Below are 70,383 nucleotides of genomic sequence, written 5' to 3' on the forward strand. Positions count from 1 at the left end.
CAACAAGTGGGGCCCTTTCTTGTTCTAGTGAGTCAGACTGTATACCTTAAAGATTTCAGAGTACTTCCTATGTACTGAAATTGCCTCATTACCAGGAAGGACGTACTTCCAATTTTCACCACCTCCATTTTGCATCCAAGGAAGATTAGATTTCTTGATCTTCTCAATGAAATCTTGAGAAATGGGTGGGCCGATTGAAGAACAGGACTTGGGCCACACTTCTAGATGCCTGTGACTTTTCTGCACTTATTCAGATATTAGGAATTGATTATGAAATCCATGGTGGTTTGATGCTAATGAACTCTCATCTATCTCTCCAGCATGTGTGTAAAGACTTCCAGAGGTACAGGAAGTTGAGGATGAGCTCTCTTACTTCCATCTGGTCTCCATGTAACAAATCATATAACTGCACAATTATCCAAATGCAAATGAAGGAGTCCCTTGATGTTTGGATAACCACATTCATGCCTCGAGTTTGTTATTTCTTGAAATTGCCCTTATCCATCTCCTGTTTACCCATGGACAACACTACTTCACGGCTGGCACTCTGCAACCCATGGCAGCTTGGCTTTGGGGTTCCTTCCAGTGTTTTGTTTTTGTTTTTAACCGAGAAGACAGGAAACAGGCATCTTTGTGTATATGGCTTGCCACAGCCCTTCGTAGATGGACATGGTGGAGGCTGTGTGGTCCTGGAGAACACTTCCTCTGTGAAGCATCAGGAAAGTTTCTGTTCATTGTGTCTTCACTCTCTCCAATTCACTTGGGGAGTGATAGGGATTATAACACAGTGAGCAGAGGATATTGGGGAATGCCATGCTTAATTTTCTTTTCTTTTTTTTTCTTAAATGACATTTAAAGCTAAAAGAGAATCACAAAGGGTAAGTCTGATTTAAGACATTTCACACATGAAAGAAATCCTGCTTTCATGCGTGTTATGTCACAGGAAAAACTCATTTATAGTCAACATTCTGCACCTACTCCGAAATTTTAGCCTGAGGGTTTAAATATTACCTCGCTGCTCTCTAGGACTTTAATTTGAGCTAATTAGAAATGGAACTCATACTAAAACTAATTTAGGAAAGAAGCTGTTGATGTTCTGAAGAAAAACAGCTGTCAGAAATAAGATCATTAAAAAACCATAGTTGTATATGGCACAAAATGTAAAGGAATAGAAATGCTGGGAGAAAGCTTTTATAGAATAACATTTTATCTTTCTTTGGACACTGGTCTAAGGCATGTGAAAGGGCATATTGATTCCCTTGGCACCTGGTATGCTCATTTATGGATGAAAAAGCCCAATGACATAATTTAGGTGAGGTTTAAGGCTTGATGGGAGGCATTGGTGCCATTAGAAGGACGGACACAAAGAGTTCTTAAGTAACGGCATCATGGGAAATGATAATTGCACACCCCTTTCTACTATGTCTTGGTTTCCCCAAGCATTTAGAAGTCACAGCTGGGTAGGAACAAATTTATCATGAGTCTGTCTGTGTGTTTGGGAATGCATATGCCTCACAGATGTGTCTGCAGGGGTCTGTGTGATAATGTTCATATATGTGATAGATGTGGACCCTGGGATCTGTATCTGTGTGAACCCTGGGATCTGTACGTGTGTGTGAGTGTCAGTGGACTAGGGTCCACTTTGCCCCCTTTTCCACGTGGGAGTTGAAGGAAATGCCTCTTAATGGCAGTAGCATCCGCTTGGGTGTGTGCACCTTCTGGAGGACTGGGTGAGGTTGCCCTTCTTCCAGCCAAAGCCAGACCCTATGGTGTGGGATGTTCAGCGGGGAGCAACAGAATGCCATGGCTTGGTCCTCCCTGGGCTGTGGTCTGGATTTCACTCAGGAATGAAAGTCAGATATTGCCTGCTTCAATGCTGTAAACATAACTAAGGATAATTATGTAAGTAGACCATCTTTTCCTTGCAAGGTAGCGGTCTGCTGCATTGACAGAGGGTAGTATTTCTAGGACTTTTTCAGAGAGTAAAATGGTACTTTAAGGGATAATCTGCTATCTAAAGATGAATTTTAAATGTTGGAGGGGGTTGTGGGATTCGGGGAAGACAATAGAATAATTTGTGTCATGGTTAATTTAACAAAGGGTTTTTGTTTATAGAATCTGATCTTCGGTGGATTTTAACAACACTCTTCTTCCTTGGCTTTTCAAATAAAGACGCAGAGCCTCAGAGAAGTTAAATGATTGATCCTACGTCAGGGGGTAGAGTCAAGACTCATACCTATGCCTTTTAACTTCAAGTTGAGTGCTTTTTCTTTATACAAAAGGGCTTCCAAAAGTTATATTTCTTTTTATCAATGACTAGATCTTGAAAGCCATACCTTTTCTGATGGCATTTATCCTGGTCTAATTGGTAGAGAGAGGGTGAACAGAAGAGAAGACATAGACACGCAGAGAAGAAAGTGACGTGAAAACAGAGGCAGAGATTGGAGTGATGTGAACACAAGCTCGGAAATATGTGGAGGCAACAGAAACTGGAAGAAGCAAGGGAGGATCCTCCCCTAGAGCCTTTCGATGAGGCACACCCCCAGTGACACCTTGATTTTGAAATTCTGGCCTCCAGAACTGTTAGGGAATAAATTTTAATTGCTTTTAGCCACCAAGTTTATGGCAATTTGTTATAGCAGCCTTGTGAAGCTAATACAAACTTCGTATTAGATTACAAACTTTGTATTCATTTCCTAGGACTCCCATAACAAATTACCACATATTTGGTGGTTTAAAATCACAGAAATTTATTCTCTCACAGTTCTGGAGGCCAGAAGTCAAAATCAAGGTATCGGCATGGCCACACTCTGTAGATGCTCTAGGGAGAATCTGCTCCCTGCCTCTTCCAGCTTCTGGCAGCAGAATACATTCCTTGGCTTCCCGGGTGTGGCTGCATCACTCCAATCTTTGCATCTGTCTTCATATCTCCTCTTCTTTGTGTCTATTCTAGTAAGTACAAAGTGCTGCATCTTCCGTGATGGAAGTGGCCCAAATTAACCAATCTACCACCAGGTAGCTGGCTGATCATTTGGGGAATGGTACCATAAGGAGACTCAGTGTTGGTCCCTGCTGCTGGTCGAGTAGGCACTCTGCAGTGGCCATAGCCAGGTCAGCCTTGGTGAGGGAATGTCCATTTTGTTGAGCCCATGCATAGCCTTCATCCCTGCCATCACGGCCATGGTATTACAGCATTCTTGCATTGCTATAAAGAAATACCTGAGGCTGGGTAATTTACAAAGAAAAGAAGTTTCCTTAGCTCATGGTTCTGAAGGCTGTACAAGCCTGGTGCCCGCATCTCCTTGGCTTCTGGTGAGGCCTCAGGAGCTTTTACACATGGCGGATGACAAAGTGGGAGCAGGCATATCACACAGCAAGAGTGGGAGCAAGAGAACAAAAGAGAAGGTGCCACATACTTTTAAACAAGCAGATCTCATGTAAACGCAGAGCGAGAACACATTTATCATCAAGGGCATGGTGCTAAACCATTCATGAGGGACTCGTCCCCATGATCCAAACATCTCTCACTGGGCCCCACCGCTAACACTGAGGATTACATTTCAATATGAGATTTGGAGGAGACAAACATCTAAACCATAACAGCCACTTGGCTCATGAGCCCATTGGACAATGACAGGAATGGCTGGGGGAAAGCCACTCATTGACATCCACAGAACTGGTCATCCTGTTGTTAAAATCCTCCTCTGCCTAGGTCACCATTTGGTGAGTGTCCATAAGGGACGCAAATATCTTCACGATTTTCCATGTCTTACCTCAGAAGCCCCATCACCCTCTCTTTCACATCTCCTCCAGTACTTATCCCTCAGATGATAGGACCATGTCCAGCAATATCTCTTCTCTCTGGTATTGATGGGTTAATGAGCAGATCTCACATAGGTAAAATTTCCAGATATCTAGAATTTAATCTTCTGTTAATTCTCCAATTATAACTAAAGTATTTCAGGTTGAAACTTTATTCAAGTGTAATTACTCACTTTAACCTTCTTGAACAGAATGTATATTACCTTTACAAAAATAACTGAAATGTAATAAGATAAAAATGTATCTATAATCGTTCCTACTTAATAACTTTACATGTTTATTTCTGCATTTTTCTAAGTCCTTGCCCCAAAGTGGACATAATTTTATACTGTAATAGCATAAAATAATTTTGCATTTGACATTTTTGATTTGGCATTAAACTATTGTTTATGTTTCTTTTGCTACTGCTTAAGAAAATGTGGGTGGTTGTAATAAATAAACCTGAAATGTAGGCAATTTTTATTGCCTTAAAAACAATAGAATGTTATTTCTCACTCACACAATAGTCCAATGAGGATGTCCCTGGTGGGCAAAGACTCTTGTCTACCAAATGGGATGGGGACTCAGTTTCCTTCCCTCTTGTGACTCTGGCATTGCCTAGAGCCACATGATTACCTGTACTGAATCTGTAGAAAGAGAAATAAGCAGTGTAGAGATGATATGTCTGTTTTCTGATATCCTCAGCCTAGAAGAAACACACATTACTTCTGTTCTTATTCTCATACTAGTTTATCACCCATTGTCCAAATGCACCATGTGGCCACACCTAGATGCAAGGGTGGGTTGGAAAATGTAGCCCCTGGATGGGCAGCTGTTCCTCAGCATTGACTCTGTGCTATGGAAGGGCTTCCTAAGTTTTTGTGGACTGCTATCCCAGTCTCTCACCACTATACAATCTTCATAATTTTCCCTTTAAATGGCTGAGAGAAAATTTTGAACAAAAGCTACAAACATTTTTCAGATTCTTGATTCTCCAGACTTATTACTTGAGGGCAGTGACTAAATTATATTCAGTTCTATATCAGAAGGTTCTTCCATATTGCCGGTTTCATGGTAGATACTCAATAAAATGAGTTGAATGACTACTTAAATTTTAGCAAGAGCATATGGAAAATAATTTATCATGACTTTGGGTAATACTATAGGTGTAATTATTGTCCTTTCTCTTTGCTGACTTGATTAATAGCACCACTATCCATTAAGTTATTAAAGGTAGAAAGCTGAGATTATTCTTGACTCCTTTTCTCACTGGTCCAGTATTAGTTATTTATTGCAGTGTAAGAAATTACCATGAAACTTAGTGGCTTAATTGGGGCTTGATGGGGGCTGGAGGATCCACTGCAAGATGGCTCAGTCACTTGGCTGGCAAGGTGGTGCTGGCTGTTAGCCTCCCATCTGATCCTCCTCTTTCCACTCCTGCCACTCTTCAAGGTATTTTTTTCCAGAGCAGCCATTCATCATTCATTTATTTTTTCCCATTAATTAATTCAACAGATATTTATTGTATACTTACCATATGCCAGATTTGTTCTAGGTTCTTGGAATATAGCAGTGAAAAAAAAAACAGTCCTTGAATCTTATATACAGTGGGGAAATAAACATATAATGTAGAAAATTAGATGGTAATATGTGTGAGCACATATATTTATTATTTCTCATCATTTCTGAGACAGGAGATGGATATTCTGGCTTGGGGACTCACATGAGGTCACAGTTACATGTTGGTATTGGTTTGGTCATATGAAGGCTTGGTGGGGGCTGGAGGATCCACTGTGAGATGGCTCAATCCCTTGGCTGGAAAGCTGGTGCTGACTGTTGTTGGCAGGCCTTGCTTCCTCTTCACAGAGCTTCTTGAGTGTCTTCATGACATGGCGGCTGGCCTCTCCCAAAATAAGCTGTCCAAGAGAGCAGGGCAGAAGTGTCCATGCCATTTACGGCCTCACCATGGAAGTCACACACAATCACTTCTGCAATATATACTGATTACCCAGATCTGCATCGTTCAGTGTGGGAGGGGACCACAAAAAGGCAAAAATGCCAAAAGGCAAGGACTATTGGGGCCATTTTGGAGGCTATTTACCACAGCCCCTCTCTTCCATATTCCAGTCCACCTGCATATTCTGTTCATCCTCCTTCCAAAAATGTATCTCAAACCAAACGACTAATTTTCATTTCTGTTGGCTCTAGCCTAGTCCAAGACTCTATCAACACTCGACTTGAAGAGTCTCCCATCTGATATTCCTCTTTCTGCTCTTGCCCCCCTTCAAGGTATTTCTCCCAGAGAAGCCATTCATCATGCATTCATTATTCTCCATTCATTAATTCAACAAATATTTATTGTACACTTACCACATGCCAGATTTATTTTAGGTACTTGGGATATAGCAGTGAAAGGTCCTTGGGCTTTACATACAGTGGGAAAATAAATAATATGGAAAATGTTAAAGGCAACATATGTTATCCAGAAAATTATAGCAGGGTGAAGGAAATAGGAAACAATAGAAAAGTTAGGGACTTCTGGCTATAGTATTATATAGGGCTGTCAAGGATGCTATCTCTGATTAGCTTACACTGAAACAGAAACCCAGAAGACAGTAGAAGGCAGGTATGTTAATATCTGGGCAAGTATTGTAAGCAGAGGAAAAAGAAAATGCAAGGGCCCTGAGGCAGGATCATGTTTGGTATGTTTGAGGAATAGCTGTTCTGTTCCGTTGTGGCTGGAACAGAAGAAGGAGGGCGGGAGGGCGATGGAGAATGGTACATGATGGAGGTCAGATTATGTAGGGCCTTGTAGACTACAATGAAGACTTTGGCTTTGTTTTGGGTTGGTGGGGGACAAGGAAAGCTATTGGAATGTTTTAGTGACTTGATGTGACTTACTTTTTAATAGGACCATTTGGGCTGCTCAGCCCATGATGTTTAAAAATGCAATCAGATCACTTCCACTGTTTAAAACCTTTCAATGGATTCTGGTTGTACTTAGAATAAAATCTAAGCTCCCTTAGCTATTATTATTATATTATTATTAAAATTGACGTCCTTTATAACAGCAGTCTAATTCCTTCCTAATATGTACCTCACTAGTAACTATTATTATTATTGCTTATTTGTTTATAATCTGTCTCCTCTACTTGAAAATATGTAGCCTGGGGATCTTGTGGATTTCCATACTAAATCATCCCAAGGCCACTTTGCTTTTGAGCTCTCTCTCTCTCTCTCTCTCTCTCTCTCTCTGTGTGTGTGTGTGTGTGTGTGTGTGTGTGTGTGTGTGTGTGTGTGTGTTTTGATATCTTCTGTAATTTTTTTCCCCTGATCTCGCTGATTGTTATATTTGGTCAGTGACTGACCTCTAGCAATGATGGTGCCAGGGCAACTTTGTTGTTGAACTGTATGTTAAGGTTTGTTTTGGCTTGTTGGTTATATCAGTACTTATCAAATGAATTATCTGGGAAGAGAGGAGAGGATCTTATTAAAATACAGGTTCTTATTCGGTAGGCCTTGGGTGGGCCTTGAGGTTCTGCATTTCTTTCTTTCTCTTTCTTTCTTTTTCTTTCTATTTCTTTCTTTCTCTTTCTTTTTTCTTTCTCTTTCTTTCTTTCTCTTTCTTTTTCTTTCTCTTTCTTTCTTTCCCTTTCTTTCTTTCCTTCCTTCCTTCCTTTCTTTCTTTCCTTCCTTCCTTCCTTCCTTTCCTTCCTTCCTTCCTTCCTTCCTTCCTTCCTTCAGACAGAGTCTCACTCTGTAGCCAAGGCTGGAGTGCTGTGATGCCATCTTAGCTCACTGCACCCTCTGCCTCCCAGGTTCAAGCAATTCTCCCACCTCAGCCTCCGGAGTAGCTGGGACTACAGGGGTGCACCACCATGCTCAGCTAATTTTTGTATTTTTAGTAGAAATAGGGTTTCACCACATTGGCCAGGCTGGTCTCGAACTCTGGAGCTCAAGTGATCTGCCCACCTCAGCCTCCCAAAGTGCTGGGATTTTAGGTGGAGCCACCATGCCCAGCTGAGGTTCTGCATTTCTATCAAGCTTGCAGGTGATGCCCATGCTGCCAGCCCTTTGAGTAACAAGGGGGCTTTATTACCGAGCTTGGCTGAACATTGGGATCATCTGTGGAGCTTTAAAACTACTAATGCTGGGCTCTCAACCCCAGAGATTGCAATATCATCAGTCTAGAATGCAGTTTGAGTACTAGGATTTTGAAAAGCTTCATAAGTGATTCTATTTTGTAGAAATATTGAGAACTACTAGATTGGATGATATTGAATCCAATTTTAAAACAAGGTGTAGCAATAAATGTTCTTCAGCCCTGTGTTGCTGACTTTTTAGAAAGTCAGTTTTGTAGCTCTAGAAAGAATCTGGCTGCATCCATGGATGACCTCCAGATCTCTGCTTAGCATGACTGGGTAATTTCTCCAATGTCTCCAGCACATGCTGTCACTTAACAGCAGAAAGAGAATTCCTACTTTCAGGAGAAAAGTCATTCCTGAAGATTACAGTTAAAATATGCCTACAGATGATGAGGTTGTAGTAAATCAGTCCCCTTGCTCTCTGAGCTTGTTCTAAGTTACAGGAAGCAGAAGAAGCAGAGAAGCACTCCATTTCTTTTTTCTTGTAATCTCTAGCATGTTTATATGCATAGTTTCTGAGTCAGTAGCAAACTAAGAACTTCTTGTGTGATTCAAGCTAACCCCTCGATTATCAGAAGCAGATGTTTCAAACGACTGAAGATCAGTGAGGCATATCCTATTTACAGGTTAATAATTGACTACTAGATGCAGGTGCACCAAATGGTCTTAGAGACATTAGATAGGAGAGACAATGTCAGTGCTCCCCCTACCCTGCCTCCCCTAATCTAAAGCCTACTCTGTTTCTTTTATCAAGTGATTGGCTGTATGTTAACAGAGCCTGGGGCACTTTCCTGTTGAAATGCCTTTAATCCCAAGCAACTGGATTGATTTTTTTTTTTTTTTTGGATGGTTTAGATTGGACGACTGATTATTGGACAGAATGGCATCTTGTCTACACCTGCGGTCTCCTGCATTATCAGGAAGATCAAGGCAGCTGGTGGAATCATTCTAACAGCCAGCCACTGCCCTGGAGGACCAGGGGGAGAGTTTGGAGTGAAGTTTAATGTTGCCAATGGAGGTATGTGGTTCAGCATATGCCTTAATAATCACGATTTCTTTCCTCTTATATTATTATAGTCTCACAGTGACCCTTTGATGATAGACAAGCAAGGTGCAGAGGACCTAGCTCAGAAAAACTTAGTGAGGTGCCCAAAGTGACCCAACAAAGAAGTGGCATGAAGGGCTCATGAACCCATTTGGGTGGTCTCTTGGTCCCCTGTACTCTTCAGCATAAACTATTGAATAGTTGATGCTTATCTGATATGGAAGGACTCTGAATTTTAACATTAAAACATACCCTGAAGGTCGTTGTCTAAATGACAATGACCCTCATTTTACACATGAACAAATCAAAGGCCTGAGAGGCTGAGTTACTGCTGAAGGCCACAGGGTTGATCAGGGTCAGATTTATGATTTTTAGCCCAAATCCTGGGCTCTCTTTTTCCTACAGTGTTGACTTTCTCTCACAATCATAGAATTGTTTCACTTTTTCTTATATTCACAGCAATTTATAGTTTGGGGGTCCTTAGTGGAGGGGGTGGGATATATGTATGGAGTAAATTTCTTTTAAAAATTAAACACACAAAAAAATAGGGAGAATAAGAAATAGATAACATGTACCCATTATCTTGTTTTTCTATTTTGCTTATCTTTTTTTCTGAAGAATTTTAAAGCAAATTATAGCACAAGAACATTTCACACCCAAATATTTTTGTATGCATCTCTTAAAAAGAAAGACACATTGCTGCATGACCGTGCTAACATACCTAACAATAATAACATTAATTCTCCAATATCACCTGAAAACTAATCTATAGTCAAATTTTTCAATAATCCCCAAAATATTATTATTTATAGCTGTTTTATTCAAATCAGGATACATCTAAGGATGCCATGCATTTGCTTGGCAAGTCTCTTAAATCTCTTTTAATCTAGAACGCTGAGTTTGCATGAATGTGGGTAGGAGCCAAATTTTAACCAGCAACAGTTACCATTATAAATTATTCCTCATCCCAGGCAAAGCAGTGCATTCTGAAGGGAAAACTTATTATCTATCCCTCCTTGTAGACGTTTTACACGTTATCCAAACAAGAAAGTGTATTCATGTTGAATATTTAAAAAACAATATTGTAACCACAAAGCAGAAAACTAAACCACCAAACCACAAAGGTAGACAACAATAGAGGAAGAAGAGAACAAATTATCTACAAAGTAACCAGAAAACAATTAGCAAAATGGCAGGAGTAAGTCTTTTACTATCAATAATAACCTTGCTGGTACATGGGCTAAACTGTCCAATCAAAAGATATAGAATGGCTGAGTGGATCAACAACAAGATCCAACTAGATGCTGCCTACAAGAGACCCATTTTTAAACTTTAAGAATAGGCATATATTGAAAGTAAAGGGATAGAAGGAGATATTCCATGAAAACAGACAGTTACCAAAAGAGAGCAGGGATGCCTATACTTATATCAGATAAAACAGACTTCCAGTAAAAAGCTGTTCCAAGAGACAAAGAAGGTCATGATTTAATGATAAAGAGGTCATCTTATCAAGAGGACATAACAATTGTAAACATACATGCATCCAAAATTGAAGCACTTAAATATGTAAAGCAAATATTAGTGGACATGAAGGAAGAAATATACAGCAATATAACACTAATAGGGGACTTCAGTACTCCACTTGCAACAATGGAGAGATCAACCAGACAAAAAATTAACAAGACAACAATAAATTTGAACTATACTTCAGACCAAATGGACCTATCAGACCTACATACATCCAACAACAGCAGAATATACATTCTTCTCTAGCATACATAGAACATTCTCCAGGATAGACCATATGTTAGGCCACAAAATAAACCTTAACAAATTCAAAAAGATTGAAATCATGTCTAGTATTGTTTCCAACCACAGTAGTGTGAAGCTAAAAATCAATAACAGGAGGAATCTTGGAAAATTTACAAATATGTGGAAATTAAACAACATGCTTTTGATGAACTAATGGGTCAAAGAAGAAATCAAGAGGGAAATTAAAAAATATTTTGAGATTAATGACAATGGAAACACAATGTATCAAAACCTACAGTATGCAGCAAAGTCAGTTCTAAGAGAGAAGTTTATAGCAATAAATGCCTAGATTAAAAAAGGAAAAAGATCTAAATAAGTAGACTAACACTATGCCCCAAGGAGCTAAAGAAAGAACAAACTAAACCCAAAGTGAGCAAAAGGAAGGAAATAATGAAGATCAGAACAGAAGCAAATAAAATGTAGTATAGTAAAACTATAGAAAATATAAATAAAATCAAAAGTTGGTTCTTTGAAAAAATAAAATCTACAAACTCCTAGCTAGATTCACTAAAAAAAGCAGACTCAAATAAATAAAATCAGAAATGAAAGTGGAGACATTGCAATAGATACCTCAGAAATAAAAATGGTCATAAGGGATTATTATGAACAATTTTATGCCAACAAATTGGAGGACCTAGAAGAAATGGATAACTTTGCTGCTACTCAGATACATTTTATTTCAAAAACATACACTAAGGTGTTGCTGTTGGATCTTTCCAAAAACGTATTCACACAGAACTTTCAATCACACTGAGCCATATTTGAACAATCTTTCAAGGTCAGCTCTGGCATAAGCTAACATTATACCATTTAACTCAGAAATTTCTTTAGTATTTGATTAATGGGTTTATGTTTGATATGTAATGTAATTTTCTAATGCTAAATCAAGTGGTAATTTTGTTAGTCAAGTTGATTTAGTGGCTTGGGAAGAAAGCTTTTAATGTTCCCCTAATTTTTCTTACCTTTGACATGATCCTTCACATGTCTTATTTTGCTTAGTGATTTTTCTTTTTTTTTTTTTTTTTTTTTTTGAGACAGGGTCTTACTGTACCACCCAGGCTTGAGTGCAGTGGTGCGATCACAGCTCATTGCAGCCTTGACCTCCCAGACTCAAGCTATTCTTCCACCTCAGCCTCCCAAGTAGCTGGTACTACAGGCACATGCCACCAAACTTGGCTAATTTTTGTATTTTTTGTAGAGACAGAGTTTTGCCAAATTCTCAGGCTGGTCTGGAATTTCTGGGCTCAAGTAATCCTGCCTTGGCCTCCCAACATGCTGATATTACAGACATAAGCCACAGTACCTGGCCAGTTTTCTTTTTTAAAAAATCTCTTGGTTATTAATTTGAAGCCTGCCTTTTCATAGCTGTGCTCCTTAGTTGGGAGCAAATATGAATGGACCACAACTTAGCCAATTTTCTATATACGATCTTTGCCAGCCTAATTTAAAGGAATATTAATTCTTTCTTTTCCTCTTTCATTCCACAAACCTGTATTGACTACATCTAAGTTCTAAATGGTGCACTGGATGTTGAAAAAGTTGATGATGAGCAAGAACAAAATTCCTCCTTTCAGGAGACTTACAGTTCAATATGGGAAATATAATTTGTTAAAATATAAAAGTGCAATTGTGTTACATGCTGTACGAAGTACATGTTGACATGTGAGTATATAATAAATGGGCTGGAGGCCAGAGGATTGCCAAAGAGAATGGGCCTCCTGCTGAGATGAAAAGTTGAACAGGGATTAGTTGGCGAAAGTGGAGGGACGATCCTTTCTAGGCAGGAGGAAGAACATGCACAGAATCTCTGAGGTGTGATGCAACAAAGTCTATATAAAAAAACTGAAGAAAGGTCTAATGTGGCTTAAATACAGAAGCTAGTAGGAGAGGAGTTGAAAAGAGGCTGGAGAAGTAGAAAGTGTCTGCATTCTGCAGGAATTTATATTGTATAAAAAGAATTTCTCTTTATTCTAAGTGCAATGTGAGTCATAGAACCCCACCCCTGAGGACTTTTGCAGTTTAAATAGCAATCTTGAGTAGTTTTCAAGTTTTTATTTTTTATAATTCTTCAGAATTCCTTTATTAAATAAACTCTTACATGAAACTCGAGATGGATGCATAGGTGGGTGGGCAGATGGATGGATGTATGGGTGGATGTTTGGATGAATGGGTGGGTGAATGGATGGGTTGGTGGGAGGGAGGGAGGTAAAACAATGGGAACAGTATAGTTAAGCAGACACACCCTAGAGCCAGACTACAAAGGCTCGAATCCTTGCCTTGTCATTTACTAGCTGTGTGACCTTGAGTAGTCACTTAGATATTCAGCACTTCAGTTTCTCATCTGATGATGGGCATAGAAGTTGAAACCCATGTCATAGGAATATTGTGACTACTGCATGAGTGAATGTATGTGAAGCATTTATGATGGCACCTGGGGCAGTGGGTACTCTGTAAATGTTTCCTATTATTATTATTATTTGAGACGGAGCCTCACTCTGTTGCCAGGCTGGAGTGCAGTGGTGCGATCTTGGCTCATGCAACCTCCACCTCCCAGGTTCAGGTGATTCTCCTGCCTCAGCCTCCCAAGTAGCTGGGACTACAGGCACACACCACCATGCCCAGCTAATTTTTGTATTTTTAGTAGAGAGAGGGTTTCACCATATTGGCCAGGATTGTCTCGATCTCCTGACCTTGTGATCCAACCCCCTTGGCTTCCCAAAGTGCTGAGATTACAGGCGTGAGCCACTGCACCCAGCCTCCTGTTATTATTATTACTGCTGACTGAAGCTGGGGAGAATCTCCCCTGTCCCGACCAGTGCAATTCCTGAGACATCAGAGCTCCTGGGAAACATTGCTTTTAGGCCACTTAACTAGTTCCTTTTCTTATTTAATGGAGCAGATAATGAGGCCCAGAGAGAAGATATCACTTGCCCAGGCTCACACAAAGCCAGATTTTGAACCCAGGTCTCCTGGCTCTTGGGCTTTGTGATTCTCAGAGATCTTTCTGCATGTGATGAAAATCAAGGCAGTACATGAGGAATTTGAGAAGGTCCAGCAACCTGTGGCTCTAACCTTGACTGAGCTGCTCTCTCTGCTCCTGGACCCCTCCAGGATGGGTCCAGAGGCCTTCTGCTAATGAAGTAGCAACTCAAACTCTCTTCTGGAGCGGCGATGGAGGTGGATGAAGGCAGTGAGCTATGAGCTTAGTTCACACTTGGACCATCTCTTAAGAGCATAGGATACAAGGTGTGACCTGCAGTACATGCAAAGTGCGGTGATTAATTCACAGATAAGCCTTGTCAGCTTCCCCTCATACCCTCCCTCTCACTCTTGCTCTGACATATTAGAGCAACTGTCTCTCTCCTCTCCAGAAAGATAGGCAATCACAGGCAGTGGTGCCCCTCTGATATTTATGTGGGATCTCCAAGGTGATGGAGGAGAGAGGCCTTTAGTTTGTATCAAAACCAGAAGAACTGTTTATCTTCTATCAGGTGACAACCCTTCATTCCTTTACTTAACACATTGATTAGCATCTGCTATGTGGCCATGTGCTAGGCAGGGCCACTTTCTGAGTCCTGCGAAGTCAGTTGCATAGTGTCCTGCACTTGAAAGTGCCCCACATTCGGTTTAACACTCTGCTGTCACATTAATAACGATATCTTTACACTTCTGTTTTGTCAGCGAAGTCCTGTAGGACAAGGGGGCATGCACAGGAGCAGAGGAGCCACATGTGATGTGTGTGGCCGCCGTTCCCTGCCGCCCCATTCACATAATCTTCTCCATGCCTCTGGGGAGCCATGCTGTGGGATGTGCAGGAAACTCAGCATGCTGTGAGTAGAGGCAGGGTTGTTAGTCAGTGACTGAGTGAGCGGGGCACTAACCAACTGGAGAGGCCTCACTTTCCACTGAAACCAGAATGTGCTTGTACACAGAAAGAAGGCAATGACATTTGAAGAGACACAAATGACTGAGGAGCTCTGTTGTATCCTCTTATTGGAGTTACTTCCCTGTGCTAACCGACCCCCGTGTTGAGATGACATGAAAGGAAATGGCAGGACACTATGGCCACAGTGCCCTGAGGGTGCCCAATCTCGTCTCAGAAGCTAAGCATGGCCTGGCCTCGTTAGTACTTGTATGGAACAAGGAAAGGGGAAGAGAGAGCAGCCTATAGCTCCTGTCCTTTCAGTCCTTCCTTAGTGTCCATGATCCCAAGGTAGGGAGTGTTGCTGGCGTGTGTGGGTGTCAGGAAGTGAGATAGAAAGAGCTGAGCTAGTTTTGTGCAGCGTATCTACTGTTTTAGCAAGAATGAAATACATACACATGGATGAGCTATGGAATGTGAACTGTGTAATTGTGTTGATTCTACATATGAGGTCAATGCTAATATTTTCATTTATACCTTGCATCCTACAATATAAAAACAAATGTTAAAAAGTCACGATAATTTAAATTTATTTTTTATTTTATCTTATTTTTTTTAGATGGAGTCTCGCTCTGTCACCCAGGCTGGAGTGCAGTGGCATAATCTTGTCTCACTGCAACCTCTGCCTCCCACATTCAAGCCATTCTCCTGCCTCAGTCTCCCGAGTAGCTGGGATTACAGGCATCCGCCACCATGCCCAGCTAATTTTTTGTATTTTTAGTAGAGATGGGGTTTCACTATGTTGTCCAGGCTTGTCTCGAACTCCTGACCTCATGATCCGCCCACCTCAGCCTCTCAAAGTGCTGGGACTACATGCGTGAGCCATTGCACCCAGCCTTAAATTTGTTTTTTAACTTAGCATGACATTAAATAGCAAATAAAAATACCATGACAAGTCAAGTGAGAGAGAACACAGAAGAAAGGAAAACACTGTATGTTTGAGCACCTTCAATGACACTTTTTCCTGCTCTTTGAACAGAAGCACTGCATTTTCATTTTGCCCTGGGCCTCATGTTACATAGCTGCTCCTGGTGTTAGGTACCCGGACGCACCACAAACGAAACAGATTCGTTCCCCACAGAGCTTATTAGTCTAGTGAGAGAAACATACTTTGAATAGTCCCAGAAATACATCATTATAAGATAAGTCTATGAAAGAAGTGTAGAGCATTCCTATTCTTGTCTCTGAACAGGGCAGACTTCTTGGAGGAAGTGAAATTTGAACTGCGATGTGAAGAAGGAGCAGGAGTTAGTGAGGTGAAGATGAGAGAAGGAGTGTTGCAAACACAGGTCAGTCTGTGCAAAGGCCCTGAGACACAAGGAGCCTAGAACCACGGCTCGAAGACAACTGTCTGGCTGGGGCATGGCTTGTCTTACAGATCACATTAAGGAACAAATAATTATGTTAAGAGTTATGGGCTGCCATTAAGGATTTGGATAAGAGAGTCTTACAATCACATCTGTGTTTTCGAAAGGCCTGACACTGATTGGTACATGGAGTACAGCCTGAAGGGAACAAGACTTGTTAGAAAGGAAGCTATTGGCTGGGTGTGGTGGCTCGCGCCTGTAATCCCAGCACTTTGGGAGGCTGAGGTGGGCAGATTACTTGAGGCCAGGAGTTCGAGATCAGCCTGGCCAACACGGTGAAACCCCGTCTCTACTAAAAATACAAAAATTAGCGGGTTGTGGTGGTGAGCACCTATAATCCCAGCTGCTTGGGAGGCTGAGGCAGGAGAATTGCTTGAACCTGGGAGGCTGAGGTTGCAGTGAGCCTAGACTGCGCCACTGCACTCCAGCCTAGGTGACAGAGACTTCCTTTCCAAAATAAAAAAAAGAAAGAAAGAAAGAAGAAAGACAGAAAGGAGGCTATTGCAGTAATGCAAGTGAGAGACCATGGTGGCTTAGGCAATGGTGGAGATGGAGGAATTTGGGGGAATTGATTGGGTTCAAGAAATAGGCAGGAGGAAACACGATGGATTGGGTGGGAGTAGGGAAACAGATGAGAAGAGGTATCAGGAAAGCTGCCTAGGTTTCTGGTCTGTGCCACTGTGTGGATGATGAGAGAATGTGTCAGTGGTGGAGGCCAAGGTCTGAAAGTGGAGGGGGGAAGAGTGAGAGAGAAAATTGTAAGTTTACCTTTATGTTCAGCTGAGGTCCTTTCGAAACATACAAGCAGCAGTATGAAGAATTCCATTGATATATTTGTCCGGAGCCCAGAGTGAGGTTTAAATAAGAAGAAATAAACTCGCTAGTAAAAATTGCAGACACACAAAAGGCTTGAACAGGCACTTCACAAAATAGATTTTCCAAATGACCAATAAACACGTAAGTACTCAACATCATTAGCCATTAGAAAAATGCAAGTTAAAACCACAATGAGATACCATTTCACACTAGAATGACTAAAATTTTAAAAGACTGACAATGCTAAATATTCCCAGGATGCAGAACAACCAAAACCCTCATATATTATGGGGGACATGGAAAATTGTACAACTCCTTTGGAAAACAGGTAGTTTCTACAGAATTTCAATATATACATACGATACAACTCAGCCATTGCATTCCTATTTGCCCAAAAGAAATAAAATCTTTTGTCTACTGAAAAATTTGCAAAATAATGTTCATTGCGGCTGTAGCCATTATAACCCTCAAACGGAAACAACCCAATGTGCATGGATTGTGAATAGATGACAAATGGTGGTCCATCTATACAATGGAATATTGTTCTTCAACAGAAACAAACTACAGGTCCATGTAACAACATGATGAGTGAAAGAAGTCAGATGTAAAAAAGTACATATGTATGATGCAATTTATACGACACTCTAGGCAAAACTAATCCTTAGTGATGAAATCAGATCTGAGGTTGCCTGGGGCAGAGATGGGGGTAGCTGACTGCAAGGAGGTGTGGGGAGGGTTGTGAATTTTGGGGAGTGATGGAGCTGCTCTGTATCTCAATTGTGATGTGGTTACACAACTGTATGCATTTGTCAAAACTCACAGAACTACACTCTAAAACGTATACATTTTACTGCATGTAAATCTTACCTTAATTAAAAATTAAAAAAATTGAAGATGTGGATTTAGGTAAGATTCACTAAGTGATAAAGATAGAGTTGAGTTACAAGATAATTGTTATCTCCATCTTGCATGGGAGAAAAATGAAGCTCAGAGAAGTGAAGTGGCTTCCCAAGATCACACAGCTACTAAGTAGCACAGCTGGGGCTCAAAACCAGAGCCATGTGATCAGATGGCCCATATTCTTTTTGTTCCCTACCATCAACCAAGCTCAGGCCCATGGCTGAGCATGATGGCCAAGCAGGGAGGAGGGTCAGCTCCTCTTCAAGGAAGAAAACAGCATGCTGTTCTTTATATATGTAAATGATGTTCTGTTCCTCACCCATCACCACTAACCCTAACCCTAACCCTATAATATATATATATTTTATATATATATATAATTCACTTGTTTGTTTTTAGACACATAGGTTGATTCCATATCTGATTATTAGAAATAGTGCTACAGTAAACATAAGAGTGCAGATATTTTTCAAACACAATGATTTCATTTCCTATGGATATATACCCAGTAGTGGGATTGCTGGGTTATGTGATCGAATGATTGTTTTTTTTTTGTTTTTTTTTTTATTTTTTAGCGAACTTCTATAAAGTTTTGCTTAATGGTTGTACTAGTTTACAATCCCATCAACAGTGTGTAAGTGTTCCCTTTTCTCCACTTCCTTGCCAACTCTTGTTATCTTTTACCTTTTTGGTAATAGCCATTCTAATGGGTGAACTGGTATGTCATTGTGGTTTTGATTTGCATTTCCCTGATGGTTAGTGATGTTGAACATGATTTTATTATATATTCGTCTTGACCATTTCTATATTTTCTCTTGTGGCATGTCTTTTAGTTTATTTTGTCCTTTTTTTTTTTTTTTTTTGAGAAGGAGTCTTGCTCTGTTGCCCAAGCTGGAGTGCAGTGGTGCAATCGGGGCTCACGGCAACGTCCATCTCCCTGGTTCAAGCAATTCCCCTGCCTCAGCCTGCTGAGTAGCTGGGGTTACAGGCACACGCCATCATGTTTGGCTAAATTTTTATATTTTTAGTAGAGAAATGATTTCACCATATTGGTCAGGCTGGTCTCAAACTCCTGACCTCAGGCAATCCACCTGTCTCAGCCTCCCAGTTTTGCCCATTTTTAAATAAGTTATTTATGTTTTTGCTGTTGAGTTGTTTAAGTTTCTTATATAATCTGGGCATTAACTCCTTAGCAGATGTATAGTTTGCAAATATTGTATCCCATTCTGTAAGTTGTTTTTTCACTCTGTTAAGTTTCCTTTGCTGTGCAAAAGCATTTTAGTTTGATGAAACCCCATTTATCTATTTTTGCTTTTGTTGCCTGTGCTTTTGACGTCTCATTTAAAAAATCGTTGTACAACCCAAAGTTATAGAGAATTTCCCACATGTTATCTTCTAGTAGTTTTTCATAGTTTTCAATCTTACCTTTAGGTCTTTAATCGCATTTGAGTTGATTTTTGTATAAGGTAAAACATAGGGGTCTAATTTCATTATCCCAGATTAGATATCCAATCTTCTCAGTACCATTTAATGAAGAGACTGTCTTTACCCCTGTGTGTGCTCTTGACTCCTTTTTTGAAAATCAGTTGACTTTAGGTATGAGAATTTATTTCTGAGCTGTATATTCTCTTCCATTGGTCTATGTGTTTGCTTTATGGCAGTGCCATGCTGTTTTGCTTACTATGGCTTTGTAGTATATTTTGAAGTCAGGTAGTGTGGTGCCTCCAGCTTTGTTATTTTTGCACAGGATTGCTTTGGTTATTTGGGGTCTTTTCTGGTTTCATACAAATTTTAGGGTATTTTTTTCTATTTCTCTGAAGAATTTCATTGGTATTTTGATAGGGATTGCATTGAATCTGTAGGACATTTTGTTAGTATGGTCATTTCAATAGTATCAGTTCTTCCATTCCATGAGTATATAATGTCCATTTTTTGTGTATCATAAATTTTTCCATCACTGTGTTATAGTTTTCATTGTAGAGATCTTTCACGACCTTGATTACATTTATCTGCAGATTTCTTGGTAGCTATTGTAAATGGAATTCCTTTCTTGATGACTTTTTCAGATAGTTCACTATTAGTGTATAGAAACACCACTGAATTTTCGGTGTTGATTTTGTATACTACAACTTTACTGAATTTATTTATTATTTCTAGTAGTTTTTGGTCAAGTCTTTAGGGTTCTCACACTATATAAGTATATATAGAAAGAACCCTAAAGAGAGAGAGATCATATATATCTATATGATCATATATATAGATGTATACATATGTATGTGAGATCACATTTTCTACAAACAGAAACAATCTGAGTTCCTTCTTTCCAGTTTGGATCCCTCTTATTTATTTCTTTTGTCGAATTGCTCTGGCTCTGACCTCCAGTACTATGCTAAATAGAAGTGGTAGAAGTTGACATCCTTGTCTTCCTCCATATCATAGAGGAAAAGCATTTAACTATTCACCATAAATAAGATGTTAGCTGTGGGTTTGTCACATATGGCCTTTACTGCGTTGAGGTACACTCCTATACCTACTTTCTTGACAGTTTTTATCATAAAGGAATGTTGACTTTTGTCAAGTGTTCTTTTTGAATCTGTTGAAATGATCACATGGTTTTTGTTTTTCTTTCTATTGTGGTGGTGTATCATATTTACTGATTTGTGCATGTTAAGCCATCCTTTCATCCCTGGGATGAATCCCACTTGATTATAGTGAATACTCTTTTTAGTGTGCTGTCGAAGTCAGTTCACTTGTATCTTGTTGAGAATTTTTGTATCTATGTTCTTCAGGAATATTGGCCTGATATTTTCATTTTGTGCGTGTCTTTGTCTGGTTTTAGAATCAGGATATTGCGAGCCTCATAAGATGAGTATGGAAGTATTCCTTCCTCGTTACTTTTGTGGAAAAGTTTGTGGAGAATTGGTAGTTATTCTTTAACTGTTTGGTAGAATTCAGCAGTGAAGACATCAGGTCCTGGGTGTTGGTTGTTGTTGTTGTTGTTTTGATGGAAGATGTTTTATATCATTATTGATGTGTTCAGATGTTATATTTCCTCACAATTTAATCTTGGTAGTTGTATGTGTGCAGAAATTTATTCATTTTATTCCACATTATCAAATTTGTTGGCATATAGTTATGAGTAATGTCTTACAATCCCTTATATTTCTGTGGTGTATCAGTTGTAATGTCTCCTTTTTCATCTTTTATTTATTTGAATTTTCTCTCTTTTTGTCTTAGTTTAGCTAAAGGTTTGTCAGTTTTACCTTTACACTTTGTCTTATTTATCTTTTGAAATATTTTTTAGTGTCTGTTTCATTTATATCTGCCGTGAGCTTTATTATTTCCTTCCTTCTACCAATTTTGGGTTTAGTTTGTTTTTGATGTTCTAGTTACTTGAAGTGTATAATTTTTCCTTTGTGATTTGAAAATCTTTCTTCTTTTTTGGTGTAGGCTTTTATTGCTATAAATTTCCCTCTTAGAACTGCTTTTGCTACGTTCCATAGGTTTGGGTATGTTGGATTTTCATTCTTACTTGTCTCAGTGACTTTTGAAATTTTCCTATTAATGTCTTAATGAGACCTATTGATTTCTTGGGTGCATGCTATTTAATTTCCATGTTTTTATAAAATTTCCAAGGGCTTTCCTGTTGTTGATTTCTGGCTTTATATCACTGTAATCAGAAAAGATACTTCATATGATATCTGTCTTCTTAAGTTTGTTAAGACTTATTATGTGTCATAATGTATGATTGGTCCTAGAGAATGTTTGGTGTACAGTTGAGAATAATTTGTATTCTGCAGCTGTTGGATGATGTATTTGTCTGTTTTCATACTGCTGATAAAGACATACCCGAGACTGGGTAATTTACAGAGAAAAAGAGGTTGAGTGGACTCATAGTTCCACGTGGCTGGGGAGGTCTCCCAATCATGATGGAAGGCGAAAGGCACATCTTACATGGTAGCAAACAAAATAGAATTGAGAACCAAGTGAAAGGGTTCCCCCTTATAAAACCATCAGATCGTGTTAGACGTATTCACTACCACAAGAACACTATGGGGGAAACTGCCCCCATGATTCAATTATCTCCCACTGATTCCCTCCCACAACATGTATGAATTATGGGAGCTATAATCAAGATGAGATTTGGGTGGGGATATACAGCCAAACCATATCAGGTGAGATCTTCTTTACCTGCTAGGTCCATTTGGTCTATGGTATAGTTTGAGTCTGTCATTTTTTGGTTGATTTTCTCTTCATATAATCTGTCCATTTTTAAAGTGGAGTGTTGAAGTTTCCTACTAATATTGTATTGCAGCCTATCTCTACCTTTAAATCTAATATTTGCTTTATATATCTGGTTGTTCTGGTGTTGGGTACATATATAGTTACACCTAAGTAATATATATGTTATGTCCTCTTATTGAATTGGGCCTTTTATCATTTCATTATACAGTGACATTCTTTTTTATATAGTTTTTTTATTTAAAGCTTTTTAAAATATGACATGACTGTGGCTACTCCTGCTTGATTTTCATTTGTTTGCATAAAATATATTTTTCCATCTCTTCACTTTCAGTCTATTTGTCTTTAATAGTGAGGTAAGTATCATGTAGGCAGCATATAGGTGGGTTTTGCTATCTGAATCCATTTATCCACTTTATATCTTTTAATTAGAGTTTAATCCACTTCTATTCAAGTTTATTATTGATAAATTAGGACTTCCTTCTACCATTTCATTAGTTGTTTTTTAGATTACTTGTTCACTTCTTCCTTTCTTATTCTTTATCTGTCTAGTTTGGTGGTTTTCTGTGGTGCTAAGCTTTGTTTCTTTTCCCTTTTTGTGTGTGTGTGTGTGTATCTGCTGTAATTTATTTCTTTCTGGTTAGTGAAACTAACATACAGAGTCCTGTATTTGTAACAGACTATTTTACACTGATAACAACTTAACTTCTGTCACATAAAAATACTCTTGACTTCTCCCCCCCACCCACACAATTTATATTTTTGTTACCTTACATTGCATCTTTATGAATGGTAGACTCCATGGAACATAGGATCTATGTCACAACTAAATAAATTATTTAATGGCAGCATTAAAGCAGCCCAAAGAATGTGAAAAACTGGTGTGGGTGTATTTAACTTTTTAAAAACTATGTTTCATAATGTTTTCATTAAAAAGTCTTTATCAGTTTGCTAATGCCTAATTTTTACAACCAGCCACCATAGATTTTACAGGATAAATATATTATTTCAGTAGTAATTGAAGCAGAATTTTTGTTGCTCTTCTTACCCTTAGAGATTGTGTATTATCCTCAGACGTAATTCTTTGATTTTTTTTCTTTTCATGTTGTTACACATAGTTACCAACAATCAATGTGAGAATAACCTTTGAATATTTTCAAGCATTAAGATTTGTTTATACAGCTGCACAATTAGACAACCAACACTCTTGGGTCTTTACCTCTCAGCATACACCTGATTATTAACTTAAAGGTATGATGGGAAAAGTATCAATTTTTCTTGGTCACCTAGATTTAGAAATATGTAATAACCATAAGCTTGGGTCTGCTTCTTCAGAAGCCTAGGAAGTGGAGTGATGGTTCTCTGAAGAGGCTGGAAACAAAGTATGTGTTTCCAGAAGGCTTAATAGAATATGTTGAGACATAGGCCATTAACATAAAAGTGAAAGAAATGCAAAAAAAAGTATGAAAGTAAGGATTTGAGAAGGGAAATTTTATTTTTAAGTCTAAGATTCCTATGAATTATATGAAAGTAAATGTCCTATCCTTAAAATTAGCCAAAGGAAGCACTTTACTTATCAATATGATATGACTTTTCATACTCTTATCTAAAGATATCCTAAACTAAGATTCAGTTTTCTAAGAAAAGACCTTTTACTCATGCTTTAAAGCATGTTAGAGGATTCCTACCACATCACATCATGTTGTTTACATGTATGATTTAAACTGCATTTATTCTTCAACTCACTGGTTCCTTAGGCTTCTTATCTTTCCTTGCACGCTTAGATAATTTTATGTAAAATTGATTTTTAGAAGTTTAGTTGCTGGGCGTAGTGGCTGTCACCTGTAAACCCAGTACTTTGGGAATTCAAGGCAGGTGGATTGCTTGAGTCTTGGAGTTTGAGGCCTGCCTGGGAAAGATGACAAACCCCATTTGTACAAAAATAAAAATATTAGCTGGATATGGTGGCACATGCCTGTGGTCCCAGCTACTCCAAGGCTGAGGTGGGAGGATGGCTTGAGTCCGAGAGGCAGAGGTGTGAGCCAAGATCATGCCCTGCTCTTCAGCCTGGGCAACGAAGCCAGACCCTGTTTCAAAAAAAAAAATCTAGTGAGATTTGATTTCTATTTCTATGTGATTCAAAACTAGGAGAGCTTCAAGGCTAATGACTATTAAAAAATGGCCATTGCTACTTGCATTTTCTATGAAGCCAGCATACACAGCAACGTGCAACGTGCAACCTAAAAACCAAGCTATTTAATATGTAGCTTAGATTTCAGGTTTGATTGTCCTTGAAGTTTGATTATTGCAGAGATCAATTGCCAGACCAAATATAGACTAATTCTGTATTTGGTCTTTTTATCATATGAAACATCCCAGCCTTGGGTATAAATTAAGAGGAAATACGGATGTCCTTGTCAGGTGGTTGCTTCTCTGCACCTCCCATAGGTGGTCAGTGAACTAAGACCATCAAGAGAGGAGAAGTCACAATAGTATCTTAGATGGTGTTAAATTACATTACAGTAACTCATGAACTCTGTCAGTGAGCTTGCATCATTGCTGGAGCATACCTCTTAGAATCCAAGGGATGAAAAGCAGGTACAAATAAATTGTGTATTGAGTGGCTTTCAGACTGCACTAGAATTAATTTTGTTTCAGTGTTGAAATGTTGTCATGGAAGAAGTTCTAGATTCCACATGAGCTTATACACTGAGAGTTCACAATGAGATGCAGCATTATTTTTAACTATAATCTAGGTAATGTGAGGAACTGGAGAAAGCAGAATAGATTCTTAGGAAGTAGAAATAAAGAGAGAGCTCATCTAAATTACACATGATTTTTTTGTGTAGGCTTTAGCTGGTTTTATAGGAGACTACAAGGTACAAACTGAATCCTCAATAGACTAGGGAAAACATAGCAAAAATTTTCTTTTGAGCAATAAAATAAATAAATGTATGCATATTGTATTCTCCCCACATTGCATGGTTGAATAGAAATTTGATTTAAGAGGAATTGATAATTCATTCTTATCTCAGTTATCAGGTCAAGTAATTTATATTCCTAGGACTTTTATTTGCATGTGTGTGAAAAAGTATAAAACATCTCAGTTATCAGGCAGAGGACTTGATATCCCTGGGAATCCACTTGTCCTTTTTAACACAGAACTTAGATTAGATTAGTAGCTCTTAAATTTTCCTAATTATCAGAAAAACCTAAAGTCTTATACAAAAATGTAGATTCCCTACAAACACCAATATCAAAAGCTCCAGAGGAGAATCCTAGGAATCTGTATTTTTAGCAAAAGCTGTTAGTGATTCTGATGGTAAGAAAGACAAATTGGGGAAACATTAGATTAAGTGATGTGTAAAGTAAGTGCCATGCTATTGAATATCACAATATATTTTAAAAATTTCTTGAGATGAGTTGTAAATGTGACAATTCATTCTAGCTTATCTCCTAAATAGCATCAAGGACCCTATATTCTCTCTTTAAATTTCATTACAAAGATGCTAACTTAAATGCAGTCAGTGGAAGGTAGCTGAATTATATAAAATGATGATGTGTCAAACAGTTAATAAGAGCTTTTGTTAATGGTGAAGATTATATCTGTGCTTTTAGTTCTGTGGTGTCAATACAGTATCCCTTTCTAGTTGGTAGACAACTGACTATATTAGTTTGCTGATACTATCTCAATAGAATATTCCAGACCTCTCTCCCTCTACTTTATCTGCTTAGCAAACACTTCTATCCTTCATTTTGTTCAAGTAGATTTCCTTTCCTGATAACCATATTTTGATAAACAGCTAGCATAAATATTCAGACACATGTAGAGTTATATTTTCATTTTGTATTAAGTAACTGGCATTTTGTTTTATGGTTACTTTATGGGGATACTGTCCAGGTCACTGAAGACCAGACACAAGCTGAATATACCCAGAGGGGGAGACACCATAAGAGGCTGGCATGAGGCGCTAGTGCTTATTTTCTTCTGCTGTAAGATGCCTGGGCATGAAGGGGGAAAAGCCTGGATATAATTTGATCTGGAATTTCTGACCTAATGCTTTAAAGGGATTTCTGATTTGAGGCACTGCTTGAGACAAACTCATCCTCTTAAATAGGAGCCTGGGGCAGTGGCTGGACATCAGAGTACAAGAACAAAAAATAGAACTCAGGCTTATCTTGTGACAGATGAAGCTGAGGTGATTGCTTGAATATTTACCCCAGGCATAACTGAGATAAAAGACCATCCTGCTGAGCTGCCAGATAATGCAATGATAATGGTTTTGATAAGTAATTCCCAGTTTTCAGGGAAAGTAGTATACTAATTTGTCAGAATTGAATACTTAATTTTTATTTCTATATGTACAAAAATATGATGCTTGATCAGTTTGGGAAAAGCATTAATGGACAATTTCATCAGTTTGATATAAAGGGATGCTCTCTATCACTGAGCTTAATATGAATATGTGGCTCTATACAACAGTGTGTTTCTTTTTTCTTTAGTTGTGTGACTCACTGCCATCAAAAATCCCATTATACAAATGTGTATAATGAGAAAGGCTGCCACCTGGTTTAGTGAAATTATGATGAAAGATGTTTAGCAAAACTTTGACCAAATATATAATCAAAAATAGTTGATTTGCACAGCTAGTCTACATAGTGCCTAGAATCTCATGAACTGAAGATCTAGAAAGTTCTTGCAAATGGAATTTTTTAAAATAGAAAAGCCAAAGGGCTTGTTGGTTGTACTACTGCCACATCTTCACAAACTGAAAAAGAAATACAAAAACAAAAAGCCTTAAGAAATTAATGACCCTCAACATGTTCAAAAATTAAATTACTCCATTAAAAATATTCTCTTAACATTCATCACATTAAGAAATCACATAAGTAATGAAATAGCTGTTAAATATTCAAGGATAACTTGGGTTGCAAGGGCTTCCGAAGGTATAAACCACCAAAGAGATTTTACTCTAGATTTCTAGAATTAAAATTATCTATTTTTTTCAAGCAGTTAAGGAGTGATGTTTAGTTTCTATGTTAAAGAGTTTGCAACACTTATGACTATTCCTGTGTTCTTATGATTCTTTGGTCTTGTAAGGTCTGTTTTATATATATTAGCCTTATTGTAAGGAGAAATTTATGTTAAATTATAGATTTTGATGAACTAAATTCCCCCACCCCCAAACTACATTATAATGTGCACATCGTGTCACAGTTAATGTTCAACATACCCTCAAATACCATTTTGGGAATCAGAGGCTTAAGTGACACCAAAGCATTTCCACATGTAAATAATAAAAAAGATAACATTAACATTATATTTTTATTTTCAAGGAAGTCAGATTTGAAGAGCAATTACAAAGTGGACAGGAACTTGACAATAAAAATTTAAAAGTTACATTTCAAATGAAATACTATAAATTTTAAAGAAGAAAATATTATTAACAGCATTAATTTTGTTAAAATAAAAACTTTACCCACGTTAAATTTAACATAATTTAATTGAGCAAGGAAAGATTCATGAATTGGGCAGCACTCAGAACCAGGAGAAGTTCAGAGAGCTCCACCCAGTAACATGGGCAGGCAGTATTTGTAGACAGAAAAAGTAAGTGACATACAGAAACAGCTTGATTGGTTAGAGCTCAGCATTTGCCTTATTTGAGCATGGTGTGCTAAGGCCTTTGCTTTATATGAACATGGTTTAATCATTTGTGCTGAACTTTGGCTGCTGTGATTGGCAGACACTCGCTTACAAGAGTATACGCTTGGATTGCTGGTTGTTTACATACTAAGGTTGCTGTTTGCTATGTAGGGATTCAAAGTACTACGTAATAACTATGGAGGAAGCTTTAGGCCAAATTTAATTTAATCTAACAGTTTCAAAAGCAGGTATTATTTTCACTAAAATGAGATTTTAAAATCTAAATTGAAAAAAGTTTATTTTGGAAAAACATTTATTATTACAGAACTTGTTCCTCTTGTAAGGGTCCAAAGTCAGTTACATAATGAATATTAAGGTGCCATGAAAAAAAAATAAAATGTGACACATGTAGAAAATGTTATATTATTAGTATAGTGCTAACCACTTGGTAGATGTTACAATTTTATAGTAAGAATTAATAGTTGTTTAAATATAAATAACTGTTTAAATTGGTTTTGTATTATTTGTATAGCTTCCTCTGTCATTTGACACCTATTAGTGACTATGTGATCAGTAAAAAAAGCAAGAAGCCTTGTAAAAGAGAAAGTGAAAGTAAAAATTTGAAGCATTTGGACTTTTTAAACCAGTCAAGAATTAGACTCTTTGACTGTTTGGACATCATTTAACCAATGGTCTTTCTATGGGCCTGTGGATGAGTTATTTAAATTTTGTGGGTCTCATTTATTCAGATCTAAACTAAGAATTTTAGATTCTAAATGTTCTCTATGGACCCATTTAGTATTAAAATGATAGATTTTAAAAACTATGTTGTAAGACTGGCCACAACTAATAGCTATTATACAGATGTATAACATATATGATATACGTGTATATCATATATGTGTATATGTTTTAATTTATATTATATATTTTATAATATAAATTATATGTTATATATTTATATTAAATATATTTATATGATATATAATATAAATTAAAACATATACACACATATGTGTGTATATGTCTCTGTGCACATACACATATATATATGCATACACACATACGTGTGTGTATGTGTGTATATATATTTCTTTTAATTCATCTAACAAATGAAATTGATGTTACTCCAGATAGAAAGTGATGCTTGATAAATAACCGAAGATTGAAGGAAAGGACTTGGAAATGCAGGCATAAGTTGGGGAATGGAAAAAGGAGGACAGTCATGGCAAAACTATATAAATGTAGGTAGAAATCGAATTGGAATCCAGGAACTAGGCCATGTAAGGAAGAGAAAGACACGGTTTCAAAGTAAAAGGATGCAGGATTTGTCAGCAGTTTAGATAGTAGTGTGAAATATTAGCGTAATCAGTATCTTTGGCACATTTTTTTTTTTTTTGATAATTGTATGTCATGTAAAACAGATGGGATATGGCATGGCACCAAGTGTAACACCAACAGTTTTAGTTGAAAGGGGAAGTTTCTTTTTTTCTTAAAATACATTAAGAGCTTATAATGTGCTAGTTACTGTGCTGGATGCTGTGTTTGCAGCGCTTGTGTCCTTCAGTGTCCCTCCTGGAGGTTGTCCTTAAAGTCTCATAGAGAAGACGAACATTAAATGCACAAATACTTATGTGATTATAAACAATAAGAAGTTTGTAAAAATAAAAAGAAAATAGCCTTAGCTTGAGTGGTCAAGGAAGGCTTCTCTGAGAAAGTAACATCTAACCTGGAACTTCAGATACAATTTCTAATTCACAATAACTAATGAGTGGGTATGTGGGACATTGAGCTAGAACAAAAGACAAATATGGGTTAGTTAAGGTTTAAGTAGAGTTTAAATCTATCTTTTTTTTATTTCTACTTTAGGTCTACATCAGTGTTAAGTTGCTACATAGAAACATAAAAATGGGGGAAATTTGGGATTTGGTGTCTCCTTTTACAAAGAGAATGAAAGGCATGTGATGATTTTTTGTAGAAAGACTTGTATATTAAAATAATAAATTAGAGTTCAACTCTTTTCCTTAAATATTACCTTTAATGGTATGGAAGATAAAATTAGTCTGATGGGAAAAAAAATGACATTTAAGAATTTTAAAACTATGCTTCCTAAATAAGAATTTAATTTTGGCATGTGTGAGCCTATTGATCGGACAGTAGTGCATTGTATTCTGTTAAAATCTTATACCTTATGATGTCATTTTTAGATAATAAAAACACAATTTAATGAAAATTTTAATCAATAGCTCTGAACCTTCTTCACTTTTTTCTAAAATATCAACCAGACTTTTTTCAATTAAATCATTCATTGTAACCTTTAGTAAAATAGGTTCCATATAATTTTTACGATTTGGAAAAACTGAGAATAATTTGTCCTCATTCACATAATATATGAGATGCGAAGTGGGTTACAGGGTATATGGGTTCTCAGAGGGTATTTTAAAATAGCATGTGAGTGTGCAGAGTTTCAAGTAGCAAACTAATTTCAAGATGATCAACACTGATTCTTTTTAAAATTTACTTAGACGGGTTTCAGGAAGGCATTGTTATATATTAGAGGCAAAAACACAAATGTGCCCCAATTTGGGCCCTTTTTTTGCGCATCTAAAAACACACAGAGGAAAATGGAACTGAAATGAACTTTGTGGTTTGTGAATCCTTTAAAAACCGCAAAAAGCAAATTAATCTCATATGACTTGAGTACTTAGAGATGATGTGTGTGATGATATGTGCAAGACATTTGTTTAGATTCCAAAGTAATGATCACCTCCCCACATCCTCCCTCTCTCTACCTCTCTCTCTCTCTCAATGTGTGTATTCTCTTTCACTCAACAAGATTAGCAGGAAGAGTTCTCTGTAAGTAAAAAATCATGTCTGAGGTTTTGAATGGCCCAATTTCTTAAATCTTTTTTTATTTCTCTTTTAATATTATTATTATTATTTACTCTCTGCCCTCAACGCAGCAGAGGCCTTGATGGGAAAAGGCTTTGTGGGCAAGCAGCAGGTGGGTAGTTGAATCTGCAAGACTCTAACAAATGAGACTCCTTCCTTCAGAAGAGTATGAAATGAGACATTTTATAAGGGGAGGGGAAGCTGAGTTGATTTAACCATTCCAGTGTGCAGATACATTAGAAAAGAATTAAGGGATCGTAATGCTTCCACAAATGAAATATTTCAACCATGTAGCACCATCCAAGTGCCCTGTTTGGAGATAATTCTCCACAGATTTCTCCTGTTTGGCACAGTTCAGCCTTTGAGCAAAGGGCGTATTTAAATGGTCTTTACCTTGAGACATTTGCTTACATTCCAGAGTAAAAATAAGCTCTTCTTGCCACCTCTCTTTCTCTGGAGGGGAGACTGGGCAGACATGCCAGCAGCCTATTCCAGCTAGAGTCTCCTCATGTTGTATTCCTCTCCTATGGTGTGACTGTCTCACATGCAGGTAAACATCCCTGCCTCCTCATATTGCCCTGTGAGAATGGAAGGTACTTCTCTGGCTGTTGCTTTTTCCTGTCTTTCTGTATCAGGGATCTAGTGTCTTATATCAGTGTATATATATGAAATAGTGGCAAATTTACTCATTAGCTTCCAAGTAGGGTAAAATCTCAGGCCCTTCATGCTTTCTGATTTGAACTGTGCAAGGAATGGCAAATCCAAATAACTATGGGAACCAGACATGGGACATGAATTGAAAGAAGTAGGTGATATGGTTTGACTGTATGTCCCCCACTTAAATCTCTTGTTGATTTGTAATCCCCAGTGTTCGGGGCAGGACTGGTGAAAGTGATTGGATCATAGGGGTGGATTCCCCCTTGCTGTTTTCATGATAATGAGGGAGTTCTCATGAGATCTGGTTGTTTAAAAGTGTGTCGCACTTTCCCCCTTTCCCCTTCATTCTCTTCCTCCTACTCCAGCCATGTAGGAAATGCTGGCTTCCCTTTGCCTTCTGCCATGATTGTAAGTTTCCTGAGGACTCCCAAGCCATGCTTCCTGTACAGGCTGTGGAACTGTGAGTCAATGAAACCTCTTTTCTTTATAGATTACCCAGTCTCACATAGTTCTTTACAGCAATGTGAAAACGAACTAATAAAGTAGGTGAAGTTTAAAATAATGAATGGCAGCTGACAACCTTGGTGTGGGTGCATAATAGGGAGGACTAGTGTCTGCAGCAGCTGAGGAGCAATGTCTTCTTGTAAGATATCCTACTTTTAAAATATTGGCAACCAATCTGACTCAAGAGCACTCATGGAGTTAAACTAAACTGTTATGGACTGGGTCCAGCCCAAGGGCCACCATTTAGTCTTCTCTATCGTAAATGGTGAGATAGTCAAGGATGGGGATGAATTTATTCCTTCCTGTTAACTGTGGAATCACTTGGCACAATGCCTAAGTAGGCACTCATTTTTCTTTTTTTAATCAAAAGTTCTCAGCAAGCTATAAGCCAGACATTAGCTAAGAAGAAATACAATATAATGCCAAAAGATCAACATAAATTTTGTTATGATTTTGTTTCCCAAAATAAGAAAAGAGATTTGGTAGACATCATATTTTTTTGTCAGTAATCATCTTATAGTTCTTGACTACTTATATATCCCAGCATTTTATTTTGTCTCTACTATTACAACAATGTTATTATTACCCATTCCTTTGCCTAGTTTCTCACACAGTTTTAATATGGCACTTATGACCCTTGTTTCATGATAAATGGTTTTCATATGTCTACTATAGTAGTTGAAAAACTCCAATTATTCTGCAGTTTTGTGTATGTGATAGAGTCAGCCACAGAGTTAGAATCATAAAATTTGTCAGGCCAAATCTGAGTTTTATTTCATAGAGATTGGTTTCAGGGTTGTGTAAACAATTGCAAAGATGATTTTAAAACCCTTTTATATTGTATCCAGCAAATAGTTCCCCCAGTATTGGCCTAAAAAGTTTGGAATTCTAAGCTGATTTTCTAAAAGCTCCCAAGAATTGTAGGTTATGTGGTTAAATATTAGATCGTACTCTGAATGTGTTTATAAGAATTTACTTAACACCTTAGGTGTTAAAATGGGCTAACAGAGAGCTTCATGTAATGCCTTTCATTCTGTTTGTGCATTTTTGATTATTGGAAAATGCAATGAAAAATAAGTGGGTATCATTAAGAAGTATAAGAGAGAGCGTAAGTATTTGCCCTCTAGGAAATTATAAGTGGATAGCAACAGAAAATTGTTCATAGCTGAATTGAAGAATAGATTGAGATTCTTCAGATTACTATATGCTGGTTATAAAATGCCACACATTAAATTAGCAATTGAGAAAAAGACATGAAAGTAATAGACACATTGATGACTTTTGGCAATAAGTATAGAATAAATGCTTTGTATTTGTTTATTGAGGTATAATTTATATGTCGATTTTATCCTGTTTAGGTGAGCAGTTCTATGAATTTCAACAAATGTACAGTTGTCTTTTGGGATTCAGAGGATCAGCTCCAGGACTGCCACCATGTAACTAAATCAGCACATATTCAAGTCCTACACTGGAAACAAAGTGTTGGCGCTCTGTATCTTTCACAGCCACAAGTATTTTTTATTGTGTTTGATTTAAAATAAGCCACACATAAGTGGACCAAGGCAGTTCAAACTCATGTTGTTTAAGAGCCAACTGTATACAGTTGTGTAAGCAACCACTACAACCAAAATAGAGCATATCTCCACCATTCCCCCAAATCTTCCATTTCTTGATATAGTCAATCTCCTCCTTTTACACCCCCAGCTCCTGACAACACAAATCTGATTTCTTTCCCAATTGATATGGTTTGGTTCTGTGTCCCCACCCAAATCTCACCTTGAATTGTAATACTCACCATGGGTCAAGGGTGGGACCAGGTGGATATATGGGGGTGGTTTCCCCCATACTGTTCTCACAAAATCTGATGGTTTTATAAGGGGTTTCACCCTTTGCTCGGGTCTCATTCTCTCTCCTGTCACCATGTGAAGAAGGACATGTTATCTTCCCCTTGTGCCACAATTGTAAGTTTCTTGAGGCCTCCCCAGCCCTACGGAACTGTGAGTCAATTAAGCCTCTTTTCTTTGCACATTACCCAGTCTTAGGCAGTTCTTTATAGCAGCATGAGAGTATTCTAATACACCAATAATTCTGACTTTTCTAAAATGGCATAAAAGGAGCTGATAAATGATACAGGCTTTTGAGTCTGGCTTCTTTCACTTTAATGCTTTTGAGGTTCACAGCTTTTGTTGCATACATCATTGTTCCTTTTTGGTGCTGAGTGGTATTCTATTGTATGAATATACTGCAATTTGCTTATCTGCTTACCAGTTGGGAGATATTTCGGTTGATTTGAGCTTTTGGAGATTATTAAGAAAGCCTGTATAAACCTTGTTAATGGATTCTTGTTTAGACACATCTTCATTTGTCTTGAATAAACAAATACCTACACGTGCATTGCCATGTCATATAAAAGTGTATGTTTAATTTTATAAGAACCTGCCAAATTAGTTGTATTAATATGGCTGTGCCATTTAGGATTCTCATCAGGAATGCATTGGAGTCCCAGTTGCTCCACATAGAATATATGCTTTTTATAAATTTTAAACTAAAATTTCTGCCTCAGATATAATGTATCTTCATATAAAATACATTGTTTGAGACAGAAATTCTTATTTAAAGTTTATAAATTTATAATATATCTGAAAATACATTATAGTTATAAAACATACCAATTTTTAATATAATGTGTCTGAGGATACATTATATTAAAAACTGATATGTTATATTGGAATTGTGTAATATTTTACAAATACATGATGGCTAAAGTGAAAGTAAGCAGCAGGTTGAATTAATTCCATTTCTCTTATGAGTTACCGGAGGCTAAAACATGTGTTTGTATGTGAGGACAATCGTTTTTATATCATTTAAAATTTTGGTCAGTCATTCAGTTTCCTAAATACATAGAAGGATGAGTTCAGGAAAGTTGCCAGAGCCTCATTAATGTTTAAGCCTCAAAGTTCCAACGTGGTTACCAAGGCCAGTCTGTCTTTATGTGGAGCAGGTGGCAGCCCATGCAAAGAACAGCTTGGATGAGCTGGTTTACTTCATAACATTTCCAAGACGATGATAGTTCTAATATAAGTAGAATTGACCTGTACAGATAAGGCAGGTCATTTAAATTAACTGGATTTTCAGTTGCCCTTTGAGGCACTCCGTAAGGTAGCAATGGGACTTAGGAGTAAAATTCGACTTCCCTAAAATTCCAGAATCAATACTATCTTATATACAGTGTATAATACTTGTGTTTTGATAATCTTCTATTCGTTCTCGGGGAAAAACACCATAAATGAAAGTGACGTTTTCATAATAGAGGCATTTGGGTTTATTCTTTTTGTGGTCATTTTCTTAGGACTAGTATTTTAGAATAATTTACCAAGATTTTTTGCAAGACTAAAATATAGGGTTAAAGTAGGGTTAAACCTTAACAGTCATAACTTTGTTCCTGAAGTGTGATTATTATCAAAAACTCTTTTAAAAATGCTTTTCTTAAATATTCAAAAGAGATTGAGACTATCATACAAATGGACAATTTTAGTTTCTCAAATTGTAAGTATTGTTCATTAATTCTCAAGAATGCTAACATTTAGAGGTTAGCAAATTGAAGATATTTTGGTAAAAATTATGATTAAATTATGTATTAGAGCAAACCCAACTGTCTTCTGTCTTGGATTGTTTCTGTCTTCCCATTGGCCTTGAATGCAGATAGAAACAATATTAAAATACTTCTCATGCAACATGAAGTAAACTCCAAAGGAAAAATGCCTTGAGCAAATCACATTCTGTAACCTGTTATGGCCCTCTCTGGGTTACAGAATTTTGTCTTAAATTTTCATAAATAGCCAATTCTTTAATTTGTGACTATATAAAGACAATAAAAAGTCTTGGAACAATTGACTCCAAACACCAGAATGGAGCTATGAATGTGTATATATCCCTAAAACTGGTTTACAGCTACTTATATGTACAACAGCCTCACTCTCTGTGAAGTGGGATGTTAATATCAATTTTCTATTCCTTCTCATTAATAAGATAATGATAATCATGAGGAGTGAGGCCAAGTCAATAGTATTTATTTTTATTTACCCTACTTTCTTCTTTCTTTTGCTGTTTCTTCTAAGCAATTTGTTAGCATGTTCTGTGTTTTATTGCAGTGGGATTTACATGTATGGGTACAGGACATTAATTGGTGATTAATTTATATTTGTGCCTTTTCCCCAATTGTTCACCCAACTCTATTTTAAAAAATAAAACAGAGTACGTTTTTCTGTAGTATGTTCTTTCAAATTCTGTCTGCTAGTTTAGGTTTATTGAAAATAATTGTATGAGTTTGGACTAAACATTCTTTATACATTTTTGTTTTCTCTGCCTATAATGCCTTTCACTCTTGATGGTGGTGGGAAAAAGGATGCATTTTTATGTTTGGAGAGACTCGTTGTAAAACAGCAGGACACTTCCTGTACAACACCATTAAATGTTGTTCAAACAATGTCAGGGGGACTATATTTGCCCACTAGTTCTATGCAGAAACATTTCCCAAATTAATTAATTTCCTGAGTGACAAATCAGGGAGAAAATCCTGGTGGACCTCAAGAAAGGGTAGAAAGTTGGAGAAAAGTGTTAAGAGGTTTGAGGTCAGCAATTTGACCTTTTAAAACTTTCTTTCATAAGGACAATGTCAACAAATAATGTTTGTGGTAACTTCAAATGAAGGATAGAGCTTGAAAAGTGAAACTTCAACTCCCACATATAACATTTGTGAGGAAAATGAAATGAAAACATATGTTCATATAATAATGGGAAAACGTAATGCATTTTTCTAAGTTTGAGTTTGCTAGAAGTTCTTTATTATTAAATTATGCTGGGATTCCTAGTAAGCATGCAACACATTTGCATAAGTATTAAAATAATTCATCATGATCAATTCTGTTACAGTAAATCTCAACCCTAATCACAATCTACCATATACTACAGTGGTTCATCTATATGTGGTATTTCATATTTTACTAAGTTTTGGTGGAACTGCAGCTCCTGCAGCAGCACAAATGTCATCTGAGTTCACTGTGATTAATGTGGCCCTGAAGGAGATCTAATCACGATTAGCCAATGTCATAAAGTGTTACAGAATCAGTGTCATGTGAGAAACATTTTAAAGCCCTTAAAACTGTATATCCTAGCAAGTAACTCTGGTAGAAAGTCTAGGAGGGTGAGGAGGTTTAATTTGGGAAACAGATGACCAAGGAGGATGAGGGAACAATTATTTGCCTTCAAATACTTAAAGGACCAGAAGGGAACAACACAAATCTAGAACTAATGGCTGAAAGTTATAGGGCAGTGGATATCAATCTAATATACTGAAATTTCAAAAATGGAAACTTATCAGAAATGCAGTGAGCTCTATGGGTCTAATAGGCTCAATGAAGTATGGAGGTTTCTGTTACTAGGAGTATTCAAGGCAAGATTACCACTTCTGGAGACTACTGAAAAGTAATTTTTTAATGGCACAGAAGGTTATATTTGGGTACATTTTAAATTCCTCTTCATCCATTCCATAACTTAATTTCCTTTACCACATAAACACATTTCTTATTTTTATTTTTTATTTTATTTTTTTAGATATTGGTGGAGGCTTCAGTGGGAGATGGCTTCACTGGAGATATTGCGATTGATGATCTGTCATTTATGGACTGCACCCTCTACCCTGGTAAGAGAGAACATTTTAATTTGGGGTTATTTCTAAATCCGTTTACTTGGAAAACTTGCAAGGAAATCAATATTTCATTTCTACAAAATTTCCAACATGACCTTGCTTTTATTCTTTTTCTCAAAACTATTAACTCTGGAAAAGATTTTTTTAGATCCTTGCTAGTAATTAGCTTTAAAGTGTCAAACATAGTCAAGATGTTTGAATCACTTATGTCTATGACTTATCACATGCAAAATACTAGAAAATCATGTCTGAAGTTAAAATGTAATTCCATTATATTTAAGGAGTTACAATAACCAAACCATTTGCCTTATAATTACATCACATTGGATACTTTATTAACCTCTCAGATTACCCTCGGGAGGCACTTTAAATATTTCTAACAATTGTTGTCAACCATTTCCTCACTATTTTATGGACTTATGTCTATTAAAATGACATAAATGACATATTTTCCAGATATATATCGATTTTCAAACTTTCCCCTAACTCCAGACTCATATACTCACTACCTACTCAACAGCTTAACCTGGATGTCTAGAAGGCATCTTAAAGATAATGATAGAAAATAACCTAAAATAAACACAACCCAGGCCTTGAATAGTGTTATGAGGAGAAACCCATTCTGAGAAGTGCATAGTGATCTAAGAAGACTGGATATTAAACTAATGGAGTTTGGCACTCAGACTGAGAGCTCTTAAAGTGCACGACAAGAGGGAACATGATCTCCTCCCTGGAGTGATCAGAGGCTGGGGCCCAACAACATTCTCAATTGCCGAAAACTTAACATCCATCCCTGCTCTATCATCTTAGCCTCACTGGTCTGCGGAGCACCAGCTCCATCCCATGCAGAGTCAGGGGATGGGGCTGATTCCAATATTTTCAGTTGTAGCTATGTGACACAGCTCTGATCCTACCCACCACTCAGCATCCTAACAGGATCGATTGGTGTCACCACTGTGTGTCATGGTTTTCATAGAACTCTGGAGACAGCCGAATCCCTCTCTTGAAGGCTAGTAAAACAAGAGGCAGAATTGAACATATTTACTTTTACCTCTCAATGCCTAAAAGTGAATTCCTGATTACCAGTTGCCTCTCAATCCTGCCACTCCTGTATACCTCCCTATCTCAGCAAATGACAGTTTATATCTAGCTGTTTATTCCATATTAACAAATCTGGTTTATATTAACAAATTTGGTTTAGTACCCACTCCTCATTGCCCTCACCACTTTCCCCGTGGTCCAAGCAACCAGTGTCTATGCATGGATTATTGCAATTGCTTTTTAAATGATATCTGCTCCTACCCTTGAGTGCTGTATTCTGAAAACAGCAGCCCACGTTTCTTTTCAAACTTAGATGAGATTAGGCCATTCTATTGTCAGAATCTTCCTATGACTTTCTATCTCATTCAGAGCAAACCTCAAACTAATGATAGCTTCCAAGGAATAAATGACTAACCCCTTATACCTCTTGAATTCAGCTTTCACCAGTGTATATCTCATTCACTTTTTCCTACTACAAAGGTCTCTTAGCTAATACTTGAGCACTTCAGCCAATTTATGGTGTATTAGTCCATTCTCACACTGCTAATAAAGACATACCCGAGCCTGGGTAATTTATAAAGAAAGGTGATTTAACTGACTCACAGTTCTACATGGCTGTGAGGGCCTCACAATCATGGCAGAAGGTGAAGGAGGAGCAAAGTCACATCTTACAAGTTATAGGCAAAGAGAGTGTGTACAGGGTAACTCCCCTTTATAAAACTATCAAATCTTGTAAGACTTATTCACTTTCACAAGAACAGTGTAGGAAAGACCTGCCCCCGTGATTCAATTACCTCTCAATGGGTCCCTCCCATGACATTTGGGAATTATAGGAGCCATAATTCAAGATGAGATTTGGGTAGGGACACAGCCAAACCATATCATATAGTTAGGGCTTTTCCATCTGCTTTCCCCTGTTCCTGGAACAGGTTTCCCACAGATGTCTATCTGACTCCCTCCCTTACTTCCTTCTGGTCTCTGCCAGAGTTTCTTCTTCAGGGAAGCCTCCTCTGAACACAACACAACACAGTTTCTTTCTTATCTGGCATTTTCTATTTCTACTCCTGGTGTTATTTTTCTCCACATCACCTATCACCCTTATGGTTAAATTTCTATTTTCCCCCATAATGATGTTAGTTGCATGAGAGCAGGTATATCACCTCTTCACTGTTTAATCTCCAATTCCTAGAACAGTATTTGACACATACTAGTACTCAACAAATACTTGTTGGATGGATAAGTAGGTAGAGGAATGTCAATAATTTTAGCTGTTTTATATACTCTCGTTATATATTTTAGTTTAGTTTTAATATTATTGCTAAAATATTAAGTATTTCTATGTGCCAGATACTATAGTATATGTCAGTCAGCTTTTGTTGAAAGCCAAGTCTCAGTAGCTTATGACTACATTTATTTCTTGCTCTCAAGCGTGTGGGTTGGCAAAGAGAATAAGAGCAAAGAAATAGACAGACAGATAGATAGACAGACAGACAGATCTTAATCATATCTCTGTGTAATTTTATGTAGCTCTAAGCTATGTGTCTCTGTTTCATGTGGTCCTATCTCTCTGAGACCATGGCTAAAAGACCAAGTCCCTATTTGACACATTTCATAGAGGATGGAAAAAAAAGCATATTTGAAATTTCAACTGGGACATGGTATACATCTTACTGTGTCTGTTCATGTTCATTATCCATTGATCAGATCCTAACAATGGGGCACAGAAGTATTTTCCACCTACAGGGAGCTCAGCAGGGGTAGGGGAGATAGAAAATCTTTACAAGAAAGAGAGGTGATGTGTATGGACAATATTACAACCGGCCATTCATACATATTTTATTTTACTTAATCTTACAATGTTTTAAGAGTCTAGAAGAGTGCCTGGTCCATCATAGGTGAATAGATGTTGTACGTGGGGCAGGATTAATGCCTTTATTATACCAGTTTTATGGAGGAAATTGAAAAGGAGATAAGGTGCTCAAGGGTACCTAGCTGTAAAGTGGCAGGACACAGTCACTGCTTCTTGGAACCATAATGTTCACCACTAGTATTATAGGGCTCATCAAACACACTAAACCTGAAAGGAAGAGGCTACAATCTCCAGTTTACAGATATGAAAAATTAAAGACATAAGTAGCGTGGATGAGAATACAAAATTAAGGATTGGACTGTGATTTTACCTAAGCTGGTATGATTTCAGTGGCCAGGGCTTTCCCCACATTGCCCCCAAATCTGAGATTAGAGAGAATCACTGTGACCTCAGAGTGAGAAGAGAACAAAAAAAGAACACAGGAAAGAAACACAAGTCACCATTGAAGCTATTGTTGCCCTAATTATCCGGCTAAATCCATTCCGTGGCTCACAGTTCCCAGGGGAGGTAAAACAGCTACTAGAAGCATAGGCAGAGATGCAAAATATCAGTTACTGAGTGTTGGTCCTAATTTTCTGTTTCAAGTTTTGGAAGAAAAATAAAAAAACTTGAAAAACTGTAGGAGCTGTGTTTTTTGCAATGGCATAACAAAATAAACTATGGGTCAAAACCACAAGGCTTGTTGAATCCATAGGTTTGATAAAGGAATTTGATAAAGGAATCTTACCATAAAATGAAACAAAAATACAAATTGAGCTCTACGTAAAAAAAAAAAAAAATGTTGCTCTTGATGCTTTCCAGTCATTTTTTTTTCATAGCATCATGTTATCTGAAGTAAGAATCATGCTTGTAACTTCACTAAGGGGCATTGATTTCCTTTTAATATTAACTGATTATTTGTTTATAGCATTTTTCTTCTTTGGCCAATAAAACAAAGCAAAATAAATAAAAACTCAAAGTCACATACACACAAACCAGAATGTTGACCTAATCCCCAAGATGTGGGTTTCTATCTTACCTACAACTTTTATTTCATAGAAAATGACTGAGCAGTAGATTATTTTACTTTTCTTCGGTACTTCAAAATCAACCTTTTCCCCTCGTGCCTGCCTTGTAATTTTAATGAAAGCAGTGTTCTCCAGCAACCTGGGCTTGAATTTCCGCAGTCATCTTTGACTTTCTTCTTAAACCTCTTCGGTTGTAAATTCCACTGACTACAACTGCAAGATATTTCTCGGACCTTCTGTTTTTTTCCATTACTGTAATTCAAGTCAGTGTTGACTTGAATGAAAAACAAATATTAGACCAAAAATGTTATTAATATTCCCCAATAGTTTTTATGCCCTTAAATTAGTTTATTTTTACTTTGTCTTAAAACATCATCATTTGCTCTTCCAAGTCTTCTCTCTCATATTCTGAGCTATAGCTTTTTTCTAATTTAATTTTCAAATCATTCTCAATTATTAATTATACCTGATTTGTTTCAATACTTTTATAATATTGTTAATTTATTTTTTCTACTTTATTAAGATATAATTGGCAAAATGGTATATAGTCAAGGTGTACAATATGATGTTTTGACATGTTTATATATTATGAAATAGTTACCACAATCAAACTATTAGTAATTGACACATCTCTAACCTCATATAGTTACCCATCCTCTGTGTGTGTGTGGTAAGAGAACTTGGCTGGGCCCGGTGGCTCATGCTTGTAATCCTAGCACTTTGGGAAGCCGAGGTGGGCAGATCACCTGAGGTCAGGAGTTCAACACCAGCCTGGTCAACATGGTGAAACGTGGTCTATACTAAAAATACAAAAGTTAGCTGGGCATGGTGGCACACACTTGTAATCCCAGCTACTTAGGAGGCTGAGGCAGGAGAATTGCTTGAAACTGGGAGGTGGAAGTTGCAGTGAGCCAAGATCATGCTACTGCACTCCAGCCTGCGCGACAGAGCAAGAGTCTGTCTCAAAAAAAAAAAAAAAAAAAGCACTTAAGATCTACTCTCAGCAATATTCAGCTGTACAATATCTTGCTGCTGACTATAGTCACCAGAACTTATTCTTCGGATAACTGAAAATTTGTACCATCTTACCAACATATCTCCATTTCTTTCATCCCTCGACCTCTGCTAACTACCTCTCTACTCTGTTCTGTGAGTTCAACTTTTAGATTCCTCTTACATGTGCAATCATGCAGTATTTGCTTTCTGTGTCTGTCTTATTTCACTTAGTGTAATGGAAATGGCATTATTCTAATTTCATAAAGACAGGATTTCTTGATTTTTTTAAAGCTGCATAATGTTCCAATGTACATATATATTAGATTTTCTTTATCCATTCATCTATCTCCATACATGTAAGTTGTTTCCCTATTGTGGCTATTGTGAATCATGCTGCAATGAACATGGGAGTTCATTGGAGTCCAGATGTCTCTTTGAAATAGTGATTTTATTGCCCCTGGATATACACCCAGAACTGGGATTGCTGGATCATGTGGATAGTTACATTTTAAATTTTTTGAGCAACCTCCATACTGTTTTTCATAATGGCTGTATCAATTTACATTCCTACCAACGGGTATAAGTGTTCCCCTTTCTCCACATCTTCACCAACACTAGCTATCTTTTAACTTTTGATAATAGACATCCTAACAGATGAGATTCAATATCTCATTGTAGTTTTGATTTGCATTTTCCTGATCATTACTGATAATGAGTGCCTTTTCATATACCTGTTGTCTATGTCTTCTTTGGAAAAAAATGTCTATTCAGGTATTTTGCCCCTCTTAAAATTGGATTATTTGTTGTTGTTTTTTGTTTTGTTTGTTTTTGCTGTTGAGTTGTATAAGTTTCTTACGTAGTTTGATATTAACTCCTTATTGGTTATATGGTTTGGAAATACTTTCTCTTGTTGTGATTTTTGTACATGATGTAAGATAAGAGCCCAATTTCATTTTGCTTTGCATGTAGATATCCATTTCTTTAACACCACTTATTGAAGAGATTATTTTTTCCCATTGCATATTCTTGTCACTTTTTTTATTGATTACTTGACTTTATATGTGTGGGCTTATTTCTGTGCTTTCTATTATGCTCCATTGGTCCATGTTTCTGCTTTTATGCAAGTACCATGATGTTGTGATTACTACAGCATTGTAATATAATTTGAAATCGGGAAGTATGATGCCATCAGTTTTTTTCTTCTTGTTCAAAATTGCTTTAGCTATTTGGAATCTTTTGTAGTTCTCTATGAATTTTTGTCTTAGAGACAAAGATTTGAGGATCTTAGAGGAAAAGCTTTTAACTTTTTACCATTGAGTGTGATGTTAACTTTGGGCTTGTACAGGGGTTCGCTTTTACCCACATCCTCCCAATACTTGTTAAAAGTTTTAAGACTGTTACTGTATTAAGGAGCATTTCTTCTATTCCTAATTTGTTTGGAGTTTTTATCATGAAAGGATGTTAAATATTGTCAAATGCCTTTTCTACATTTTTTGACGTGATCATAAGATTTTAAGCCTTCATTCTGTTAATGTAACGTATCACATTTATAAATTTTCATATGTTGAACCACCTTTATGTCCCAGGGATAAATTCCACTTGGTCATAATATATGATCCTTTTACACTGTTATTGAAATCAGCTTGCTAGTATTTTGTTGAGGATTTGCATCTATATTCCTCAGTCATATTGGCCTGTAATTTTCTTTCCTTGTAGTCTCCTTTTCTGGCTTGGAATCAGGCTGAATTTTTTTTTTTACTTTTTCTTTTTTTTTTTTTTTTTTTGAGACGGAGTCTTGCTCTGTCGCCCAGGCTAGAGTGCAGTGGCATGATCTCGGCTCACTGCAAGCTCCGCCTCCCAGGTTCACGCCTTTCTCCAGCCTCACCCTCCCAAGTAGCTGGGAGTACAGGCGCCCACCACCATGCCCAGCTAATTTTTTGTACTTTTCGTGGATCCGGGGTTTCACTGTGTTAGCCAGGATGGTCTCGATCTCCTGGCCTCGTTATCCGCCTGCCTCGGCCTCTCAAAGTGCTGGGATTACAGGCGTGAGCCACCACGCCCAGCCCAGGCTGATCTTAAAAAATGAGTTTGAAAGTGTTTCTTCCTCTTCAGTTTTTGGAGGAGTTTGATAAGGATTGGTTTGAATTCTTTAAATGTTTGGTGGAATTTAGCAGTGAATCCATAAGGCCCTGGACTTTTCTTTGGTGGGAGATTTTTGGTTAATTATTCAATCTCATTACTCATAATTCATCTGTTTAGATTTTTTTATTTCTTGTTGATTCCATCTTGGTAGGTTGTATGTTTGTAGGAATTTATCCATTTCTTTAATGCTATTCAATTTCTTGGAGTATAATTGTTCATAGCAGTCTCGTATGATCCTTTGTATTTCTGTGGCTTCAGTTGTAATGTCTGTTTCTGATTTTATTTATTTGGGTCTTCTGTTTTTTTATCTAAATGGTTGTTAATTTTATCTTTTCAAAAAATTAATTTTCAGTTTCATTGATCTTTTTATTTTTTTCTTCATTGTAATTATTTTTGCTCTGATCTTTATTAGTTCCTTCTTTCTATTAACTTGGAGCTTAGTTTGTTCTTTTTCAAGTTCCTTGAGGTATAAAGATAGATTGCTTATTTGAGTTTTTTTATTTTTGATTTTTTTTTATTTTGTAGGTATTCAGTACTATAAACTTTCCTCTTAGAACTGCTATTGCTGTATCCCATAAGTTTTGGTATGTTGTGTTTCCATTTTCATTTATCTCAGATTTTTTATTTCATTTTGATTTCTTCTTTGACCTACTGGTTTTTAAGGAGTGTGTTGTTTTAATTGCCATGTTTGTGAATTTTCCAACTTTTCTCCTCTCAGTGATTTCTAGTTTCATACCATTGTGGTTAGAAAAGATGCTGGATATGACTTCAAACTTCCTAATTTGTTAATGCTTGTTTTGTGGACTAACATATTATCTATCCTGGGGAATGTTCTGTGTGCTCTTGAGAAGGTGTATTCTGCTGCTGTTGAATGAAATGTTTTGTATATGACTGTTAGGTCAATTTCCTCTAAAGTATCATTTAAGTTCAATGTTTCTTAATTGATTTTCTGTCTATATGATCTATCCATTGTTGGAAGTGGGATATTGAAGTCCTTTACTATTATTGTTTTGCTGTCTCTTTCTCCCCTCAGATTTATTAATATTTGCTATACATTTGGGTTCTCTCATATTGAGTACATATATTTATAATTATTATATCCTCTTGATTAATTGCTATATATTTATATAATGACTTTTTGTCTCTTTTTACCATTTTTTGCTTAAAGTATATTTTGTCTTACGTAAGTCTAGCTTCCTGTGCTCTTTTCTGGTTTGCATTTGCATGAAATGTGTTTTTTGTTCTTTCAGTTTTAGTATATCTGTGTCCTCAAAGTGGAAGTGAGACTCTTGTACGCAGCACACTATTGGATATATATATTTTTTAATCTGTTAAGACATTCTATGTCTTTTTGTTGTAGAATGTAATTCACTTACATTTAAAGTAATTATTAATAGGTAAGGACTTACTATTGCCATTTAAAAAATTCCTTCCTAGCTGTTTTGTAGATCTTTTGTTTCTTTCTCTCTTGCTATCTTCCATTGTGATTTGATGATTTTTCTTTAGTGGTATGCTTTGATTGCTTTCTCTTTACCTTTTGTGTATTTACTATAGGTTTTTGCTATGTGTTTAAATAAGGCTTACAAAAACCAGCTTATAGTTACAACAATTCATTTTAAGCTGATAAAAACTTTATTTTAATTCCATACAAAAATCCTACACGTCTTCCCACCCCAACATTTATGTTTTTAATTTCACAATTTACATCTTTTTATATTTATAATATTTAAAAATAATTCTAAATTCAGAATACAGAATACACACCACTAGTACTGTAATGATAATATGTAAATCACTTATAACTATAAACACTAAAAGATAAATGTTATTAAAAATAACTATAGCATCAGTAATTTGTTAATGGATATGCAATATGTAAATAAATTCCTATTTTTAATCTAATCCATTAGGCAAAATTAATTACATTTCTAGTAGGAACTTAGCCATGTAATACATTTCTACAGTTCTTTGCATAGCTGTAAAATGATGTTGTCTATTACCTGAGGAGACCACGGTGAGGAATGATGACAAAGTTAAAGATATTTCCTTATATCTTGAATCAGATCTTCAGTTTAGATTAAGAATTGCTCTGAGACATTTATATTAAAAAGTGTGTATCTCAAAGGAAGTATTTGCTTTTCATTATTCTTTCTGTCCTTCATTAGAAAGGCCAGAATTATATTTTCTTCAGCTGAGCATATATGACAGGAATTTTCTTTCTTGCACCAAGGATTAATGGTGAGATAGCTAGTTTATTTAGAAAAATAAAACACTGACTACATCACAAAATACTGTCTGCAAATTGAAATATAATTTATGTGCTCTTTATTCTCTTTTAAATTTTCAGATTTCAGCATGCACATTAGAATTGTTACTAAAATTATTAGTTATTACAATTTAAGTATTATATGAATATCCATGTTTACATTATTATTAGTATTTTGTTTTCCCCAGGAACTAAAGCAGTGGCACATTGTACAATTGATGATGCCTTCAAATTGATAAAATATGATGACTATTTTAAGGACGCTTAACATAATTTTTATGATGTCCTCCCCCACCCCTCAGACATTAAATGTGTTGTTTTGTCATTGTTGAACTGGGTTGATTACATTTTTGGCATCCCTTCTGGTTAGCTTCAATGTCTCACCAGCTTTATTTAAAAATGGTGTTTAAGTCTTCCTTTATTCTGCAGAGATGAATGTTTGTTTCAGTGTGGATCAAAAAGCAAGGGGAACAGGGTAAATACTATTGGCTTTACTTTTAAGATATCACCTGCAGCTTTTCATCTTCTAATACGCTGTTTGGCGTGTTCATTATATTTGTCTCCGAATAATAAATTACATGAAAGCACTGTGTTTTTAAATATGCCTTTCTTTTGTATTTTTCTAAAGGAGGAGTAGACTCAGAAGAAAATACCAGATTATTGGAAAGTTTTGCAGTTTAAAGTAAGATTTCAGGGGAAAAATAAAGAAATTTGAGCCTTGGTGATTGCAATCTTAAATATTCTGGTTTTAGCTTCTTTGGTGTAGTCTGTAAATTGATTTAGCATATATATAGGGAAAAAAATTTGGCCAAAGTCTGCGATATGTTCAATTAACAGTTTTATTGTGTTCTTAGAAAATAAAATTGAACAAATTATTCACTTAACTTATTTTAAAGTTAAAACTTTTACATTGTTTCACATTCTCTCTTGAGAGAAATGCTAAATGTTAAACATGGAGAAGGTTGTCTAAATGGTTAGTTCACAGCTTGGAAATTTTCCATCTGCTACTTCAGTCATTTGTAGTCACATTCAAATATAGTAGAATGCCTGTAAAGAAGGAAAATGTCATTGAATCTTTGTTATAAAGCAGAAGTATTTCAAAAATTGCTGATTGGCTACCGGAGACAGAAAAAAAAAAAGCACTGCATAGTTTGTGGCAAACAGCTATAACACAGTTGTTATAATAGTATCCAAAGAATAGCTATGCTTTCATAAAACCTTTTCACCTGGAAAGTATATCTAACACAGACACTTCCATAAAATCATACTAAACATAGTTCTTTCAGCTTGTGAGTATAACTCCAATTTATTGTACTAAGTGAAATAGAAGAAATGTATGATATCCCCCAAAAGCTATAGATATTTAAACATTTTAAATTTTCTAAAGAGACTGTTTAAGCTTCAAATACGCTTTTACATTTTTATATTAAATATATTTCTTAACTCAAAAAGTCACAGGGAAAACATGCGTTGTTAGCTACAGATAGATATAAAGTACAATGATTCATATTAGTCAAGCAATTCATTCAGTAATCATATGTCTAAAGTTGGTAATAATTTATCAAGGACTAGAGATGTTAAAATGTTGTTTTTATTTGCTTAATTATCAGTGTGGGAATGGCTGTAGGGAGGGAAGTCTAGTATAAAACAAGTTGGAAAATCTATTTTACCAGAGAGAATATATTAATGTAGCCTGAAGTTTGTCATATTTGTTACAGTGAAGTTACAGAGCGAGGAGTTAGATCACTGAGTCCATTTGGAGCCTGAGACATCTACTTATGAAATCTTCCACATGACAGATGTGCAGGTAGTTTGGTTCCCCTGTGGCTCAGAGATGTGGAAGAAGATCAGATCAAACCAGACTAATCTCTGCTTCTTAGTGAGTGCAAACTTCAGTCATATGCATTTCATCTTTTCAATTTTTGTTTCATCTGCAAAGATTTTAATGTTCTTTGTTTAAAGAGACTTAAATCTATCTTTACTACCAACTTTAGCCTTATTCTAAGCAATTATAGGCCAACAAAACCCTATAAGCTTTGTAATAAGTTGAATATTTGCCCCACTCCACAATGCATATCTTGAGACCTTAATCCCCATTGAGATGGTATTTGGAAGTGGGGCCTTTGAGAGGTAATTTGGAGTAGATTAGGTCATGAGGATGAGGTTCTCATAATGGGATTAGTGCTCTTACAAAAAGAGGATGAGACAGGAGCTCTCATGCGCTCTCTCACTCTCTTGCTCTCTCTTTCTATATACTGCATAGTCATTTCTAGCATCACCTGAGTTAAGAGTGTGATACTTTAGAAAATACTCTTCTAAGTATTTGCAAAGTTAAATGAGTTGACCTCATGTCCCTTAGAGGAAAGTCTAAACAATGTGTGAGGACCAGAGAGTCCATCAGGAATCTTGCAGTACTTGTCATGCCTCAGTCACACATGAAGAACTGGCCTGACCATGTTTCTGGATTCTATTTTACTTCCACATCACAGAATCTGTGAAATCAGCTGCAACTCCATCTTCCCAGTTACAACCACCACCAATTGCAAAGTTCAGCTCCAGAAGAAGAAACGCTTTTCTCATTTAGCTCTTTTAGTGCTCTTCTCTTCAATGCAAGACATTGGACTTACTTGGTTTGTAAAATTTCCTCATTCTGGTGGAGTAATAAGGAAGTAATGAGAATAGGACTAAGAATTATGAACTCTTACTATGTTTTTGCTTAGAGTAGTTGTCCTTTTACTTATTCTCTGAAACCTTTTTAAGATAAAAATGAATTGTCTCTACTTTTCCTCAGTATGAACTCATCGGTCTCTCTTTCAAGTCATCCAACTCATGTCCATGATTTCTCTCTAATGATTATTCTCTAGTTAAGTTGAAATCAGAACTAAAGATGCAGTTCAGACTGCTGGTTTTGCTGTGTGTGGTGGCTCATGCCTGTAATCCCAGGACTTTGGGAGGCCGAGGCGAGTGGATCACCTGAGGTCAGGAGTTTGAGACCAGCCTGGCCAACGTGGTGAAACCCGGTCTCTACTGAAAATACAAAAAATTAGATGGGCATGGTGGTAGGTGCCTGTAATCCCGGTACTTAGGAGGCTGAGGCAAAAGAATCGATTGAACTGGGAGGCAGAAGTGGCAGTGATTCGAGATCATGCCACTGCACTCCAGCCTGGGCGACAGTGAGACTGTCTCTCTCTCTTCACACACACACACACACACACACACACACACACACACACACACACACACAACAGACTGCTGATTTTAGTAGTATGGAAGACCAGATGACCTAAAAACTGTGACACTATTTATTCCTAGAAATGTCAACTATAACATAACGTGCATTGATTTAAATGTCAAGCTGAGCTTAAAAAGGGGAAATCTCCAGGTGAGAGAAAAAAAGAGAGAGTATTGAGAAATAGAACAGAAAGACAAAGTAAATGCCAGAGTTAGGGAGTAAGAGCATATGGGATGGACAAGATGGAGAGAAAGGGGAGAGGAGAGCCAGAAGTGAGTGAATTGCAAAAGAAGCACAATTAGGCTGATGACTGACTTCTTAACAGCAAGAACAGAAGTCAGAGGACAGATATAATTTTCAGAGTTCTAAAAACTATTAATTGTTAGCCTAAAGCAAAGCAAAACTTTTTCAGGAAAGAGGGTTAAGATGGCATTAAAAGATAACACACACACACACACACACACACACACACACACACACATACACACATACAAAATAATATTATTTCACTGCACCAGATTCTGCAGTTCAGACAAATGAACTATGTAAATGTGAATCTCAGAAAGACACAAAATGAGCTCAACCAGGGATGTGATGAAAAATGGCAAACACATGGATAAACCTAAATATACGAATGAATGGCAAGTACATATTGTATGTTGAATGTTTATATACTGCTGGGAAGTATAGAATTACTTTGGAAACTGGTTTGGCATTATCACCTAAGGTTGAAATTGTACATACCCCATAACCAAGCAATTCCATTTCTAGATACATAAGGAGAAATGTGCAAAATGAGAAAACAATACCTTAGAAGAATCAACCCCAAAATCATTAACGGTAGAATGGCTAACTACAATATATTTTCATATAATAAAACACTAGACAGCATTCAGAATTACTGAATTACAATATACACATTAACACTAATGAATTAAAGTACTATCTTGAGGAAAATACCACATGGCATTGGTTAAAATCTCTAATCGTTATAATCTCTGTTGCTGATACAGAGAATGCTTCCATTCATCTAAAGTTAAAAACCCAAATACCATTTTATTTAAAAAGGACCTCCCTGATGTTTACTATATTCTGTCACTATTATTAGAATTTTAAAATGTTAGGCCGGCTACGGTGGCTCATGCCTGTAATCCCAGCACTTTGGGAGGCCGAGGCTGGCAGATCACGAGGTCAGAGATCGAGACCATCCTGGCTAACACGGTGAAACCCCGTCTCTACCAAAAACACAAAAAAACTAGCCAGGTGTGGTGGCACACGCCTGTAGTCCCAGCTACTTGGGAGGCTGAGGCAGGAGAATCACTTGAACCCGGGAGGTTGAGGTTGCAGTGAGCCGAGATGTCACCACTGCACTCCATCCTGGGCAACAGAGCGAGATTCTGTCTCAAAAAAATAAAAAAGTTAACTCATTTAATCACATAACAACCTAATGAAATAGAAACTGTGAGAGGATATTTGGTGCACCTGCAAATGAAAAAAATCATAAAAGCAAATAAATGAAAAATAATTCAGTATACTACTCACCTTGAGAGATGAGCAATGAGGGGTTAGAATCAGCAAGAAAGACACTGGAGGCTTCAAAACTATCAGGAGATTGACATTTCATAAACTGGTAGGTTCATATCTTTTATTCTTTAAAGCAGGCATATATTTTACTCATTTTTATTCATGTGTAATAAAAATTTATACATTTCATAATAAAATGTAAATAAGTGATAAAAGTTTGTGCAGCTCAATAGACTAATCGATCAAAACTGGCTATATATATAAATTAGATTATAATCATAGATAGTATACAATAAAGTCTAAAGTAAAGACTTAAATGTGCAAACCACAACTATCAAAATTTAAAAATTATAGAAACATCTCAAATATTAGAGAAAAAATTAGAGAAACTTTAAGGCATTAATCATAGAAGAAGTGATTGATAAATTAAAGGTCATTAAATTTTTTTTTAGTTTGAAGGACACCATACAAAACAAAAAGACATTTCACAGACTAGGAGAATATATTTGTCATACAGATAAATAAGAGGATTAGAATGGAGTATGTGGAATATAAACCTGTAAATAAGAAAACTATAATCCAATTGGAAAAAGAATAGGAGATATGAACCATCAGTTATAAGCCAGAGCAAAATACCAAAGTGGCCCTTTAAAAGTATGTATTTAAAAATATTTCATTTTAAATTTTATCTTTTATTTATTTTTATTATATTTTAAGTTCTGGGATACATGTGTAGAACGTGCAGGTTTGTTGCATAGGTATACATGTGCCATGGTGGTTTGCTGCACCCATCAACCGTTCATCTAGGTTTTAAGCCGTGCATGCATTAGGTATTTGTCCTAATGCTATCCCTCCCCTTGCCCTCCACCCACCACAGGCTCCGGTGTGTAATATTCCTCTCCTTGTGTCCATGTGTTCTTGTTGTTCAACTGCCACTGTGAGTGAGAACATGTGGTGTTTGGTTTTCCGTTCCTGTGTTAGTTTGCTGAGAATGATGGTTTCCAGCTTCATCCAAGTCCCTGCAAAGGACATGAACTCATTCTTTTTTATGGCTGCATAGTATTCCATGGTGTATATGTGCCACATTTTCTTTATCCAGTCTATCATTGATGGACATTTGGGTTGGTTCCAAATGTTTGCTATTGTAAATAGTGCTGCAATAAACATATGTGTGCATGTATCTTTATAGTAGAATAATTTATAATCCTTTGGGTATATATCCAGTAATGGGATTCCTGGGTCAAATGGTATTTCTGGTTCGAAATCCTTGAGGAATCGCCACACTGTCTTCCACAACGGTTAAACTAATTTACACTCCCACCCAAAATATTTCTTGGTGTAAAAATTACATAATTTTTTACAATCTCAATAATTTTCATAATTTCCATAATTGGGAAAATACAAATTAAAATGTCAAATGTGAAATGCAAGGATGTGGAGCAACAGGAATTCATGTTCATTGCTGGTAGAAATACCAAGTTATATAGCCGCTTTGAAAAAGGTTTGATATTTTCTTCTAGAATTAAACATAGTCTTACCATGTCATCCAGCAATCAAGTGCTTTAGTATTTACCCAAATGAGTATATTCACACAAAAAACCTAGATACAGATAGGTGTTTATAGCAGCTTTATTCACAATTGATAAAACATGGAAGCAACCAGGATGTCCTTCAGTAGATACATAGGTAATAAACTGGATCACATCCAGAGAAAAATATTATTCAATGCTAAATAAATGAGCTGTCAAGCTGAGATATGAAGGAAATTTACCTGCCTGTTACTAAGCAGAAGAAGCCAGTATGAAAAGGCTACATACCCTATGATTCTGACAATATGACATTCTGGAAAAAAGCGAAACTATGGAGGTAGTAAAAACATTAGTGTTTGCCATTGTTTAGGGGAGAGGGTGGGATGCATAGATGGAGGATTTTTAGAGCAGTAAAACTAGTCTGCATGATACTGTAATTGCTGATCTAAGTGCTGACAGGAATAGGGTGTCAGATTTGGGGTTGATGAGAACAAAAAGATATGCCAGTGTCCAACAAGCATATGAAAACATGCTCAACATGATCAAATAAGGAAAATGGAAATCAAAACCACAATGAGACATCACCTCATACCCATTAGGATGGCCACTATCCAAATAATAAAAAATAGCATTAGTGAGACTATAGAAAGATCAAAATTCTTGTGCATTCTTGGTGGGACTGTAAAGTGGTTTAGCCATTATGGAAAGCAGTATGACCATTCCTCAAAAAATTAAAAATAGAATTATCCTATGATGTAGCAATGCTACTTTCAGATACATATCCAAAATAATTCAAGCAGAATCTTGAGATTTTTGCCTCCCCTTGTTCATTGCTACATTATTCACAATAGCTAAGAGGTGGAAGAACCCAAATGTCTATTAACAGATGATTGGATAAAGAAAATGTGGTATATACCTACAATGGAATATCATGCAGCCTTAAGGGGGAAGGAAATCCCATCACATGCTACCACATAGATGCTGTGGACTGAACATATTTTCCCAAAATTTATATGTTGACATTCCAACCCCCAACGTCATGGTATTTGTATGTGGGGATAATTAGGTCAGGAGAGTAAAGCTTTCATGGATGGAATCAATGCCTTTATAAAAAGACAGGAGAGAGCTTGCTTTTTCTCTCCCTATTCTCTACCATTTGAGGATACAAGGAGAAAATGGCCGTCAGCAAACCAGGAAGTGGGCCAGACACCACTTCTGCTGGCACCTTGAGCTTACACTTCCCAGCCTTCAGAACTAAGATAAATAAATGGCTGTTTAAGACACTCAGTGTGTAATGTGTTATAGCAGCCTGAACTGACTAAGACAATGGATTAACCTCGAGGACATCATGCTAAGCTAAATAAGCCAGTCAGGAAAGTACAACCATTGTAGGACTCAACTCATATGAATTATTTAAGGTAGTCAATATCATAGAAACAAATGTAGAAAGGTGCTTGCCGAGAGCTGGGGGGAGGGAGGAAGGAAGGAGAACAAGTGTTTAATGGATATAGTTTCTGGTTTTTGAGATTAAAAAAAGCTCTAAAGATCTGTTGTACAACCTTGTGAATAGCCTTAATACTATTTACCACAATAAAAACAATTAGAAAACAAACATGAGAAAATACAAATTGGTACAAACTAGTATTTGGATAAGGGTCCCTCTGAAGGCATTAGTGAAGGGGTAGAAAGAGGAAGAATGAGGTCTGGGCTTTATAGAAAGGTTTTCTTTCTTTCTATTCTTTCTTCCTCATTTATTTGTTAATATAAGGATCTGAAACAATGCTATAATAACAATTTACTTAGTCTTAGTGGTGGAGTCATGTATCTATTATATAATTTTCTTAATTTATATGAATGTTTAAAGTTATTCATAATTAAAGTCATTTTTTTAAAGAAAAGATGTAATTGAATCTGAAGCAGTTCAGTCGATGTCTTCTTTGTCTCAAATGCAAAGTTATTGACACTCAATTCGCTGGGCTTCTGTCCTGCCCTGAAATGTTCTTCTCTTGAAGGAAGAATAATAAAATCAGAAATCGGCCGGGTGAGGTGGCTCACGCCTGTAATCCCAGCACTTTGGGAGGCCAAGGCGGGCGGATCACGAGGTCAGGAGATCAAGACCATCCTGGTTAACACAGTGAAACCCCGTCTCTACTAAAAATACAAAAAAATTAGCCTGGCATGGTGGCGGGCGCTTGTAGTCCCCGCTACTTAGGTGGCTGAGGCAGGAGAATGGTGTGAACCCGGGAGGCGGAGCTTGCAGTGAGCTGAGATCGTGACACTGCACTCCAGCCTGGTCGACAGAGCGAGACTCTGTCTCAAAAAATAAAAATAAAAATAAAATAAAAAATAAAATCAGAAATCAGTAAATCCTAGGTATTTGTGACTAGAAGTGTATTATCGAGCAAGTTTAAAGTAGTACAGTCAGTGAAGAACATCATATATGTGTTTCCATTTAGCTGTTTATTGAAGTTTCTGTGTATTAAGGTAAGATGATTAATTGTAAATGTCTACTTCCATAAATATACATAATATACAGCAATTGTGAAGAATAGGAAAACATGTGTGATCCACTGTTTTTTAAGACTTTTACTGTTCTAGTAATGTGTATTTACCCTGAGCTTGGAACACAAATTTACCCATTCTCTCTTGAAATTAATGCATTTCAAAATGGCTGCCTAAATTGGAGCATAGAACATTTTTCTCAGTGCAAATGACAGTCATCTCTGTGGAATTAAAATCTTTGTCTTAAACTAAAACTTTATTATCTAAATATGGAACAAACCAGCTTGGATGAGCATGTGCTAAAGTGAAAGAACTTGACATCCTGCTTTGGTTAAAGGAAAACTTTCATTGAAACTTTGACGAAATACGTCACTTTCCAGATGCCATTTTTGATATAGGACATACAAATAAAAAGTTTACATGCATCTTTTAATGCATTTTAATGATATTTTTTTTTCAGTACAATTATGTAAGTAAATTATGCTCTGAAATGGCACAACAAATTTAGCCATCAAATTAGAAGATTATTTTTAAGACCTTGTATTTAAACATTTTAAAAGGATGATTTTCAAAGAAATTTGTTCCATATATTCCACTGAGACATATAAAATATCCATCAACCTGGCCATTGAATGTTTTGCAGTTCTCAGCAAATTCCCTCAGAAGTGATTTTTATAATCTCATTATAGATTTATTTGAAAATAATTTTTCATCAAGGCTAGCGAATTTTTCTTTCTCTGATTCAAACTCTGTCCTTCAAGATCTTCAAAGTCATCGGCATTCAGAAATGATAAAATGATTGTCTTTTTAATTTTTTTTCACATTTTATTATAACGTTGGATGCGTCAGATTTCTATGGAAGGTAATAACTTTCACCTCTAATTGGGTTCTTATTTTTGCTCAATGACTTAGACGTGAGTATATCCAACTGGATGTGAGATAAAGTTTCCAACCTGTTAGGATCTCCTTTTTTGTGTGTTGTTGTCATTGGCTTTCTATTTTAGGATAGAAAATATTTCTTTTTACATTTATTTTATTTTGATTGTTTAATTTTTTATTTTTTGTTTGGGTTGGGGGGTGGGAAGGTGGGGTCTTACTCTGTCACCCAGACCAGAGTGCAGTGGTGTCATCTCGGCTCACTGCAGCCTCAACCTCCCCAACTCAAGTGATTTTCTCACCTCAGCCTCCCACGTAGTTGGAACTACAGGTGTGGGCCACCATGCCCAGCTAATTTTTGTAGTTTTTTATTTTTGTAGAGATGAGGTTTCAACATGTTGCCCAGGCTAGTCTCAAAATCCTGAGCTCAAGTGATCCACCTGCCTTAGCCTCCCAAAGTGCTGGGATTATAGGTGTGAGCCACCACACCTGGTGAGAAAATATTTCTTATCCCTAAAAACTGACTCCTCTTCTATGTTTTATATATCTGATCTTGGGGAATAGAATGCTCATTTACTTAACAATCGATTAATCATTTCAAACTCACCCCTATGGGATCAGAATACTATTTCCTTGGTCTTAATCTCTCATATAGACTGAGCTGTATCTGGCAGCCTAATATTCCTGGTCTCTCTTCATCCTCTTATTCATTCCTTCCCAGAGGAAGGAAGAGCAACAATGGATTGGTGAGTTTTCAAGAAGAATCTGAGTATGCATGCCTGGTCCCTCACCTCCTCTTTTCTTTTTAATGTTTACTAGCTGAGGAAATATGAAATCTGGTCAACTCTTCCTTGCGATAGTTTCACACAGGGTAGCCTGGAAGACACAGTTTGGGGTCTTATTTCTGGGTTTCACATTTTAGAAGACCACTTGTCTACAGAAATAGGAAATTTTCTTCAGGATTAGCTATATCAATAAAAAGTTGATATTTTGATCTATCTTCCATCTTAAGTCTTAATTGCCTCTGCATTTGAGCTAAGAAATAAACTACTAGTTATTGGACTTTCCCCAGATTCCCAACAGCATGTAAATCCCCAGTCCTCCAGATACTGGACGTTTAGTATTGCTCAGATTTTTGCTCTTTCCTTTAAACCATCTCTGTTTTGGTTTATTAGTTGACTGGATTAAAGAAAGAGGTTAACTATTCTAACTATTATTTTTTTTCAGTGTTAGAGCAACCTACAATTCATGCTTCACACTGATGCCAAAAAGTACATCCTGAAATAGACATTTTATATCTTGTTATTTCTCCATATTTTTGTGTGTTTATTTCAGACTCCCAAGTTGATTTCAGCTGGCTCTTTATGGTAACTGTCTACTCTCCAGTTCCATATCTAATGAGTCAATCAGACGCATGCTTTATTATCATATCACCAGATATTATCGTGTTAAATTCTCACAGTATTTAAAATAAAAAAACAGTTTAATGTATTTCCATGCATTCACACAAGTTTTTTCTCATTGCCCATAAAGACTTTGTATTCTTTTTCACCTAGCAAGATGAGCTCATCAACCTTTGAAAGTCAGTTTAAGCATCAGTTTGCCAAGGCATCTTATTTGACTCCCATCTGATATTTGGTTTTCCTCTGTTTTCTTTCAATACACTGTGAAATCTTCCATTTGTTATTTTATTCATTCATCCACTCTGGTATTCATTCATCCGTCCATCCATCCATCCATCCATCCATCCATCCATCTATCCATCCATCTATCCATCCATCCATCTGTCCATCTATCTGTCCATTTATTCACTTGTCAATGTCAGTATACCTACCATATCCCATGGTCTGTGAATTGTGCTATGGATGCAGGGATGAAAGATACCATTCTTGCTTCCCTGGAGTTATATCTTTACCATAAATTTATCCCAAATACCTGTAATGAAAGATACATCTGACTGCCTTGTCCACTAGATGTAAACTATTTAATGGCAGAGATGGCGTATTTGACTTGTGTTCTGTGCAGAAAATGCACGAGGAGAGAAGGAAAGACACACACACAATACCTTTAAGGGTAAACAAGCTTTATCCCACATAAATAGCAATGCAGATATAATAAGCAAATGATATAAGCAAATTAACATAAGCGAATTTATATAATAAGCAAATGATATAATAAGTAAATTGCAATGGGAAGGGGAGAAGGGAAAAATATATGCATATTTACACTCACCAGACTATGGAGGATTCACCACCAAACTGGGAAGCAACAGCCTGGGCTCCAGAGTTGGACACTGCACTCACCAGACAATGGAGGATTCACCACTAGGCCCGGAAGCAGCGGCCTAGGCTGCAGAGTTGGCCAGTCGTCCATGCACAGAGGAGGAGAGGTCTCATGAAGCTTCGGAGCAGCCTGGGACCCTAGCTCTTTTTGTAATGAGTTGTTTGGCATGAGGTCCATTCACAAGGGTCCTTTGTGACTGGGCCCAAGGAACACAAAAAGGTTGACTTGTTTTGTGACTGTCTGTTGTTTTTCAATAACTAACATATAGGAATAGATTGAAATAGAGATTTCTTCTAAACAACACTGGATGAAAGCCTGAAGGGGCTCACACAACCCGTTCTGGGACTTCGTGATCATTCTTTGTGTCCATGTTCAATTTAGTTCAGGTTTAATATTTAACTTTTTCTCCATAGCGTGGATTCCCTGCATCTACCACGTGTATGGCACAGACATGTTATCAATACATGTTTATTGAATAACTTATAAATCAGTCATCATCTGTAAATGTCTTCCATCCTCAGTAATTTCAGAAATTGTAGTCTTGTATAAAATTTCTAGATGAGGATTTCAGGTTTGACTCTTTCCTGAAACCTTGAATTTTAAATAAGTGAAAATATGTTAAACAAAGATGAGGAGATGTTAGATTTATTGTAGCAGTGGAAGGACAAAGGTTATTTACCTAGTAAATTAGAAAGTTATTTAGATCTTTACTCTGGCTCTTAATTCCAGAATCTGAAACTCCCTTGGTTCCTGCTGATTCTCTAAGCCCTGGCCTTGGGCCTCCCATTGATTTGGTCAGCTCTGAATAGCTTTCCAGTAATTTCCATCTGTACCTTCATCATTTTTCATGATCGAAGATGTTTAGTTATTTACTGTTACTAAAAACAAGAACCTCAATTTTATTTTAGCAGAGTAGCTGATACTACCCACTGTTCTCTATGATATTGTGAGGCATATTTAGAAAGCTTCATTGTGTAAAATCTCTAAAGAAGTAGAAAACCAGAAAACCTGCTAAATGATGCCTGTATATTATTTCTTATCAAGGTAATTTGCCAGCAGACCTCCCAACTCCACCAGAAACGTCAGTTCCTGTAACATTACCTCCACGCAACTGCACAGACAATGAATTTGTCTGCAGGTCTGATGATCACTGCATCGAAAAAATGCAGAAATGTGATTTTAAATACGACTGCCCTGACAAATCAGATGAAGCATCCTGTGGTAGGTGGATTCTTAAAATTTGTTTAAATATTGCCACAAAATAGAAAATACAAGTGTAATCTCTAAGTAGCACAGCCTAGCATCATAGTTAGATATTTTCAACATGAGTTAGGGCAACTTCTAAATGTAACAGTTATTCATACAGAAAATTGTAATGGAAGAATCAGAATGCATTTTCTGCCAGGCCCAGTAAGTGGTAAGTGTCTTTAGATTAATGTTTTGGATTCAAAACTATCGTTTTCACAAACTTTACTTGACTCTGGGAGTAGCATTTAGTAGCTCTTTCCATCCATTCCCTTTGATCTGTACTCCTGACACTATAAAATAGGGAATGTTTAGGGAGGTAGCTTTATAATACTGTCAAATTAATTCATTCAAATTTTGCCATTGCCAAAATGCACATACAACATTAGTACTATTAAAATATGCGGAGTTCATGAGAAAACCTATCTTAATGCAAATGAGACTTTTATCCCCTGTGTCCTGGTTTTTACCTGCCAATTCAATGGTACCTGCCAATTCAATGGCTTTTCCTAAATGGATCAAAGACAAACTATTTAATTTAAAAATGGACTTCTCAGCCAAAGATACAGTCTGAGAGGAGAAAAATTAATCTGTGTCTGAATGAGCAAAGCATAAGATCAGAAGGGTAAACACTTTGAAATAGCTTTCCCTTCCCTGTTCTTTATGGAGTAGCCTGTGAATTGACTGTACCATCATATTTCTCAAGTGTGTTGATAATATTAAGGGCTTAGAACAGACAGATAACACAGAGAGAGTATTGAAACCCTTGTTTTATGTCAACCTTGTGAAGAAATTCTAGGACTTAAGAAATCCAGTGAGGTTCATATGTATTCTTTTAATCTAGAAAAAAAGGTTTTTTAATGTACAAATACACCACCAATTAACTATCTAATCTAGACTAAAAAAGTCATAAAATCAAAGCTGACTCACTTCGTGCATAAGATGAGACAGTAATTAACTCAACCTAGCCAGGGATTTATATCATGCATCACAGATGGAAAATAATACAAGGGAAGGTGTGGTGGTGTTCAGACTTGCTAATCGGAAGGCATTCGAATCCCCTTATGATCTTATATAAGTTGTAGTGTTTGTAAGAGTTTATACAAAACCTAATTAATTACACAAAATGAGTATCTTTAGGGAATACTGAATTTCCTCTAAGTTCAACTTTGTCATTTTAGTCATGTCGTTTATGATTAGAGGGGAAGTTTTGATAAATTCTTTAAATGTCCTAAATGAGGGCCTACTATTAAGTTATTCTTAGTCAAATAGTTTTTATAATTTTGAACAAATATAAATGAATTATTACCATTTTATTTATGAATAAACTGAGATATTGTCTCTTCCACCCTTTTCTAAGATAAAATAGTATGACAAATCTGCCTGTAAACTATACAGATTTTCTAACTGATTTTGAAAATTGTGATAAAAACACATAACATGGCCAGGCGCAGTGGCGCACGCCTGTAATCATAGCACTTTGCGGGGCCAAGGTGAGCAGATCAGTTGAGCCAAGGAGTTTGAGACCAGCTTGGCCAACATGGCAAAACCCCATCTCTACAAAAAGAATACACAAATTAGCTGGGTGTGGTGGCGTGTGCCTGTAATAACAGCTACATAGCATGTTTATACAGATAGCGGTGTAGATATTTCCATGTTTATACAGATAGCGATGTACATATTTCCATGTTTATACAGATAGTGGTGTAGATATTTCCATGTTTATAGAGGTAGCGGTGTAGATATTTCCATGTTTATAGAGGGAGCGGTGTAGATATTTCCATGTTTATAGAGATAGCGGTGTAGATATTTCCATGTTTATACAGATACCGGTGTAGATAATTCCATGTTTATACAGATAGCAGTGTAGATATTTCCATGTTTATACAGATAGCGGTGTAGATAATTCCATGTTTATAGAGATGGCGGTGTAGATATTTCCATGTTTATAGAGATGGCGGTGTAGATATTTCCATGTTTATAGAGATGGCGGTGTACGTATTTCCATGTTTACACAGACGGCGGTGTAGATATTTCCGTGTTTATACAGATGGCAATGTACATATTTCCATGTTTATGGAGATGGCGGTGTAGATATTTCCATGGTTATACAGATGGCGGTGTAGATATTTCCATGTTTATAGAGGGAGCGGTGTGGATATTTCCATGTTTTTACAGATGGCGGTGTAGATATTTCCATGTTTATACAGATAGCGGTGTAGATATTTCCATGTTTATACAGATAGCGGTGTAGATATTTCCATGTTTATACAGATAGCGGTGTAGATAATTCCATGTTTATAGAGATGGCGGTGTAGATATTTCCATGTTTATAGAGATGGCGGTGTAGATATTTCCATGTTTATAGAGATGGCGGTGTACGTATTTCCATGTTTACACAGACGGCGGTGTAGATATTTCCGTGTTTATACAGATGGCAATGTACATATTTCCATGTTTATGGAGATGGCGGTGTAGATATTTCCATGGTTATACAGATGGCGGTGTAGATATTTCCATGTTTATAGAGGGAGCGGTGTGGATATTTCCATGTTTTTACAGATGGCGGTGTAGATATTTCCATGTTTATACAGATAGCGGTGTAGATATTTCCATGTTTATACAGATAGCGGTGTAGATATTTCCATGTTTATACAGATAGCGGTGTAGATATATCCATGTTTACAAGATAGCGGTGTAGATATTTCCTTGTTTATACAGATAGCGGAGTAAATATTTACATGTTTATACAGATATCGGTGTAAATATTTATGTGTTTATACAGATATCGGTGTAAATATTTACATGTTTATACAGATATCTGTGTAAATATTTCTGTGTTTATACAGATATCTGCGAAAATCTATGTTCATACAGATATCTGTATTAATAATATTTACATGTTTATACAGATATCTGTATAAATATTTACATGTTTATACAGATATCTGTATATTTACATGTTTATACAGATATCTGTGTAAATAATATTTGTATGTTTATACAGATGACTGTATAAATATTTATATGTTTATACAGATAACTATAAATATGTATATGTTTATAGAAATATCTGTATAAATACTTATATGTTTATACAGATTTCTGTGTAAATATTTATATGTTTATACAGATATGTGTATAAATATTCATATGTATATACAGATATCAGTATATTTTCATGTTTATACAGATATCGGTATAAATTCTTATATCTTTAAACAGATAGCAGTATAAACACTTATATGTTTATACAGACAGCAGTATACTTATATGTTTATACAGTCAGCGGTATAAATACTTATGTTTATGCAGACAGCGGTATAAACACTTACATGTTTAAACAGATGGCAGTATAAACACTAACATGTTTATACAAATAGCGGTATATTTACATGTTTATATAGATAGCGGTATAAATATTTACATGTTTATACAGATAGCGGTATCAATATTTACATGTTTATACAGATAGCGGTATAGGTATTCACATGTTTATACAGATAGCGGCATAAGTATTTACATGTTTATAAAGATAGCGGTATAAATATTTACATGTTTATACAGATAGCGGTATAAATATTTACATGATTATACAGATAGTGGTATAAATACATGTTTAAACAGATAGTGGTATAAATATCTACATGTTTATACAGACAGTGCTGTAAATATTTACATGGCTATACAGTTAGCCATGTAAATATTTATATGTTTACTCAGAGAGCAGTGTAAATATTTACATGTTTATACAGATAGCGGTGTAAGTATTTACATGTTTATACAGATAGCGGTGTATTTACATGTTTATGCAGAAAGCGGTGTAAATAATTACATGTTTATACAGATAGCGGTGTAAATATTTACATGTTTATACAGATAGCGGTGTAAATATTTACATGCTTATACAGATAGCGGTGTAAATATTAACGTGTTTATACAGATATCGGTGTAAATATTTACGTGTTTATGCAGATATGTGTGTAAATATTTACGTGTTTATACAGATATCTGTGAGAATATTTGTATGTTTATACAGTTAGCTGTGAAAATATATGTTCATACAGATATCTGTATGTTTATATGTTTATACTGGTAGCTGCATAAATAATATTTACATGGATATACAGATATCTGCATAAATAATATTTACATGTTTATACAGATATCTCTATAAATATTTACATGTTTATACAGATATCTGTATAAATAATATTTCTATGTTTATACAGATGACTGTACAAATAATGTTTATATATTTATACAGATAACTATAAATATTTATATGTTTATACAAATATCTGTATAAATACTTATATGTTTATACAGATTTCTGTGTAAATATTTATGTTTATACATATATGTGTATAAATGTATGTTTATACAGATAGCGATATAAATATTTTTATGTTTATACAGTTATCGGTATAAATACTTATATCTTTATAGAGATAGCGGTATAAATACATATATGTTTATAGAGACAGCGGTATAAATACATGTTTATACAGACAATGGTGTAAATACTAAAATGTTTATACAGATAGCAGTATAAATAGTTACATGTTTATACAGATAACGGTATAAATACATGTTTATACAGATAGCGGTGTTAATATTTACATGTTTATACAGATAACGGTGAAAATATTTACATGTTTATACAGATAGAGGTGTAAATATCTACATGTTTATACAGATAGCGGTGTGAATATTTACATGTTTATACAGATAGCGGTGAAAATATTTACATGTATATACCGATAGCGGTGTAAATACCTACATGTTTATACAGATCACGGTGTGAATATTTACTTGTTTATACCGATAGCGGTGTAGATATTTACAGGTTTATACAGATAACGGTGTAGAAATTTACCTGTTTCTACAGATAGCAGTGTAGATATTTACCTGTTTGTACAGGTAGCGGTGTAGATATTTCCATGTTTATACTGATAGCAGTGTAGATATTTACATGTTTGTACAAATAGCGGTTTAGATATTTACATGTTTATACAGATAGTGGTGTAGATATTAAAATGTTTACATAGATAGCAGTGTATTTACATGTTTATACAGATATCAGTGTAAATATTTACATCTTTATACAGATATCTGTGTAGATATTTACATGTTTATACAGATAGCAGAGTAGATATTTCCATGTTTATACAGATAGCGGTGTAGATATTTCCATGTTTATACAGATAGCGGTGCAGATATTTCCATGTTGATACAGATAGCGGCGTTCATATTTCCATGTTTATACAGATAATGGTGTAGATATTTCCATGTTTATACAGATGGCGGTGTAGGTATTTCCATGATCATATAGATGGCGGTGTAGATATTTCCATGTTTATAGACATAGCTGTGTGGATATTTCCATGTTTATAGAGACGGCGTTGTAGATATTTCCATGTTTATAGAGATGGTGGTGTAGATATTTCTATGTTTATAGAGATGGGGGTGTAGATATTTCAATGTTTATACAGACGGTGGTGTAGATATTTCCATGTTTATACACACGGCGGTGTAGATATTTCCATGTTTATACAGATGGCGGTGTAGATATTTCCATGTTTACAGAGACGGCAGTGTAGATATTTCCATGTTTATACAGATGGCGGTGTAGATATTTCCATCTTTGTAGAGACGGCGGTGTAGATATTTCCATGTTTATACAGATGGCGGTGTAGATATTTCCATGTTTATAGGGACGGCGGTGTAGATATTTCCATGTTTATAGAGATGGCGGTGTGAATATTTCCAAGTTTATAGAGATGGCGGTGTAGATATTTTCATGTTTATAGAGATAGCGGTGTAAATATTTCCATGTTTATCGAGACAGTGGTGTAGATATGTCCATGCTTATAGGCATAGTGGTTTAGATATTTCCATGTTTATAGAGACAGCGGTGTAAAAGTTTACATGTTTATAGAGATAGCGGTGTAGATATTTCCATGTTTATGCAGATAGCGGTGTAGATATTTCCATATTTATACAGATAGCGGTGTAGTTATTCCCATGTTTATACAGATAGCGGTGTAGATATTTCCATGTTTATACAGATAGCGGTGTACATATTTCCATGTTTATACAGATAGCATTGGAGATGTTTCCATGTTTATTCAGATAGCGGTGTAGATATTTCCATGTTTATACAGATAGCGGTGTGGATATTTCCATGTTTACAAGATAGCGGTGTAGATATTTCCATGTTTATACAGATAGTGTAGATATTTCCATGTTTTTACAGGTAGCAGTGTAGTTATTCCCATGTTTATAGAGATAGCTGTGTAGATATTTCCATGTTCATACAGGTAGCAGTATGGATATTTCCATGTTTATACAGGTAGCGGTGTAGATATTTCCATGTTTATACAGATAGCGGTGTAGATATTTACATCTTTATACAGATATCGGTGTAAATATTTACGTGTTTATACAGATATCAGTGTAAATATTTACATGTTTATACAGATATGTGTGTAAATATTTCTGTTTATGCAGATATCTGCGAAAATATATGTTCATACAGATATCTGTATGTTGATATTGTTATACAGATATCTGTATTAATAATATTTACATGTTTTTACAGATATCTGCATATTTACATGTTTATACAGATACCTGTATAAATAATATTTGTATGTTTATACAGATGACTGTAGAAATATTTATATATTTATACTGATAACTATAAATATGTATATGTTTATAGAAATATCTGTAGAAATACTTATGTTTATACAGATTTCTGTGTAAATATTTATATGTTTATACAGATATGTGTATAAAGATTTATATGTTTATACAGATATCAGTATAAATATTTTCATGTTTATACAGATATCTGTATAAATACGTATATCTTTAACCGATAGCAGTGTAAATACTTATATGTTTATACGGACAGCAGTGTACTTATATGTTTATACAGTCAGCGTTATAAATACTTATATGTTTATGCAGACAGTGGTAGAAACACATGATTATACAGATAGCGGTATAAACACTACCATGTTTATGCAGATAGCGGTGTACTTACATGTTTATATAGATAGCGGTATAAATATTTACATGTTTATACAGATAGCAGTATCAATATTTACATGTTTATACAGATAGCGGTATAGGTATTCACATGTTTATACAGATAGCGGCATAAGTACATGTTTATAAAGATAGCGGTATAAATATTTACATGTTTATACAGATAGCGGTATAAATATTTACATGTTTAAACAGAAAGCGGTATAAGTATCTACATGTTTATACTGACAGCGCTGCAAATATTTACATATTTATACAGATAGCCGTGTAAATATTTATATGTTTATTCAGATAGTGGTGTAAATATTTACATGTTTATACAGATAGCGGTGTAAGTATTTACATGTTTATACAGATAGCGGTGTATTTACATGTTTATGCAGATAGCGGTGTAAATATTTACATGCTTATACAGATAGTGGTGTAAATATTTACATGTTTATACAGATAGCGGTGTTAATATTTGCATGTTTATACAGATATCGGTGTAAATATTTACGTGTTTGTACAGATATCGGTGTAAATATTTACGTGTTTATGCAGATATGTGTGTAAATATTTACGTGTTTATGCAGATATGTGTGTAAATACTTACGTGTTTATACAGATATCTGTGAAAAGATTTCTATGTTGATACAGATATCTGTGAAAATATATGTTCATACAGATATCTGTATGTTTATATGTTTATACAGATATCTGTATAAATAATATTTACATGGATATACAGATATCTGTATAAATAATATTTTCATGTTTATACAGATATCTCTATAAATATTTACATGTTTATAGAGATATGTGTATAAATATTTGTATGTTCATACAGATGACTGTGCAAATAATGTTTATATATTTATACAGATAATCATATTTATATGTTTATACAAATATTTGTATAAATATGTTTATGCAGATTTCTGTGTAAATATATGTTTATACATATATGTGTATAAATATATGTTTATGCAGATAGCGCTATATTTATGTTTATACAATTCTCGGTATAAATACTTATATCTTTATAGAGATAGCGGTATAAATACATATATGTTTACAGAGACAGCGGTATGAATACTTATACGTTTATACAGACAGCGGTATAAATACATGTTTATACAGACAGCGGTATAAATACATGTTTAAACAGACAGTGGAATAAATACTTAGATGTTTCTACAGATAGCGGTATAAATACTTACATGTTTATACAGATAGCGGTATAAATACTAACATGTTTATACAGAAAGCAGTATAAATAGTTACATGTTTATACAGATAACGGTATAAATACCTCTTTATACAGATAGCGGTGTTAATATTTACATGTTTATACAGATAACGGTGAAAATATTTAGATGTTTATACAGACAGCCGTGTAAATATCTACATGTTTATACAGGTAACGCTGTGAATATTTACATGTTTATACAGATAGCAATGAAAATATTTACATGTATATACAGATAGCGGTGTAAATACCTACATGTTTATACAGATAGCAGTGTGAATATTTACATGTTTATACAGATAGCAGTGTAGATATTTACAGGTTTATACAGATAACGGTGTAGATATTTACCTGTTTGTACAGATAGCGGTGTAGATATTTACATGTTTATACAGGTAGTGGTGTAGATATTTCCATGTTTATACAGATAGCAGTGTAGATATTTCCATGTTTATACAGATAGAGGTGTAGATATTTACATGTTTGTACAAACAGCGATGTAGATATTTACATGTTTATACAGCTGGCGGTGTAGATATTAAAATGTTTACATAGATAGTGGTGTATTTACATGTTTATACAGATATCAGTGTAAATATTTACATCTTTATACAGATATCTGTGTAGATATTTCCATGTTTATACAGATAGCAGTGTAGACATTTCCATGTTTATACAGATAGCGGTGTAGATATTTCCATGTTTATACAGACAGCGGTGTAGATATTTCCATGTTTATACAGACAGCGGTGTAGATATTTCCATGTTTATACAGATAGCGGTGTAGATATTTCCATGTTTATACTGATAGCGGTGTAGATATTTCCATGTTTATACAGATGGCGGTGTAGATATTTCCATGTTTATACAGATGGCGGTGTAGGTATTTCCATGATTATACAGATGGCGGTGTAGATATTTCCATGTTTTTACAGATGGCGGTGTAGATATTTCCATGTTTATAGACATAGCTGTGTAGATATTTCCATGTTTATAGAGACGGCATTGTAGATATTTCCATGTTGATAGAGATGGCGTTGTAGATATTTCCATGTTGATAGAGATGGTAGTGGAGATATTTCCATGTTTATAGAGATGGTGGTGTAGATATTTCCATGTTTATACAGACGGTGGTGTAGATATTTCCCTGTTTATACAGATGGTGGTGTAGATATTTCCATGTTTATAGAGATGGCGGTGTAGATATTTCCAGGTTTATAGAGATGGCGGTGTAGATATTTCCATGTTTACAGAGACGGCGGTGTATGTATTTCCATGTTTACACAGATGGTGGTGAAGATATTTCCATGTTTGTAGAGACGGCGGTGTAGATATTTCCATGTTTATACAGATGGTGGTGTAGATATTTCCATGTTTATAGGGACGGCGGTGTACATATTTCCATGTTTATAGAGATGGCGGTGTGAATATTTCCATGTTTATAGAGATAGCGGTGTAAATATATTCATGTTTATGTAGACAGTGGTGTAGATATGTCCATGTTTATAGAGATAGCGGTTTAGATATTTCCATGTTTATAGAGACAGCGGTGTAAATATTTACATGTTTATAGAGATAGCGGTGTAGATATTTCCATGTTTATAGAGACTACGGTGTAGATAATTACACGTTTATACAGATCGCGGTGTAAATGTTAACATGTTTATGGAGATAGTGGTGTAGATATTTCCATGTTTATAGAGATAGCGGTGTAGGTATTTCCATATTTATACAGATAGCGGTGTAGATATTCCCATGTTTATACAGATAGCGGTGTAGGTATTTCCATGTTTATACAGATAGCGGTGTGGATATTTCCATGTTTACAGAGATAGCGGTGTAGATATTTCCATGTTTATACAGATAGTGGTGTAGATATTTCCATGTTTACAAGATAGCGGTGTAGATATTTCCATGTATATAGAGATAGTGGTATAGATATTTCCATGTTTATAGAGATAGCGGTGTGGATATTTCCATGTTTATACAGATAACAGTGTAGATACTTCCATGTTTTTCAGGTAGCGGTGTAGATATTTCCATGTTGATAGAGATAGCTGTGTAGATATTTCCATGTTTATACAGGTAGCGGTGTAGACATTTCCATGTTTATACAGGTAGTGGTG

General features: G+C 36.0%; 1 protein-coding gene across 1 annotated transcript; it reads left to right on the forward strand.

Moving 5' to 3' along the window:
* Positions 1 to 8,434: 8,434 nt before the first annotated feature.
* On the forward strand, positions 8,435 to 60,566 carry LOC129138159 (MAM and LDL-receptor class A domain-containing protein 1-like). The gene is made up of 3 exons (XM_054674404.2): positions 8,435 to 8,964; positions 37,361 to 37,448; positions 59,767 to 60,566. Exons 1-3 carry the CDS (start codon positions 8,950 to 8,952, stop codon positions 59,985 to 59,987), a joined length of 324 nt encoding a protein of 107 aa, XP_054530379.1. The 5' UTR covers positions 8,435 to 8,949; the 3' UTR covers positions 59,988 to 60,566.
* Positions 60,567 to 70,383: the final 9,817 nt, after the last annotated feature.

This window comes from Pan troglodytes, chromosome 21 (genome assembly GCF_028858775.2).
Source record: "Pan troglodytes isolate AG18354 chromosome 21, NHGRI_mPanTro3-v2.0_pri, whole genome shotgun sequence".
Lineage (NCBI taxonomy): Eukaryota > Metazoa > Chordata > Mammalia > Primates > Hominidae > Pan > Pan troglodytes.

Coding starts and splice junctions, on each gene's coding strand:
- LOC129138159 (XM_054674404.2), top strand. Junction 37,449..59,766: donor GGACTGCACCCTCTACCCTG/GTAAGAGAGAAC, acceptor TTTCTTATCAAG/GTAATTTGCCAGCAGACCTC.